This window comes from Quercus robur, chromosome 9 (assembly GCF_932294415.1).
Source record: "Quercus robur chromosome 9, dhQueRobu3.1, whole genome shotgun sequence".
NCBI classification, from domain to species: Eukaryota; Viridiplantae; Streptophyta; class Magnoliopsida; order Fagales; family Fagaceae; genus Quercus; species Quercus robur.
In genome coordinates this window covers 26,375,042-26,444,825 of record NC_065542.1, presented here as the reverse complement: position 1 = coordinate 26,444,825, position 69,784 = coordinate 26,375,042, and the positions used below count along the sequence as shown (strand labels likewise).

The 69,784-nt window shown below is 37.4% G+C and overlaps 4 protein-coding genes, 1 long non-coding RNA gene and 1 pseudogene across 11 annotated transcripts; 3 read left to right on the top strand and 3 right to left on the bottom strand.

Annotated features, from left to right (window-relative positions):
• Positions 1 to 4,727: 4,727 nt before the first annotated feature.
• Positions 4,728 to 5,840, bottom strand: LOC126699206 (pathogenesis-related protein PRB1-3-like). Its single transcript, XM_050396882.1, has one exon. The coding sequence runs from the start codon at positions 5,475 to 5,477 to the stop codon at positions 4,920 to 4,922; it is 558 nt and encodes a 185-aa protein (XP_050252839.1). The 5' UTR covers positions 5,478 to 5,840; the 3' UTR covers positions 4,728 to 4,919.
• Positions 5,841 to 6,487: 647 nt separating this feature from the next.
• Positions 6,488 to 13,757, bottom strand: LOC126700104 (uncharacterized protein At1g51745). 2 transcript variants are annotated; one of them, XM_050398098.1, is made up of 4 exons: positions 13,219 to 13,750; positions 10,723 to 11,321; positions 10,246 to 10,551; positions 6,488 to 8,332 (listed from the first exon to the last, which is right to left on the bottom strand). In XM_050398098.1, exons 1-4 carry the CDS (start codon positions 13,398 to 13,400, stop codon positions 7,080 to 7,082), a joined length of 2,340 nt encoding a protein of 779 aa, XP_050254055.1. In that variant the 5' UTR covers positions 13,401 to 13,750; the 3' UTR covers positions 6,488 to 7,079. The 2 variants fall into 2 exon arrangements, with proteins under 2 accessions (XP_050254055.1, XP_050254054.1); XM_050398097.1 differs by having other exon boundaries at positions 10,246 to 11,321; positions 13,219 to 13,757.
• Positions 13,758 to 36,828: 23,071 nt separating this feature from the next.
• Positions 36,829 to 49,861, top strand: LOC126700095 (uncharacterized). 6 transcript variants are annotated; one of them, XM_050398089.1, is made up of 6 exons: positions 36,829 to 37,065; positions 37,940 to 38,564; positions 38,879 to 39,193; positions 39,314 to 40,235; positions 40,542 to 40,842; positions 49,714 to 49,861. In XM_050398089.1, the coding sequence occupies exons 1-6, from the start codon at positions 36,952 to 36,954 to the stop codon at positions 49,807 to 49,809; spliced, it is 2,373 nt and encodes a 790-aa protein (XP_050254046.1). In that variant the 5' UTR covers positions 36,829 to 36,951; the 3' UTR covers positions 49,810 to 49,861. The 6 variants fall into 6 exon arrangements, with proteins under 6 accessions (XP_050254046.1, XP_050254047.1, XP_050254042.1 ...); XM_050398090.1 differs by having other exon boundaries at positions 39,314 to 40,398; positions 40,717 to 40,842; XM_050398085.1 differs by having other exon boundaries at positions 36,830 to 37,065; positions 39,314 to 39,729; positions 39,889 to 40,842.
• A 9,059-nt stretch (positions 49,862 to 58,920) lies between these two features.
• On the top strand, positions 58,921 to 62,808 carry LOC126700099 (myrcene synthase, chloroplastic-like). The gene is made up of 7 exons (XM_050398095.1): positions 58,921 to 59,274; positions 59,379 to 59,646; positions 60,631 to 61,003; positions 61,313 to 61,531; positions 61,614 to 61,752; positions 61,863 to 62,111; positions 62,212 to 62,808. The coding sequence occupies exons 1-7, from the start codon at positions 59,032 to 59,034 to the stop codon at positions 62,512 to 62,514; spliced, it is 1,794 nt and encodes a 597-aa protein (XP_050254052.1). The 5' UTR covers positions 58,921 to 59,031; the 3' UTR covers positions 62,515 to 62,808.
• Positions 62,809 to 63,937: 1,129 nt separating this feature from the next.
• Positions 63,938 to 64,714, bottom strand: LOC126700102 (uncharacterized). The gene is made up of 2 exons (XR_007647005.1): positions 64,484 to 64,714; positions 63,938 to 64,164 (listed from the first exon to the last, which is right to left on the bottom strand). It is a non-coding gene; the product is annotated as an uncharacterized LOC126700102 (long non-coding RNA).
• A 759-nt stretch (positions 64,715 to 65,473) lies between these two features.
• LOC126700890 (myrcene synthase, chloroplastic-like) lies at positions 65,474 to 68,903 on the top strand (annotated as a pseudogene).
• The last annotated feature ends 881 nt before the right edge of the window (positions 68,904 to 69,784 follow it).

Below are 69,784 nucleotides of genomic sequence, written 5' to 3'. Positions count from 1 at the left end.
CTACGGTCTAGTAGCAGAATCTGGGAAGCTAGAAAAGAAAAAGGTTTGGCGCAACCTCGTTGGAGCAAGAAGCTTGGAGGGCTTAGGTGCACTGGGTAGAGTAGGCTTGGAGGGTCTATTGCTGTCCATGTATCCCAACTACATTTTTTAGTGGATTGTTTACCGCTTGGAGGGCGGCGGAGAGGTTTTACACAGAGGATTTCGGTTTCCTCTTCGATAACACATCGCGTGTTGTCTTTGTGTTTGCATCTTCCTTCCCTTTTATCTTTGCGTTTTATTATTTGCTGTGGGTTATGATTTTAATTTGGCTTAGATAGTTTTTCCAATTCTATATTATAGCTTATGTTCATTTTCTGCACACAGTTGTTTGACATAAAGCTTGAATTGGTTAATTTGTTAATTGGGGGTCTAAACGTTCAAGGGTGTTTATACACATATTTGAACTTTCAAGAAGAATTATTCAGAATCCTTGAGTCAAACAATTCGTCTGATTCTTTGGAAGATGATTTTTCTTCTTCATCTAATTCTTGCTATTAATCTGTTGATGATTCCTCTGATTCACCTAATGTTAAAATTGGTTGTAGAGATTCATGTTGTAATGTTATTAAATCTATTAATGTTCTCACTAGAAGTGAAGAAAATGAAAGTTTGATAATCAAATTAATAAATCAAATTGGAAACCCTGAATTACAAAAAGAATATTTGGATAAGTTTAAGAAAAATTTGATAAAAGATGAAACTAGTAAAAAACTAAAATCAATTGTAGGCTTTGAAGAAACTTTGGAAAGATTTATTAAAAAGAAATCCAAAGAATTGACTGATAATGATCTTCAACGTGAAATTAATGTTGTTAAACAAGAAATAAATGAATTAAAACATGAATTTAAAAACATTAAAAGTGATAACAATAATCTTAAACAAGAATTGATAATGTTAAAAATTGATAAAAATCTTAATACATCTGATAACAAACAAGGTGAACAAGATGAGCACAAAGATGGAGATGAATCCAGTCAACAGACTCTTCTTTCTGATAAAGGTATTGTTGATAATTCCCAACTCAATCTTGTTAATAAATTGCTTCCTCCAAAATGGTTTACAAAAGTTAAAATTGTTGTTTCCCAGGATTATCATTTCACTGTTATTGCTATGATTGATTCTGGTGCGGATATGAACTGTATCCAAGAAGGATTAATTCCTTCAAAATATTTTGAAAAATCAACTGAAAGATTGGTTTCTGCTAATGGTAGTCAAATGAATATTAAATATGAATTGAATAATGCTCATGTTTGTCATGGTAATGTCTATTTCAAGATTCCTTCAGTCCTTATGACTGATAAAGTGATTCTTGGTCTGCCATTTATAAATGCTTTGTATCATTTTCTTGTTGAACATGATGAAATTAATACTAATCCTTTTGGACAGAAAGTAAAATTCAAATTTGCTTCAAAGTTTGAAATTGATGTTGATGCTTTAAATTTGATTCATGCTAAAACCAAACATTTTAACTTCCTTCAGCAAGAAGTAAGATACAAGAAAATTGTTGAACAACTTTCTGATAAATTATTGCAATTAAAAATTGATAATTTTCAGAAAATTTTGATTGATGATGTTTGCTCTGATGCTCCTAATGCTTTTTGGCATGAGAAAATACACATTGATAATTTGTCTTATGTTGAAAACTTCCCTATTAATGTGCTTATTCAAGACCTAATGATAGGTTCTTGCCAATGTTTCATAGATATTGCTAAAGGTAATATTCATAGCACCAAAATGTTAACTGCTATTGATTGTCCTAACTTTATCAATATTTCTTCCCAAGAATCGAAGCATGTTACGTGGATAAGTACCACTAATAAGTGGAATAATACTAATACTTATACCACTAGTAAGTGGATTATTATGACTTCCTCGGCAGAGAGGAGGAACAAGGGAAAAGCACTAGCATAGGGCTATTCTCAAGACAAAAGGCTCCCAGCGGGACAACCTTTTGCAATGCATGAAGGCGCATCTTCTGGAGTAAAATCCAGAGGATCAACATCCCCTCAGGAATTTGTCCTGGCAGAGGTGACATCTTCCAGTGGTGATATGATAATTGCTTTGTAAGAAGTTTTGTCTAAAAGGTTACAATTCCACAATGGAACCTATTTAGAACTACTAGATTCTATCAAATTTATTCTTGATATCCTTCAAGCTGCTTTTATTCGAAACCACCGCAACCTCTTCTTGCAAACTCTCCGAGCACTTGAAATCCACCTTGTTAACCTTACTGCACAAAATGAGGCCCACATAAGCCACTATGCTAACCCTGTTTCAAAAAATGAGGCTTTTAGAAGCCGTCTTGTTCACTACCTAAACATTGATCCCTACACTAGTCAACTCTTTGGCAAAGAGGAAATTCATTCAATGGATAAAATGACTATAATGGGCATTGATTATGCTAGATTGAGTCTTAAGACCCAATCTATGTTAAGAAGTGCTATTGCCAACTTGCCAACAGATAAACAATCTCGTATTCTGGGAAGCAAGGCTATGTTTAAGTCTTTTGACTTATGGTACAAATATTTCAAAAAACTTGTTACAACCACTATTCCTGATCCTGATGAACTGGATGAAGCTGACAATGCCTTTGTCCAATTAGATTTGGAAGAACACTTTGGGACCAGTCTCAGAGTGTATGAAAAGAAGCATCTGTTTCCAAGACTTCCGGTCAATTATGAAGAAGAAACAGATGATGATGATGACAGGGACCCTGACTGGCTGTCCTAGATGTTTGAGGATGATTTTATCTGGTTTATCAAGTTAACAAGACATGACTAGATTAGCCAGTTCCCGTAAATTATTCAGAGATCTGTTTCACAAATTAACAGCCCTTCTATTTCTATTAGATGCTAGAGCACCTTGCTGAAATGGGAAAGAGATAATTGGATGGAAGTCTAGCCCTCAAAACATCTCATTCTCATTAATGGGTTCACTCATCAAGGTCAATGAAGGAGATTCCCACCTATCCTTTAAGGACCCTTTTGCTCCTGCTGATTGTTGGAGAAACTATTTCAATAATCAAATTATTGAGACTATCCAAGACCTATGGAAGGACTATCATTTCATAGGAAACACAGATAGAATTCATGTTTTTGGTATTAAACCTTACATCTATGTAGTTCGCCATTTAGAAAGAACTAGCCATGATGATCCAAGAAAGTTCCTTACACTGGGAAAAAGTCCTGTTTATGAGCCAATTTTATATTGTGGATTTTGCAACCAGTATGCTGTTTATCATGAACATGAATGTGATTCTCCAAGGGATCCTTATGATGGTTATCCATCCAATGCTCCTTCTATTGATTGAAGAGTAGCTTCCCTAGGCTACTACTGATTGGAGGCTACAACTATTGCTACTATTGCTACTATTGATAATGCTAAATTGATTCCCCTATTTGTCTGGTTTGCACAATAGCCAAAATACTATAATGTTCACTCCTTGGTAAAGGCTCCTACTTTGGTTTTACACCAATGCTCCACTACCCCATGCGTAAATAACGATGTTCAAAGAGTTTCTTTTGGCTTTTAGTCATTTCAAAGTCAGAAAGATTCTTCTGCTCTTTTGGCCATTCCAAAGTCTACTATTGTTGTTTCCTAATGCTCAGAAAGATTCTTTTGGTCTTTTGGCCATTTCAAAAGACTACTATTGCTCCATGCGTAAAGTCTTCTACATGATGGTGTTTTGGAAATTCTTTTGACTTTTTGTCTTTTCAAGCCTTCTTTGGAAATGCTTTGTTGATTACCCATGCTCTACTGAGATGCTCTTTGGAAAAGGAGTTTCCTCAGGCTTATGATGATGTTCTTTGAAAAAAGAAGTTTCCTCAGGCTTTTGGTCTTTTCAAGTCCTCTTTCAGCAAGACTTGGCACTTTAGATTGAAGAAAATGATAAGATTTTGCTGCTGAATGTTTGAGTCCAAAAAGTGAAAAACACTGTTCACTTTTTACTGTTCGTAGATTACTGTTCACCGATTACTGTTGTCTTTTTATTGTTCACTTTTACTGTTCAGTCCGAATTTTTGCCTATTTAAGGGGGTTGTCCCTTAAGTTTAACTGAGAATTCTTTCTTTAGAACTTTTTCCTTTTAGAAGCCCTTTTCTAGAGAGAGTTCCTTGTTTCCACCTAGTATTTCCTACCACTATTTCCCTACAAATCTTGTAACTAGAACTAGTACAAGCTTTGTAACTATTGAACTGTTTCAACCTTGTAACCTATTGAGATCTACTGTAAGTATTGTTATCTATTTTCAATAATAACTACTTTCAGTGTTTAGTTTGTTCTATACTTTAAATTATTTTGATCTATTTGGCTGGTTCCATCGCCTTATTATTGTTGTAATCTATATTGCTTGGCCGGTTCTACGGCCTTACTATTGTTTTCCTATTTATATATATAGAAAGCAAATTTTATTGCTACTTTTATAAAACTTATATAAGAAACACTTTCTGCCGGTGGGGTTCTAAATAACTAAACTTGTAAATGCTCTTGGTCGGATGATAAGAGCAACTATCATGAAGCGAATCTATTGTTTCTATATAATAAAAAAAATGGAATACTTATTATATGTTTATCTAAAGAAAAAAAAATTGTTTTAAAATAGGACATTATTACTCATATTTAGTTGCTTGGACAAAGAAACTCTCGATTCTGAATAAATTTTGTAATGGCAATGGAGAAAAGGAGAGGAATGAAGACCAAATATATATGACCATATATTATGTATTTATAGAACCACGTTTACAATCACATGGTCCACATGGACCTTGGAGCCAAACTGCTTTGGTTATTACCCTAATATCACAATGTATGATTATTAATAAATGAAACAAGTATGAAGTCTCCCAACAGATAATGAATCCCCTCTCATTATGTACAACAAATTAAAAAGGCTTTTGACCTATCACATTACCATGGGGATCATAGTTACAAGTGATAAATGTGTCCTTACTCCTACATGTCACTTTTGCGCAACCAACCTTCAAGCTTTGCCTCCATATCATCTGGGTATAGTGCAGGCAATCTTTATTCTGAGTACAAGAATTTGTGTTATGGTTGTAGTAACTTCTTTCAGCAGCCCATGCTTCAACAGCATCACCGGGTTTCCAATCCTTGCCACTTCCCCAAAATAGGTTTTCACCATAGTTGCTATTGGAATGAATCAAAGCACAATCTCCTTGGCGTTGGTGAGCCCACCAAGACGCATAATCGGCTAGTTTCTTGCTCCATGTTAGAGGCGGGAGACCAAGCTTTGCTCTTATAGTGTTGTGGGGTATCAAATATTGTTGATTTGTGTTGTGAGGAGTGGTTTGTAATAGGCGACTAGCAAGAAATCGATTGGAAAGCTCATGAGTCGAGTGTGAAAAGTAGAGGGAAGGAAAAGAAGAGAGGAGAAGAAAAGTTTCTAACAAGCAACATGAAAGCAAGGGTTTGATCTCCATTAGGGACACAGAGATTGTGTTGGTTGAAGTTGATGAAGATCAGAATTCAATCTATAGGTATATATATAGCAGAATTGTAATTTATATTCAATATTATAGATGCTATATTGATGCCAAAGAGAATCATTTCATGTGATAATGTGAAGGAGGTTTGGGTTGTAAAGCACGTTAATGAATGTGAAAGGCGAGGATCCAGCGAGAAAATAGGCCTGATCTTGAGGAGTGGGGTCTGACTTTTACTAACTAACAAAACCGCTACTAATCATTGGGACAATATATATTTATTTGGAAAATTCTGATATTATTGTGGCGTAATAATTCAGATTTTCTTTGCAATCAAGTTTTAAAAAAGAAACTTTCTCCAAAAAAAAAAAAAAGGTTTTAAAAAAGAAAAAAATGAATCTTCAAGACCGTGACCCGTGAGCCTCATAATTGAACTTGCAGTTTTCACTTAACTAATTATCAGTTTATTATCACTTAAATAATTACAGAAATAATTAAATACATAATATATGTAATTAATCATAAATCCTAAGTTTATTTATTTCTTTTTTTTTTTATGCAACGGCATAATTTTTGCACCTCAGACAGCTACAAGGTAGAGAGCAAGACTAAAGTTTACTTCGTTGCCACTGTGACCATGGATACTGGCAAGTCTTAGAAAAGCTTGCATGGAACACTGGTACCTCACTGGGAAGTCTCACAATCACTGCCAAAGTGATTGATAGATTTTAGGATCCTCTTCATTTTGTAATGACCCCCTAGTGCAATATGATGAAATTTTCCATGGGGAAAAGAAAGAATACCGTTTTGCTAACTGAGAATATTCGAGATATCTTTGAGGGATTCCTTCCAAAATTTTGTGGCAGAGAATTTTAGGATCTAAGTTAACGCGCACTGTCAAAAACTATGGCAAGAATTGCATACAGAATAACACGTTACAAGTAATGGCCTGTATATCTATCTATACACAAATAAATCTTTTCAGCCCCATTACAGGTTCTTTCAAGTTCTGTATAATTCCCATATGCATTTCTAAGTCTTGCAGTTACAGACAAACTAAGAATTCTACGTATCTATTTTACATGAGTGAAATCCAAACAGTGGACCTTCTCTCTCACTGCAATGAAATTTGTTCAACAGAATTACAGATTCAGGATGTATGACGTATCTAAGTTGATTCCCACTATTCAAGGTTTTCTATTTTTTGTTTTTAAATTAGCCAAAAACTTGTAGATACATTAACTAGAACGGAAATAAATTATACATTCATCAATGTAAATTTCTAAGTACCTACTTATATCCATATAAGTTATAATTACCTTGTTTCTGGCTAATGTGAACTTTCTTTCTCCAATTCCTCAGAAACTCATATCCAACAAATGTGCCGTTACTGGCTTTTATATTAACTATCTATGGTCTCTTCCTCTTGCTTCATCTCATTATTCAAAAAAGGCAGCAAATCTTCCCCTTCACAATGCTGACAATCAATAGAGTTGGTGTTGGAGTTGCGTCCTCGGAAAGAAGAAATTAGCAACATCTATTGTGCTAGGCTGCTAGGAGTATATGATTATTGTTCCCATATGAAAATGTACATGTAATCTATGACTGATTTCTCACCACATCACTATTCAACAAAACCGCATTACTAGCTGCTTTTGATGGCGGCCTATTTATCTTCTCAAGTAACCTACTAAATACTAATTTAACAGGTATGCAAGCTACTGTAGTGGGCCCAGATGACTCTGCCTTTATCAGCCTATCAACTTGATAACTGTTGCTATCATTTATTGGCTTGATACTAACATTCTGTTCAGTAGCTATTGAAGACAGAGTTCTAGTCTTCTGACTAGCTGACAAGCTTCCTTTTTTTGGCTGCTTTTTCAAAACCTTCTTTTCAGTTGGAGGCCGAGGAATGTGAGGGAGGCTACTCCTCTCCAGGATTGATTTATGACTAGAACTGCCTGCATTTAATTTCTTGAATGGCACTTTCCTTTCTTGATCTAAAAAAGGAACATCGTTGGGAGCTTCATCACCATCCAATGCTGATGATAGATGAGGCCGTGGAACCCGAACATTTGCTGTCCTCCTTGCAGTCCTCCAAGCTGGCTGAAGTGCCGTATTTTCATTGTTAAACACTTCATTGTCAAAATCATCAACTGTAGAAAGAAGTGTTTCAGCTGAACCATCTTCTAGGGCTTCAATTTGAATTGGGTGCCCTATAATTGCCTTCCCATTTAGCTTGCTCATCAGAGAAACAATAGGCACGGGCGCTTTTTGATAGCCTCCTTGGACCTTCAAATCCACATTTACTAACATGGATCTTGACCTCCCACCAAATTGACGGTTGTCATCAAAATATGCATCAAAACGCTCCCCTTTCATGCCCCAATATCCTTTAAAAGCAGGCTGATCCTCCCATGTGTAGTCCCAATCAAATATATTATGATCAACACTATGTCGACCCCTGGATGCAGCTCTTGATACCAAGGAGTCTCTACCATCCACTTTAATCCTCTGAGTCCCAAAATCCTTTTCAATTATATCATCCTCATCAACACTATAATCAAAATCTTCATCTCTACGGAGACTCAAATGCTGCCTCAATGTCCGTTGGCTCAAACCACTTCCCCTCTCTTCAGGATATGTTCCATGAATGGAACCTTTTCCATCACTTGTATCCGCAGACCTTTTTGTAAGATTTCGAGTATTCCTTTTGCCTTTCAATTTCCATTTGGACACAGCTTCATTAGCAGAAACATGGTCATGGTGATAAAGGTGAGACATGTCCCCAGAAAATGCTGATTCATCATGCTCCTCAGTGCTAATGCTTCCCCGAGTATTCCATTCTGCTTCTGTAGGAAAAGCAACATATGAAAACACCAGAAAATTAGAGATTGATGAGAAAAAATTCAAAGAGCCAAGCCATAGCCATGTACAAGTATCAAGAACAATAACAACGATCATTTGCATGAAATCCCCAGTGTGATCCCAAAACCATTGGTACAAAGATTATAGGAGAAGAAAATAAACATGAGGGTATTTTACACTTTTCATGAGCAAGGTATGTTTAAAAAAAAAAAAGCATTAATGCTACTTTTAATGCTCTCACTCCAAATAAGACTTGAGCAATGGGTGCTAGGGACTTAAGGCACATTAGTTTTGTTGACAGTATCTATAAATTTTCGCCAAATTGTTTGAAGAATGCCTTAGGAAAGCTGCTGTTGAATGTAAAGAAAGCCTATATGAAAGGCAGAAAAATAAAACTAGATTATGTATTGATAGCAATTGAATGTCTGGATAGTATGCTAAGGTTGGGTGTTTCAGGGGGTGTGATATAAATTGAATTGGAGAAAGCTAATACATAAACTGGAAATTTCTATAATACATGTTAGTGCGATGTGGTTTAAGGAGAAAGTGGAGAAGGTGGATTTATTTTTGTATATGAATGTTCACTTCTTAATTTTAATTAACGAAAGTCCAAGTGGTTTTCTTAGGAGTTCGAGAGGCTATGATAGAGGGATCCACTCCCTCCTCATCCAGCAGTCATGGATGGGGGAAAAAGATAGGAGAGGGAGAGGGGGTGCAATTATCTTCTTTCACTGTGGGAAATTTTAACACTAATCTGCAGGTGATCTAACATCCAACCTTTGCTGATGCACCTTAAATTTTATGTGTAGCAGATCTGAATCATCTTCAATTCTGGAGATGTTTTCTTATTTGTTTTGAAGCTATTTCGGAACTAAAGGTGACTAGTTGGCAATTTGTTGGGGGTAGCAGTATCTCATCTTCCTTTGGCATATTTCGGGTTAATTCTAGGTTCTTCTTTCTTGTTTGGGATGGTGTGATGAGCTGTACGTGAAAAAATGTTGCAAGCTGGAAAAAGCTTTATTTGTCAAAAGGAGGAATGCTTACATTAGTAAAGAGTACCCTATTTAGCCTCCCAACTTACTACTATAGGTCTCTTTTTTGTTGCCTATTGGTTAGCCAATAGACTAGATAAGGTCCAACAGGATTACTTTTATGGGTGGAATTGGGGACATGTTTAAATTCCACCTAGTCAATTGGCATTACTGTTTGTGCTCCCATTCAAAATGGGGGTTGGGACTGTTGGTCTCCAATCAAGTATTACTTGGCAAATGATGATGGCAACTGGTTAAAGAGAATATAATTCTATTGATGTTACTTTATCATATTAAAGTGTCATCTTATGAGATCCACAGGAAGAGTATAAAATCAAATCCGACAGGTTCATTACAAACACCCTTTATAAACACAAAAGTTGCAGAACACCTAATTTAACTGATTCAATGAGTTCAAAAATTGGGTGCAGCAATGAAAAATACCAAATTTCTTGTTGAACTAACACTGAGAGTGAAAGACAAAATTCATTAAGAGGTCATTGGAACCCCACTAAAGATACCATGTTGGCCTTAGTCCCAGTAATTTACCAGGACAAAGTGCCTATTACATGTGTTGAATAGTATAAGAAGTCAAGGCATCATGAACAAGTGAGCATACATAAGAACAGAAAATATTTCAACAGAATTTATACTGTTTCTAATATATACCAAGATATGGTTAGTTAACAGCAGAGAAGTTACCAAAATTTTCAAGTAGGACAGATATCATCAGCTAGCATAAAAAAGTGGGATCTTTTGAACATATAAAGCAGTAAACCACATAGTTAATCAAGTTTTAATAGATAGATAGATAATGATTACAGTGTGGCCATGAGATCAGAAATTAAGACTAGCAAGACTTAAACCTGATAGCATAGCCATTTCTTCATCCATATCTGGTTCAGTTGCAGAAGAATCAGACTCAGACTCGGAAGAATCAGTTTCAGAAGAATCAGTTTCAACATCTTCTGTAAAACCAGAGGAGTGCTCTTCAATCAAAGAACCAGGATGAGTATGATAGTTACCCACCCCAAACTGGGAAGCTGACATCTCATTCTGGTTTGGAGAAGTTTCATTGTAATCCAAGTAATCCAAAGAACCACTACGCTCTGTTTCCAGGTACACACATCTGCTCCTCTTTGCTCGGAAAGCAGCTCCCATCTGCTCCACTCCTGAAATAGAAGTAGAAACAGTACCACAGTCAGGTCGCAAGGTATGAGGGACTCCTAATTTTGCACTATGCAAAACTTGAATAAGAGGTCGGCTCTTATCACGTGTCCTGAGAAAAAATTCCTCAGTCAACCCCTCATTTGATCTTTTCCTTTTGTCAAAAGGATTTTTACCATTTGCATGACTTGCATTTCCCATGCTAAGATCACCACCACTAGGAAGCGCATCAGCATGATTATCAGTTGTAGGTTTCCGAGAACCATTGGAAGCAGCAGAAGGTGAAAGCCTCCGCTTGGGAGGGGCAATCCTCAGGCCAAAATCCTGCAAGCCTCTCATCCGAGGCATGGTTTCAGAATGATCATCATCACCACTGAGTTGATTTCCATCTTTGGCTTTCCTTGCAGAAATAGAACCAAATATAGTCTTGTCTTTATGATATGTTTCAAGCCCGCTAGGAAACTGATGTGAATTGGAATTTTCAAGTTTTCCATTATCATCCCCAAAATTTTCGGAAGAAGCAACAAACCCCTTTTTCATACCACCAGATGATTTACTGTTCATGCGGTCAGATTCTATGCCTAATTTTCCTTGTTTTTCTAACATTTGCTTCTCAAGTTCAAGAGCATGAAGAATAGCATCTTCTCGACGTGCATATTTCTCTCTTTTCTTTATCGGCATGCCCTGTGAGGATTCAGCTTTTTCAATACAATCATCAAACTCACCACACCTAAATGCCTTCACACGCTTGGATTTCTCTAAATTGTACCAATCCCTGAGAAGAAAGCCCACAAACAATTTTTATAAATATCAGTAGGGACAATTAAAAAAACCATGAAGATTGACCACAAGGGGAATGAAACTCTATCCCCCCCCCCCCCCCTCTCTCTCTCTCTCTCAAAGTAAAAAAAAATCTTCAATTCTCCAGGTCTCGCAGTCACAAATCCCACACACACAGGTGGGGCAGGCTGGGGACTCACAGTTATTGTGTAGTGAAAGATATAAGTACAAAATAACCAATTGAAGAAGTTCATCAATCAAATTTCAAATTAAAAGGAACTCAATAAATAACCCACAAAGAAAAAGAATGAGAAAACGACAAAAGTCTCGTAATTTAACAGAAGACAAGGACAATCTAGCTTTACAAAAGCTCAATATATTCAAAAGAAACCAGAAAACAGTAAAGAACAATGCATATATGTACAGCCACTAGTTATAAATGTTTACAATCCTAAATTCCATAAGTATCACCTCCTATCCATACAACAACAAACAAACCCTTAGTCCCAAAAGTTTGGTGTCAGCTATGGATCCTTGACAAATTAGTTAGGGTCGGTCATATGTAATCTCTTCTTCCATTCTACTCTATCTAAAGTCATACTCTCGGTTACTTCATTAATTAACATGTCCTTTTTTATTACTTCTACTAATTTGATTTTTGGTCTTCCTCTACCTTTTTTCGTTCCCTCAACTTGGATCAATTCACTCTTTCATATTGGTGCATTAGTTTCTCTCATCTAAACATGACCAAACCATCTTAAGCAATTTTCCTTCATCTTTTCATCAATAGGGGCTACCTCTATCTTTTAGCGAATTTTCTCATTTTGAATCCTATCTTCCTATGTATTGCTTCCTATTCCTATGAATGAGAAAAAAAAAAAAAGTATCACCTCCTATCTGTAGGGTGCCAAGGATCTAAGCAACAAAGTTTCCTTACCCCACTTACAAAAACAAAGAAGTAATGTTTCTCTTCTTCTTCTTCTTCTTCTTTTTTTTTTTTTTTAATTAATTTTTTGATAAAACAAAAATCAAAATTATTATTTTGAAAAAAATATAAGTTGTAAAACGAGTGGAAGATACTGGATGGGTCATGGGGTTTTGGTTCATGATTTGTGGTGATTGTTCAATTTCCAAGTAGATTCTCATTTCACTAGCTGTAGATTGGCTGATGGATTGTGTATTGCATCTTTGAAAGGTCATGCATAGAATTTCTACACTCATATCTCCCCTTAACTTGTTTGGTCCTTCATAAAGGGTTGAAAGGCATGATGATGGGACATTCTTTGCATAATCATGTTCATAGGTGAGGTTGTTCTAACAGCAATTTCCATAATTTAGTTTCCGAAACAACAATCTAAAACTTGCACTCAGCCCTGAAAACAGAGATGGCCAGTAAATTAGTGGAACACTAAAGCACTAACCCGAAAAACAAAAAAATGACGCACTCACTCGCGACAAAATCTCTGTTTGTGAGTGTTTGACACACTAGTATATCTACATGTATCAATCTAAAGAATTCTACCTCAAAATGCACACCTCCTTCCCATGTAAGAACACAACAAAGGGTTCAAGATCCATCAACTGTTTTTCTTTTTTACCCTTTTCCTACTCAACTAAGTTATGAAATCCCAATTTATCACTCACTAAATCAATTCTAAACCCAAAAAAAAAAACATAAACTTTACAATATGAAATGCACAATATAATACCATTAAATAAAACATTATGAACCCATGTTTTCATTTGTGATAAAAAGCTGAAAATGGAAAAGAAAGAAGTGCCCAATAATCTATACACAAATATAATCACATAAATCACTAAACAGCGTCAAAATGTAAACTTGAATAGAGAGAGAGAGAGAGAGAGAGAGAGAGAGAGAGAGAGAGACTGACACGCTGGCATCCTCCCTTCCAAGGAGCTTGACGGGAGTACCAGAGCGAGGGGAGGTGAGATGCGAAGTGTCGAGCTCTTCGGGTCCAAGTATCTTCCCGGGCCACCACGACCCGTTTCTCCTCCGAACCCAAACGATCGATCCAGCGCTGCACCCTCCCGCACCTGATCCCTCATTCTCCATCTCTCTCTCTGACTCTTTCTCTCTTTCTTTCTTTCTCTCTCTCTCTCTCGCTCGCTCTCTCTCTCTGTGTCGCTTTCGCTCGCTCGCTCTCTCTCTCTCTCTCTCTCGCTGTGTAGGGTATCTCTGTTAGAAAGCTCAACCACCGGCGAAGAAGAAATGGATGATCCGAGAAGAATTGTGACCGGGTGATCCGACACAGGGGACTCGGGTTAGGGTTAGGGATTCCATTCAATTTGGTTCAGATTTGGGGATTTCTCTCCATTTTTATTTTTTTAATTTTTTTTCCAAAAATAAAATTAATTCCTGTCTCTCTCTCTCTCTGTAGAGTCTAGAAGGGTCTGTAGCTATTTTTGATGGGTTTGGCTAAAGTGTAAAAATTTTGGTGGCTGCGTTGGTTGGGTTGGGCTTTGGGTTTGGAGCCACTCCCTCACTGGTCTGGGTTGGGTTCGATTCTTTATTTTTTTTAATTTTAATTTTTGGTTTACACGCGAATTTCGTACTGAATTGATGGTTTGTCATGTGCGTGCACGTGCAAGGCGTGGTCCATGCATTAAACAGTTTTTTTTTTTTTTTTCAACGCTGGTGGAAATGGAATATCCTTCAAAGTTGGTAGTTGGTACCAAAAAATGTGGTCAAATTTTGAACTCTTGAGATTTTTGGAAGTTTGGAACTGACCAGTCCCATTGGAGTAGATGGTATCTTGTGCACTCATTTTATGAAAGGCACTTCTCATAAATACGCGAATAAAATAGGCATATAAAATAAATTTTTTTTTTTTTTTTTTTTCATTTGAAAGTTTTCAAGAAATCGAGACTTTATTTATTTATTTTTTTTTAGAAATGTTTGAAAATATGAGATATCTAGACTAGGACAGGTTGTTACTTACTAGTAGTGCTTTTTAGTTATTGTGCATTAATTACCTCTTTCTTTTTTTTTCTTTTTTTTTTTTGAATAAAATATGACACTAGATAAAAAGAAAAGCTAACATCAATAGGGACTGGCACACCTCACTTTTTTTTAATGGTTTGAGAAGGTTTTATAATATTACAACTTGATTTTTATTTTTTATTAATTTTAATTAAATGTAAGATACACCTTAAATCAATATAATGAGTGGGGCGGGACTAGTACCCACGGCGCTATGGGAGGGAAGGGGTTAAAACCGCCCTATGGCACACCCTTTAGGGACTAGGGGTGGTTCCCCAAACATCACAAAAAGCAACTTAGGTGCGGTTTGGATCCAGTTTTTTGTGTGTTTACGTTTTAAAATCACGTTTTTTTTTTTTTTTTCAAGTCCCAACATTTGACTTTTCTCTTGTGAACAGTGCATCCGTGCGTGGTTCACGGATCTCACAAACTTCACTTTTTAACCATTTTTTTATTAAAAATGAGTCCCACGGTACTTTCATATATTTAAAAATTATTTTGCTATAGTATTTTCAGTTTTCAGTTTCAGCAAAATAAGTTCTATTCAAATGGATTGGTTTAGTTTTATGGGCTACAAAATTATAATTTCTAGTAACATTAACATGGCAAAAATCTCATCATACAAAATTAGAAAGCATAGACAAAATGTCCATTACAAGGCTCTGAGTTTCACAGAAAGAAGAGTTGGGGTTGTTGTGGACTGCCTTAACTGTGTTTTGAGAGTCTTCTTTGAATATTACATACGTCAACCCAAGTTGCATAGTCTTTTGTTTTTTTACTGTCATAGTTGTTGCTTTACATACCTACAACATTTGTACTTTTGTATATGTCCAAGCATATAAGAGCTTTTGCCTAATGATTTCTCAAACTACTGCTATATAAGATTTATCTTGTATGATTGATGCATCAAAATTGAACTTGCACCAACCTGGTGGAAGGGAAGTTTAATATTTCCTTTGAAGAAGAAATTGGTTAAGTGCAAGACCTGGCTTCTTGTTGAGTTCTAACAATGTGGTTTGTTCTTTGAGATAAGTCAACTGGCTTTGATTTGATCCCATCATTAATTAAAGCATTTATTGAACACCAGATTTGGTCACATAGGATGGCAGCAAAATCAGGAAATTGATTCTTTTCTTCTGCATTCAATACATGGTCCTTAGAAGAGGAATATAATTGATGACGTCGAAAATTGTCACCAATGGGTCACACCGTACTCGCGACTCGAAGCGAACCTGCATGACAGAAGCAATCGAAAGAAGTCCTTCAGAGAGCACCGGTGTGGTGCCGGCCAAAAGCTCTTCGACGGTCAAGTTAGAATTCTTCTGTTTTACTTAGAGCGTTAAAGAGGGTCAATTAAAGTGTACCTCGATTTCTGAGGGTGTTAGGCCTTTTATAGTGACAAAGGGTTGACTTTTCTTCTTGGTTTCCAAATCTTTTCCATGTGGGACTCTAATGCAAATTCCTCTGGGCGTGGTGAGCAAGGATTTCCATTTTTGGATCTTAGGGCTTTTCTAGGCAATATGGACTTCGGATCATGGGCCCTTACTACGTCTGTCAGCAATGGGCCTTCAAAGTGCAGGGGATCATCTTTATACAGGCCCACCAGTTCCGATCCCTCAGGCCCATTAAGGTAGGCCCATCAGGCTCTATATTTTACCATCTTCAGTTGCCCCCTTCACCCCAATGGTCCGTCACCTTTTAGGTCAAAGGATCAATGGGGTGACGATCCTATCGTATGGGTATGACGGACATTTTATAACGGATTCATGCAAGATAGGATGACGGTTCCAGATGGATCAACCCGTCAGAGGAAGATTCATCAAGTTGACGGTTACATGATGGGTACAAATCTGTTGGTGCGTACTGACAGGTTGTCAGCATTTATTAAGCATGCCACGTGTCACTCTCTGAATGGCCGTTGTATAGGATCGAAATGTCGCTTCGTCTTCCGTGCATCTCCTATATATATAAGGCGCCTCACTCTCTCATTTTTTCAATTTTCAATCAGAAATCTTTTGTCAGAGCGAAGCCGTCAACCTTGTCAGAGCAATCCGTCGAGGACGAGCATCTACTGATTACACCAACCGTCACCTCTCCTCTGCTAAGTGTGGTAAGTACTTCTAATACTATAATCAAGTTACATTTCCGTCCATGCATTGTTGTTAGGCTTTCCATACCCGTCAATACTTTCAAACCCGTCGGTCTTAGGTTTCATCGTCAATTGTAGGAAATGTCTAGTGCGTCAAGTAACCAGTCGGTGGTTCGTGATGGGACGGAATACGAGGATGTATACCCGTCCGGTCATAAAGACCAAGAGAGCCCCGGCAAAGATAGGAGTCCGTCTGCCTCTTCTTCATCCTCAACAAATGAGGATGTGGAGATAGTTGAAATAGAGGGTTCTGATGACGACGGGGATCAAGCACTGGAGTCCGTTGTAGGTGCTGATGGACTAAGGCAGTTCATCATGTTGCCAGAGTGGACGGTGCATAGGTTTACATCCGTCATCAGGGAGAAACATTTCAGCACTTTCAGAACCAACTTCAAAATCCCGGACTACGTTTCCATCCGTCTACCATATGTGTCGGAGAAGTGTTACTATGAAGGGGTAGACGGTGTCGGAGTGTACGAGCAGGCGTTGAAGGCTGGACTTCGATTCCCGCTTTCTACACTTCATAGGGAACTTTTGCACTATCAGGGGTTGTCCGTCACCCAGATATCCCCTAACGCCTGGAGGGTCTTCATAGCCATGGAGATTCTTTACGGTGCAATGTCGGATGGGGAAAGGAAACTGACGGTCCGTGAATTTCTTCACTGTTACCGTCCAGACGAGATTTCTAGATCAAGGGGGATGTATAGTTTTGCTAGTCGGAGCCCCTTGTTGAAGGTGATCTTTGAGACCCCCAGACTCAAATAGAGACTGGAAGAGTCGCTACTTCTTCCTGGAGGGTGACAGATGGATGAGCCGTCCAGGGGAGACGGAGTACATGCCCGTCGACACAACCTGGGCAGTGATAAATCAATCGTGTATGCACTCGTCTTAATTTTGTAATGCTTTTCGTATCCGTCCATTTTTATGTGTATATCTTGATTGTCTTTCTCTGCAGGTAGACGGCGCCCACAAGTCAGCCTTGAGGAATTTAGTTTCCTTGAAAAGATTTGCAGGAAAACTACGCCGGAGGAAAGGACTTGAGCTAAGTTGGTGAACCCGAAGACCATACATTGGTACTGCGACGGTCCTGAGCCAACCCAAGAGGCAATTAGATACGACGAGCGAGTTCATAGATGTAAGCCCGTCGACTTTACTTTGCCATTTAACTGAATTTACTTAGTTTTAATTTCGTCCGTCATTATTTGCAGAGATGGAAGACGCAAAAAGGAGAGCTTTAATCAAGTCTCAAGTCGTCAAGAAGAGGGAATCCGGAAAGGTGGTACCTAGGGTGTCGGCTTCAGCCCCGAAGAGGAAACCGACATCAAAATCCGACCGTCCATTTAAGCAACCAAAGGTCTCTCTTGAACCTGTGGTTGGTTTAATGGCTGAGGGTAACAAGACCGTCACCCCAGCTAAGAAGGGGACGGGAAAAGGATTGATGACGGCCCTAGACGGTAAGCAAGAGAGACCTCCTTCCCTTCTCCGCGACGACTCCAAGTATGCGTTGGAGAAGCTGTCGTCTATCATTACAGCGGAAGACTATGAAGATCTTGGAAACCACTCGACGGAGGCCATGGGGGAGACGGGCCTCTTTGCCGTTGCTCAGGTTGGTTATGTCCGTCAAATATGTTTGTTTTTCTTTTTCGTTGTTATTTACATTATGTGACGGGCTCTTTTCTTGTTTGCAGTCCTTGGTCATGATGAAGGGATTACTGGACCGGTGTCTCAACCGTGAGAGTACCTTGGACCGGGTGCGCGCCAAGGCGGAGCAGACGGAGGAAGAGCTTGGTCAACTCCATAAATGGAGGTCCAATATGGAGAAGAAGCTGGAGCTTTCTGAGAAGGCAAGGAAAGAGCTGTAGGAGAAGACGGTCGATGCGTTGACGGTCATAGAGAAAAAGGAGGCGGAGATTAAAGAACTCAAGGAAGAGATCCGTCATGTGAAAGAGGTAGCCGTCGAGGAGTACCGCAACTCAGAGTCCTGCTTGGGCGAGCTGTCAGAGTCTTTCCTTCAAGGCTTCGATGATTCTCTCCGTCAGGTAAAGAAGGCCTACCCAGAGCTGGATTTGTCAATGGTCAAACTTGAGGACCAAGCCCAGACTTCTGCCCTCCCCGTCGCCTCCGAAAATACGGAGGACCTTTTTAGCGAAGACGCTGTTCAAGGAGACGGAGAATCCATCCCGTCGAAGGATGTCCAAGTCGCTGAACCAAAGAAAGATTAATCTCTATGTAATTTATTTTGAGAACAATCCGTCTTTTTTTTTTTTTTTTTTTAATTTACTTTTCAGAACAATCCGTTCTCTTTAATTGTATTAAACACTTGCCTTCTGGGCTTTTGGCTTAATGTTCATATGCTTTCTATCATTGTTTGGAACTTGTTTAAAAGTCCGTCCTCCTTCTTGAGGAAGGATTTTTATGAGAATATTTGTTTATCCGTGATACTCCGTCCACATTGCAGACTTGTTATTTTGTGTTGATTGAGCATTTACATCCGTGAGGATTTTCCTTCTCCGTCTATTTTTAGAGGTTCATTATGAAGATCCGTCCACTTTGTGGTGTTGTATATCACTTTTAAATGTACCGCCTATTTAATGGACTTGTAAAAAATTTTAACGTAGTCAGTGGTCCGTCCACTTCGCGGGCACGTTCTTCTATTATTTCTGTCCACCTTGTGGACTTGAGTTATCATCCCTGTAGGATGTCATCATCCCTGTAGGATGGCCCGTCGGCCTTGTGGACTTTATTTTATGTCTGTCCATTTAAGGACTTACAGTGATCGTCCTTGTAGGACGATCCGTCCGTCTTGTGGACTTTCGATTGTATCCGTCCACCTTGTGGACTTGAGTTATCATCCCTGTAGGATGATATCATCCCTGTAGGATGATATCATCCCTGTAGGATGGTCCGTCCATCTTGTGGACTTTGGCTACTATCCTTGTAGGATGATCCGTCCATCTTGTGGACTTTATTTTGTGTCTGTCCATTTTATGGACTGACAGTGATCGTCCTTGTAGGGTGATATCACCCCCGTAGGATGATCCGTCCATCTTGTGGACATTTTGTGTCCGACAATTGTGTGGACTGAGGGCGATCGTCCTTGTAGGGCGATCCGTCCATCTTGTGGACTGCATTTATATCTGTCCATCTTGTGGACTTGAACGATCATCCCTGTAAGAGGTTATCATCCCCGTAGAATGATCCGTCCATCTTGTGGACTGCATTTGTATCCGTCCATCTTGTGAACTTGAATGATTATTCCTGTAGGATGTTATCATCCCCGTAGAATGATCCGTCCATCTTGTGGACTGCATTTGTGTCCGTCCATCTTGTGGACTTTATTTAGTTTCCGTTAATTTTGTAGACAATTATAATGACATCCAAGTAGAAGATCAAAGTAATATCTGATTATAGAAATGCGTAAAGGAAAAAGTGCCTGCCCCCTTTGGGCTTAAAAAGGGCACGACAAGATTGTAGCAAAAAAGACAGTTAAAAGAGAAACTTATAAAAAGCTCAAACAAAAACTGGTTGCCGTGTCACTACTACTGGTAGTATTTCCTCAAATGCTCGGCATTCCATGGATGCGGTAGCTTCTCTCCATCGGTTGTCTCCAGGTGGTATGTTCCTTTCCTTTTCCATGACGTAACTCTATAAGGTCCTTCCCAGTTGGGGCCGAGTTTTCCCTGCGCAGGGTCTTTAGTTGCACCCATGACCTTCCTGAGTACGAGGTCTCCTACTTGGAAGTTTCTGTGTCAGACCCGGGTGTTGTAATGTCTGGACATGCGATCCTTGTATCTAGCGATCCTTTGCTCCGCCACCGACCTAACCTCATCTATCAGGTCCAGCTGTAGCCTCATGGATTCGTCATTCCTGCTTTCGTCATGGTTGTGAACCCTGTAACCTGTGAGTCCAACTTCTGCTGGGATGACCGCCTCGCTCCCGTATGTTAGTCGAAATGGCGTCTCTCCTGTCGGAGTCCTCGCCGTTGTCCTGTATGCCCATAGTATGCTCGGCAATTCTTCGGGCCATATGCCCTTTGCCCCCTCGAGCCGAGTCTTGATAATCTTTAACAGGGATCGGTTCGTGACTTCAACCTGGCCATTAGCCTGAGGATGGGCGGGTGATGAGTAGTGGTTTTTTATTCCTAGCTGTGTGCAGAAATCCCGGAAGTGGCCGTTGTCGAACTGCCTCCCGTTATCTGAGACAAGAACTCTAGGAATACCGAACCTGCATACGATGCACCGCCAGACAAAACTTCTAATGTTCTTTTCTGTAATGGTGGCCAAGGCTTCCGCCTCTACCCATTTTGTGAAGTAGTCAATACCCACTACCAAGAACTTCAGCTGCCTTACCGCCGTTGGGAAAGGTCCCATGATATCTAGTCCTCACTGAGCGAACGGCCATGGAGCCGTTATAGGGGTTAGCTCCCCAGCTGGTTGTCCGATGAAATTGCTGAACCTTTGGCATTTGTCGCAGCTTTTAACGTAAGACTCGGCATCCTTCTGCATGGTTGGCCAGTAATACCCAGCTCGTACCAGTTTGTGCACTAACGACCGTGATCCGGAATGGTTCCCGCATATTCCTTCATGTACTTCCCTCATTACGTAGTCTGACTCTTCAACCCCGAGACATCTTAGATAAGGACGGGAGAAACCTTTCTTGTAAAGAATGTCTTTTATCAAGACGAACCTTGCCGCTTGGACTTTTAGCTTTCTCGCTGCCTCCTTCTCTTCTGGCAGTATCCCGTCCTTTAAGTATGAAATTATCTGTGTAGTCCAGTTTCTTTCGGAGCGTATCTCCTGCATGTTGTCGGGGTCTATTAGTGGAAAGATTTGAACAAAGGAAAGTACATTACCCGGTGTCATCATATGTTCTGCTGAAGCGGCTTTGGCTAGCCGATCGGCGAGCTCATTTTCTCCCCTGGGGATCTGGACGACCATTGCTTTTAGCCCGTCGACTCTCGCCCTTACTTGATCAAGATATCTCTTCAACCTTTCCCCTTTGCATTCATAATCTCCGTTTACTTGATTGGTCACGACTTGAGAGTCGCAATACACAACCACACTTTCAGCTTCGGCGGCTTTGGCTAGGTCGAGTCCTGTCGCCACCGCTTCGTATTCTGCTTCATTGTTGGTAATGGGGAAGTCGAGACGGACCATACATTCAATCTTGTCTCCTTCAGGTGACAACAATACTATGCCGGCTCCTCCAACTCGCCGATTGGATGATCCGTCGGTGTAGATGTTCCACTGGGGGGGTTCTTCTGCCCCCTTGTCCTCGTCACGCGTAAACTCTGCTATGAAGTCGGCTACAGCTTGTCCTTTAATGGCCACACGTGGACGGTACTTGATATCAAACTCACTCAATTTTATTGCCCACAGCGTCAGTCGACCCGCAGCTTCAGGATTACTCAGTGCCCTTCGCAAGGGCTTGTCGGTCATTACGTTCACGGTATGGGCTTGAAAGTAGGGCTTGAGCTTGCGAGCCGCCGTGACCAATGCAAAAGCGAGTTTCTCCATAGGTTGGTATCTTTCTTCGGCACCGCGAAGCGCCCGGCTGGCGTAGTACACGGGCTTCTGTGCCCTGTCCTCTTCTCTGATTAAGGCCGCGCTGACGGCCACCGGGGAGACAGCCAAATAGAGGAAGAGTTCTTCACCTGGTTGCGAGGGGCTCAGTAGAGGTGGTGAAGATAGATAGGTTTTTAACTCTTCGAAGGCTCGCTGACACTCGTCCGTCCACTCGAATGACTTTTTCAATGTTCGAAAGAAGGGTAAATACTTGTCCGTCGCTCTCGACACGAATCTATTCAATGTCGCTACCTTGCCGTTAAGGCTTTGTACTTCCTTTACGTTTCTCGGGGGGGCCATCTCCATTATGGCTCGAATTTTGTCCGGGTTAGCTTCAATCCCCCTTTGAGATACCATGAATCCTAGGAATTTGCCTGCCGTTACACCGAATGCGCACTTTCCCGGATTGAGTTTCATGTTGTAGGATCGAAGCGTGTCGAATGTTTCCTTGAGATCTTTCAAGTGGTCTTCCTCCTTCCGGCTCTTCACCAGCATGTCGTCGACATAGACTTGGACATTCCTCTCGATTTGCTGTGCGAACATCTTGTTCATTAGTCTTTGGTATGTTGCCCCTGCATTCTTCAGGCCGAATGGCATTACTTTGTAACAGAAGAGTCCTTGACTGGTTACGAACGAAGTCTTCTCCTGATCGTCCTCGTGCATGCGGATCTGGTTGTAACCCGAGAAAGCATCCATGAAGCTTAGCAATTGGTGTTGAGCCGCCGAGTCTACTAGGATATCGACCCTTGGAAGGGGATAGCTATCTTTGGGGCTTGCTTTGTTAAGATCGGTGAAGTCCACGCACATCCGCCATTTGCCGCTCGCTTTCTTCACCATTACCACATTCGCCAGCCAATCGGGGTAGTAGACTTCCCTGATGAAGCTTGCCTCTTGGAGTTTGCGGACCTCTTCCGCTATTGCTTGGTCTCGTTCCGGGGCGAATACTCTCTTTTTTTGTCGGACGGGTGGAAACGAGGGCAACACATTCAACTTATGTACCATGACCGAGGGATCGATTCCTGGCATATCGTCATGGCTCCAGGCGAACACATCCTTATTGCTCCTCAAGAAAGCTACGAGCTCTTGACGGATTGCGGGTTTGGCAAGCGTTCCGATCTTGGTGGTTCGGTCTGGATTGGAACTGTCGAGAGTTATCTCCTCTAGCTTCTCTGTAGGTTCTGCCGTCGTTCGGTGTTCTTCTATGTTCAAGGCCTGGATCTGGTCTTCCACCTCCATCATAGCTACGTAGCATTCTCGTGCGGCAATTTGACTTCCGCGTAGCTCTCCTACCCCATACTCCGTTGGGAACTTGATCATTAGGTGGTAAGTTGATGTTGCCGCCTTCCACGAGTTGAGCGTGGGTCGTCCAATAATAGCATTGTAGGCTGACGAGCAATCGACCACCAAGAATGTTACGTCCTTGGTGATTTGTTGGGGGTAATCTCCTACTGTCACCGATAACGTGACCACGCCCAAAGAGAATATTCTACTCCCTCCGAAACCAACGAGCGGGACGTTTGTTGGTATTAGCTGCTCCCTGTCAATCCTCATTTGCTGGAACGCCGGATAGTACAAGATATCGGCCGAACTACCGTTGTCGACCAACACTCGGTGCATATTGTAGTCGCTTGCCCGCAAGCTGATGACGAGGGCATCGTCGTGTGGATGGTGTAGGCGTCTTGCATCCTCTTCCGAGAACCCAATAATGGGGCCTTCCCTTCTTGCCATCTTTGGCACTGTACCCGCCAATTGGACATTCTGTACCATCCGAAGGTATGTTTTGCGAGCCTTTTTCGACGATCCGGCCGCGGCTGTTCCTCCAATTATCATCCTTATTTCCCCTAATGGGGGCCTTGGTCGCTCGTTTTCTCGACGGGGGTGTTGTTCTTGTGGGGGTTGATCCGTTCTCTCCTTGCTGACGAACTTCTTCAACTTCCCTTGTCGGATAAGGGTTTCGATTTGTTGCTTCAAGTCGTAGCAATCGGCCGTGTCGTGACCATGGTCACGATGGAAGCGGCAATATTTGTCTCTGGACCTTTTGTTGGGATCACTCTTCAGCTTTCCCGGAAACGTCAGGGATCCTTCGTCCTTAATCTGCATTAGGACTTGGTCTATCGGAGCGGTCAACGGGGTGAAACTTGTGAACCTTGCGCCTATGGGTTTTGGACGTCTCTCCTCCCTTCGATCTCCCATCCTTCCTTTCTTCTGCCCCTGGTCCTGTCGGGAATCCTCTTGTCTGTCTCTTTTCTTGGGTCTATCTTCTCGGGCTAATAGTGCGTCTTCAGCGTTCATATACTTGGTGGCCCTGTAAAGCACCTCCTACATGGTCTTTGGGTCGTTTTTGTATAAGGAGAACAAAAACTTACCCCCCTTCAGCCCGTTCGTGCCACTAGTATCTTGTCGTCGGCTTCGTCGATCGAGAGCGCTTCTTTATTGAAGCGTGATATGTAGGCCCGTAACGTCTCCTCTTCTCTCTGCTTGATATTTATTAAACAAGCCGTGGATTTCTTATACCGATGTCCTCCGATGAAGTGCGTAGTGAATTGAGCGCTCAGCTCCTTGAAGGTGCCGATGGAGTTTGGTGCTAGCCGGCTGAACCAAATCCTTGCTGCGCCCTTTAGGGTTGTAGGGAATGCCCTGCACATAATTGCGTCTGCCACTCCCTGAAGGTGCATCAGGGTCTTGAAGGTCTCTAGGTGATCGAGAGGGTCCTTGATTCCGTCATAACTATCCATACTTGGCATGCGGAATTTACTTGGCAGAGGGAAGGAATTGACGGTTGCCGTAAATGGCGAGTCAGTCCGGTTGACAAGGTCGTCAAGATCACTGGACACTCGCCCCTTGAGAGCGTTCATCAGTACTTCCATCTGTTCCTTCATCGCCTGCATCTCCGCGATGATGGGTTGTGGAGCTGTATCCGTCACTGAAGGGATGCTAGCGTCCCGTCGCACTTGTTTGCTCGAGGCGTTACTCTCCTGTGGTCCGTCATGATTCCTCCTTTCAGCGCTGGTTCCTTCTTGATCCGCTCCTTGGTTATTGACCGCCGCACTCTTTTGGTTCAGCTGCTCTTCTAGGTCGTGGTTTTGTTTTGTGAGGCGCTCCACGGCTGCGGCGAGCGTCCTGACCTGTCTCTCAAGGGCAGTCGTAGGGGCTTCCTCTTCTTGAACGTCGTTAGTGGTTGCCATCGAGCGTGTGAGTACCATGTAACTCTTTTGTCTAGGAAGCGATAGTGCGCTACGTTATTTTTTCCCACAGACGACGCCAACTGATGACGTCGAAAATTGTCACCAATGGGTCACACCGTACTCACGACTCGAAGCGAACCTGCACGACAGAAGCAATCGAAAGAAGTCCTTCAGAGAGCACCGGTGTGGTGCCGGCCAAAAGCTCTCCGACGGTCAAGTTAGAATTCTTCTGTTTTACTTAGAGCGTTAGAGAGGGTCAATTAAAGCGTACCTCGATTTCTGAGGGTGTTAGGCCTTTTATAGTGACAAAGGGTTGACTTTTCTTCTTGGTTTCCAAATCTTTTCCATGTGGGACTCTAATGCAAATTCCTCTGAGCGTGGTGAGCAAGGATTTCCATTTTTGGATCTTAGGGCTTTTCTAGGCGATATGGACTTCGGATCATGGGCCCTTACTACGTCTGTCAGCAATGGGCCTTCAAAGTGCAGGGGATCATCTTTATACAGGCCCACCAGTTCCGATCCGTCAGGCCCATTAAGGTAGGCCCATCAGGCTCTATATTTTACCATCTTCAATAATCACACTCTAATCCAGTCATCAATGGGCATTAATTTTCTAGTGGCAAAGTTTAGAGGCCATTGCAGAGTGGCACCAAATTATAGTAGCAAATGGGCATTAAAAGAATATATGCTCATGGGAACATCTGTTTTGCAGCGGGGGGACAAGAGATATCAGATATGCTGAAGTTTTAGTTGATGGTGACTTTCATTTGAAAGGTTTTCCCAGGTTATTTTCAAAAGAAGGAATTTGAGCATTTCATTTACTTCTTTGATCTTTCCTTCATAGTCCATAGAGCTTTCCATTTTTTTTGGATGGGCATAGAGCTTTCCACTTGTAGCGACCTATTTCTTTTAGTAAATTATACAGTAAGGCTACAAGCCCAAAGCCTATAGCTGGCCGCAAAAAACACGACCGAGTGGCTATCCACAAACAAGGGCATTAGATTTAGGCCCACTAAGTCAACATTTAATCTTTCTAATCTATGGCCCAAGTTCATGGACAACTTTAAGTTTGCAGCAAGGGGGAAAATGATATGACAGGTAGGAGAGTGATTTTTGGTGAATGATAAACTTCATAGCCATCCCCTCGATTAATGTGTTAGCTTGGAACACATCTATTAATAAATTGACTCAAATCTATTACACATGCATGACATTTCCCTTTTCTTTTATCTCAAATTTCTTATCAATACAAACTGTCATCTACTACATTAATTGTCTCCATCTACTATTTTCAACTATCTTTTAAACATTTGGGCTTATGGTGACAATTGGCACTTACATTGATGATGCGTCTTAGACCAAGCATCCATATGACATCTAAGGTAAGACCACTAACGAAAATGGACAACATGGTGCTTTTGAACACGTAACTAAACACTAAGGACCAAAATGAAAACAACCCCTAACATAAGAGTGAAAGTCAAATAAATTTCATTTCTCTAATTTTGGTTCTAAGATATATGAAATTAATTTTTTCTTCAACTCATTTTAGTTCTAAACATGAATTCTAAATTCCAATTTCAATTCATTTCGATTATTTACAAGGTCCAAATAAATATCAAAATGTTTCCTCTTCTAAATTTTAATGCCATCAAAAGCCTTACGTTCCAACAAAATCATCTAATTTCCACCTTAAACTATCTCATTCCCCCCCCCCCCCCCTCTCCTCCGATATTTTTAGATAGATAGATAATGGGGAGGATGGGAAGGAGATGCGGATTCAAACCACAAACAATGTCATTACCGCTGACCTATCATTTAAATCTTATCTCTTTTCTATAGTTGATAACATAGGATTTGGTACACGAATCTATTTGGTTGGGGGATGGAAAAGTGAAAAAAAAAAAAAATTATTTCATTTCTTTGTGTTTTCCATCATGTGTGTTTGATAATGAGAATGGAAAAAGTGCATGGGATAGAGAATAAATTACTCTTTTGCTTTTATTATAGAAGTAGAATGGTGGAAAAGTTTGGATGCTATTTTTTTTTTCCTATTTTCTTCTCAATTTGAAAGAAAAAATTTGGTGGACTCAAGTGAAAAGTTCCATCTATCCTCATTTTCTTTTTATTCCATGTTTACTCCAACAAAATAATGGAATCACATTTTTTCTTCCTTTTCCTCTCTATTTTCATTCTCTCCCTTTGGGCCTTCTCACTCTAACCAAACATACATAAATTTATTCCTTTCAAAGACCACAAATTGTTTTCCAAAAGGGCAGTGTTTGTTGCACATAGTGTGTGCATATACACACGGTCCTTTATAACTAAAATTATGACTTGAACTCACGTTTTCAAATTAAAAATTGTGACTTCAAGTCATGATTTTAGTTATAAAACATAGTGTGTGGACTCCACGAAACAAGTTTTTCCCTTCAAAAAAAGAAAAAAGAAAAAAAGAGAGAGAATTGTTTCTTTTTATCCCTCTGAAAGTAAAAGCTCCCCTCCCCCTCTCCCAGCTTTTTCCTTGGAAAAATAATAGTCTTGACTTGGACCTTGACTTAGTAGCACTTTCACAGGGTCGGACTTAAAAGCTAAAAACTAGTCCCCACTCTCAAGCCAAGCTAGACTCCGTCCAATTATCTTGCCCAGTTTTAGATCCTGGGGTGAGAAACATGTGGAAAGGTTTCTTTTTATATTTGGCAATTGCTATTGCAAGCAAGTTACTTTAAGGTGATAATGGGTTTAGAATAAGTTTTTAGGAAGACTTGTTTCCTAGCATTGATCAATTCAAACTCAAGGCCATTAGATAAGCCTTGGATTATCTACTTTTTTTTTCTTTCTTTTTTTCTCAAGAGATATGTTTGAATTCTATTTCACCTATGAAGTTAGACATTTTACTCTTTGCCATTATGCAATGGAATGAAAATCTGAAGCTTGTACTTTGTTAATACCTTGAGTAATGCTATAGCCACAAATTATTGATGTGACCAACATCTTATTGGTTTTCATCTAGACCCATTATTAATATAACTTTTTCATTTATCAATAATCACTCACCACATCTACAGTTTGTAAAAAATTTTGTAAAATTATTTGTATTTCTAGCATTATTCTAATACCTTTTCATTATGTTTGGTAGGAGGGGATGAGAGGGAGACACTGATTATTAAGGAAGGAAAAGTAATTTGTTAACAAAACGTTGTGTAATCATGTTTTTTCTTCATTTATGCTAAAACTTCAGCATTACACTCACTCCTTCCACTTTCCTTTCAAACAACATAAAAGAGGCTGGTATTAAATTTAAAAATTCTTAGATTGACAAAAGTATGACAAGTGGCACAAAAGGAATATTACATCTGTAAAATTAAACACTAGAACATGGGGAGAACGTGGTGAGTCATATGATAGTTATAAGTCCATGTAATAGTGCATAGAACAATAACAAGTGGCATTGAAGTAGCTATAGAAGTTACAAACAACACTAAAAACTTTGAACCTCTCTCTTTTCTAGTTCTTTGAACGGTCCAGGATTGAAAACCATGCCAAATAGCACATCAAGTCTCATTCAAGCCCAAAGAGAGGGAGACACGTGAAAGAAACAATTGTTAGTTACTGTCGAGGTCCACAAGTATAAATAGAAGACTCATTCTTAAAAAAAAGAAAAAAAAAAGGAAAAGAAAAAGGACTACTGATTATCTACTACCAAACTTGCTTATACATAGATCATTCTTTGTAATTGTTGTTTCTTTAGAAAGTGTTCATGCTAGTAGGTTATTTCCTTGTAATCTGTTATTTTGATTAATCTTGTTCATACAAGTTTACTTTAGTTAGATTCAAGTTCTTTTAAGGTTAGTTATGTTTAATACTTAATTCATTATCACCAATATGTTTTGAAGTTTAGTCTATTTACTTAGGCATCGATTTGTGCATTGTTTAAATCGTTTAGGCATTGATTTGTTTTATTGGCAAATGAATTTAGCATAATTATAATTAACTTAACTTCCTGGAAATTTGTATTACTAGCATCTTCTCCATCAAATTTTTTATTTTGAGAAACTCTTCTCCATCAAATTTAAAAGTCCTTTTAATTGAGGCAATACCGAACCATATTCCCTTAAAATTAAGTCAACTAACTCATCCAATTCCGCAATGAAACCAATAAAATTGAAGCTTGATAGAAAGCATCCATTCATCTACAACACATTGAACATTTGATAATTAAAATTAAAATAATATTAAACACTCTTCAGTTTCCCATCCTTCCCTTTTTTTTTTTCCCTTTCTCTTGCTATATCTCCTATTTTTCTTTTCTTTTTCCCCAGCCAAAAATGAAGTTAAACTTGTGGTGCAAAAAGATAATAATTTTCTTTTCTTTATTAATTTTTGAGCATTTAAAAAAAAAAAAAAAAAGCTTTAGATATATCATGCCCAACCACTGGCATTGCTCCCACTCCCAGTGCACTTTGCAATAATGGTGTTTATTTCTCACTTTTTACCTTGCAATAATTTGTAGAAACTTTAAAAAATATTTTATTAATGTTTGTACTACCTTTAAATTTTAATGGGTCTTCTACCTCTCAACAAAGAAATTTAATGGGTCATTTCATATGTGGTATTAGAAAGTAATGTTGTGTATTTGATCCAAATTAAGGTAAAAAGTAAATATTTATTAATCAAAATCATTTACTCCAAAAAATTCATGTCTTTATATAATAATAATAATAACTAAAATAAAGATAATTACATTCATCGTGTCAATGCCAATAAGACTATAAAAAAATTATAATAAGAGTAGAATGTGTTCACCTTAGAAATTGTGAGAGTTCAAGTCCTCCATGAACTCTTATCAATTAAAAAAAAAAAAAAAAAGTCATCCATCAACATAACGGGCAATACTTGTTACACACAATCCAAAAAACAACTAAAAACCCTAACTTAAAGAGGTGTGTCTACAATTATTTGTGTAGTAAACATAGCCCATTTTTTATTATATAAATGTGTATGTGCGGTTGTTAGTGGGAGTATAATTTGATGGGTATTTTTATTTTTTCTCATTATATAATATATTATTAATTTCTATATATTAAGAGGATTCAAAAAGTTAGTTATTGTTTTTTTTTTTCAAAAATACCCTTTGTGGGGTCCCATAGTTTATGGGTCCGGCCCACGCGTTTATGGGAAGCCCACCGGTCCTAAACTGAAGGAGGTCAGGGCCCAAGCTCGAAACTAGGAAACATAAAAAGTGGCTCGAAGACACAGCCGAGGACGGTTTCGTCCTCGGCAGGTCCAAAACCTCATGGATAGAAACGGAACACGAGTAAATTAGAAAGATCAGAAAATATCCTGGGGAAGTTGTCTTTAATACCCTTCCCTGACATGACACTGCCCCTAACAGAGCCGGGATCTTAGGCTTTATGGATCATCTCCAGCAATTTTGGGATTAGACTGATGGGACAGATATCTGTCCCGGGAAGATCGACCTTACACGTGGACGAAGGACAACGAACGGAGGCTAGTATAAAAGAGAGTGTTATGTGACCAAAAAGGGGGGCGCTCCCTCTAGCTTTTGGCGAAAGACTTGATGAAAGAGAATGCCTGGATAATATACGCCGGACACCACATAAAAACCCACCGACGGGTAACCGGGGACAGCACCACCTCTCCTCGGACATGATCCGAGGAGCCAAATCCTCCTGGATACAAGACTGAAGGGCCTGAATATCCGGCCCAAAACTCTTTCTCATATTAGTTCATCTATGGTCCGGCCCGAAATGTCGCCCTGTGATCCAACGCTGGCCTTTCAATCCCACTCTCTACAAATATTATTGTGAGGGACTTTCCATGTGCGAGCCCAACATCGTTGTTGGGCCGTTAAAGATTTTGTGTCCTTACAATTGGCGCCGTCTGTGGGAAGGCTTGCGCGTTGGCGCGAGTGGCGCATAAGTCAGCTCTCTAGCAAGCGGAGATTCACGAGTCTTTCTCATTTCTGGCGACGTGCAGTTGTTGCTCCGCCATAAACTTCTGCTAGGGGTTACGCCTTGCACCGCTAACGGCGCAGATTTCTCTAGGGGCTTCCGACCCCAAGTCTGCTCCCCCCGTCATGGCCAAGGGGCTGACCTCCAAAAAAAAAGGAGATCTTAAAAAATTTTGGACAGAACCAAGGCATTGCATGGTCCTCGGACTCAAGCCTATGGGGAAACCAAATACAAAAAATTTTGGACAGAACCAAGGCATTGCATGGTCCTCGGACTCAAGCCTATGGGGAAACCAAATACAAAAAATTTTGGACAGAACCAAGGCATTGCATGGTCCTCGGACTCAAGCCTATGGGGAAACCAAATACAAAAAATTTTGGACAGAACCAAGGTGTTGCATGGTCCTCGGACTCAAGCCTATGGGGAAACCAAATACAAAAAAATTTTGGACAGAACCAAGGCTTTGCATGGTCCTCGGACTCAAGCCTATGGGGAAACCAACTACAAAATTTTGGACAGAACCAAGGCATTGCATGGTCCTCGGACTCAAGCCTATGGGGAAACCAAATACAAAAAATTTTGGACAGAACCAAGGCATTGCATGGTCCTCGGACTCAAGCCTATGGGGAAACCAAGTACACAAAAGCGCCATCGGAGTTCCCTAATTCCCAGTCGATTGCTCGGATGGATTATTTAGAAATCATCAGCCTTGGACGATATTCACGCGCTTATCACAGAATATCCAACTGATATCCCGGTTAGTTTCTTAAGTTTGATTTATTACAAATTATCGATATAATGCCTGATAGTACTGACAGATGAGAGTTGATTAGATTATACTTCAAAGTAGCTTTATCACAAATATTCTCAAAGCAACACATACATAGAGCACATTCGTTCACAAAGTTGTGTTTCCCATTAGATCAACGCTTAAAACATGTAAATCAATTTCCATTTTTATTACGATGAAGAAATAGTACAGTGTACAAATGAAAAGCTGGAATCAGCCTACGTCAAAGCTTACTACATAAGCAAGAAAAAGAAAAATACAAGAAAGCTGGAGAAAGCCGAGGAGGTATGTCGGAGGAAAGGTTGGCTACAGCTCTGAGACCTTATTCTTTCCCCGCACCCTTACATGCCCATAACTCAGGCAGCCAAAGAGACCCAACTTGAACCTGACACCATTGAAGAAAAGGTGCAGGGAGTTGGAGGTGGTGGGCCTTTCTCTAAATATACGCCTGCCGCAAAGCTGAGGCGCTGATGGAGGAAAATCTTTCTTCTGCCATACCAAAGTGCTGGCATGAACAGAGCCTGCTTCGGATTTTGACTAAAAGAGGGAGAGACGCCGTTCCCCCTCGGTGGAGATGGAGTACTCTCCTGAACTTGTGCTTCCTGTGCCCATACCTTACTGTTATAAGCCTCATGAAGACACGGCGCTTCTGCGGCGGAGACAGTTCTTTCTTCCCAACCCTCACTTTCAACATGTTATGCCAAGAAAGGAGAACTCGGAATATGGAAGCTGTGATGTGGGAGAAAATCTAAAGGATTTGTGCGTATATAAAGCAACTTTCTCTCCCTCCCATTTATTGGAAAAGACAAGGTGATGGAAGTCAACTCACGTGGCGTCCCAAGAAACGCTTCAGACAAAACAGTCCTGGCTCAACTTCCAACATCAACTGCAACCACAAGATTAAAGAGCCTCGTAAAGGCGCACCTCGGTCACCGTGACATCAGAGAGTACCACGTGGCCAGAAGTTGCAGAAATATCTCTTAATTCATGGGCTAGGTGGATTCGTGGCCCTGGGCCCGCTTTGCGTAAGGACCCAGGTACTGTGGCCCACGCCGAGCAATGGCCATGGCCGAGGACAACCCCTGTTTGGCACCTCGGGAAATGCTCAAAGAAAGGAAAAATCTGAACTCAAAGTCTTGGACAGAACCTAAGGCTTGCATGATCCTCGGACTTAAGCTAAAAGGGAAAACCAAGTACTGATGCAGACATTGGTCTTGGACAGAACCTAAGGCTTGCATGATCCTCGGACTCAAGCTAAAAGGGAAAACCAAGTACTGATGCAGACATTGGTCTTGGACAGAACCTAAGGCTTGCATGATCCTCGGACTCAAGCTAAAAGGGAAAACCAAGTACTGATGCAGACATTGGTCTTGGACAGAACCTAAGGCTCGCATGATCCTCGGACTCAAGTTAAAAGGGAAAACCAAGTACTGATGCAGACATTGGTCTCGGACAGAACCTAAGGCTTGCATGATCCTCGGACTCAAGCTAAAAGGGAAAACCAAGTACTGATGCAGACATTGGTCTCGGACAGAACCTAAGGCTCGCATGGTCCTCGGACTCAAGCTAAAAGGGAAAACCAAGTACCGATAAAGACACAAGTCTCGGACTCAAGCCTAAGGGAAAAGTCAAGTACATAAGATAAAACGCATAAGTCCTGAGCAAAACCCAGGTTTTGCAAAGTCCTCGGACTCAGGCTTCCTGGGAAATCAACTGCCCGAATGAAGAAATTGCTCGGCTTAAATACTGGAAAAGGCTAAGGCTCGCATATCATGGAGATGGCAGAACAACCTAATGATCGTCAACCTAAGGAGGCCATTCCTCCGGTGGGTAACATGTCCTCGGATAACTACTTCTTACACCTTATCGAGCATTTAATACCCATCACGGCTAATTTTAAGATAAGTCTCATTCCTTACTGGTCGGACTGTTATATTGAATAATAATTTTGTTAAAGTTATCGTGGCATCTTTTTATCAACGATTACTTTGGCCTTAGTTATTATTGATTCAAATGCTATACTATTATGCCGAGCAGCGCTTTCACATTTGTTAGAATATATAAACAAGACATACGAAATAGAGTAACAATAACTTTTATTAATATGAAAAATTGTTACAACGTACAAGGAAGGGCTTAAACAAGCCTATACAAAAAATAAACTGCTAAGACAGTAACAACATCCGTAATACAAATAAGTGAACCATCAGGTATCTTCTGAACTCACCTTCAAAGTCTCTCTGAAATCTATACCTCAGTACTGCTCATATCAGGAGAAGAACCTTATACAAAAATAATGAAGGACAAGGAAGAAGAATTGGAACACATGGAAGCACTTCAGCAAACTCTTGTCGCTGAAGAATGCAAGGGAAAAAGAAGATGGAAGACATGAGCGGGAAGGAGGAGAAGAAAAGGGAAGCAATGAAAAGAAAGTAAAAGGAGCAAAAGAGGGAGAAGGGGAGCCATATTAGGTATGCTCATGGGAGAGCAGATGGAGATGACAAGGGAGGTTTTCGACTCAGTCACACCAGAAATGGGGTGTGACGAGTCCCTGCTTCGGATTTTGGCTAAAAGAATGGGGAGGCAAATCTTAAGCCTCCACCATCCTTGCCCCGACCGAGCCATCTCGAGTTTTGTTAGGACATGGCGTTTCTGGGAAAGGAAGGATTTGTTCATGGTGGATTACTATGAGAGAGGTATTATTGAATAGGGAGTAACCAGAATGAGGAAGTGGATTCTGGGAAGAAAGTGAGGGAGTCGGATATGAAAAAGTCACCCTCTGTCTTCTCTCTTTATATAGGGGACGAAAAAGAGGGTATGTAACGCACTCAGATCCCCAGGGAAATCCAGAGTATAACGCGCCGCTTCGTTCTCCCACACCATCAGTAACCGTAATATCTGGGAAGTCTCGTAAATGGGAAGATATTAAAGACACGCTGCAGATAACCACGCGGCATAACGGCAACGTACGCAAATCCAGGAAAAACGGCTCGTAGACCGGTACATTCTTTGGGGAGGGGAAGAGTCGCCAGCGTTGATCAAGATCCGAAGAAAGTGAACGGCAATAAGGGCTTGACATCATCAAAATCCACCTGTCCTACCATGACGTTGGACAGCAGGATTTTGAGGGGCTAATGTGGGGTCCCATAGTTTATGGGTCCGGCCCACGCGCTTATGGGAAGCCCACCGGTCCTAAACTGAAGGAGGCCAGGGCCCAAGCTCGAAACTAGGAAACATAAAAAGTGGCCCGAAGACACAGTCGAGGACGGTTTCGTCCTCGGCAGGTCCAAAACCTCATGGATAGAAACGGAACACGAGTAAATTAGAAAGATCAGAAAATATCCTGGGGAAGTTGTCTTTAATACCCTTCCCTGACATGACACTGCCCCTAACAGAGCCGGGATCTTAGGCTTTATGGATCATCTCCAGCAATTTTGGGATTAGACTGATGGGACAGATATCTGTCCCGGGAAGATCGACCCTACACGTGGACGAAGGACAACGAACGGAGGCTAGTATAAAAGAGAGTGTTATGTGACCAAAAAGGGGGGCGCTCCCTCTAGCTTTTGGCGAAAGACTTGATGAAAGAGAATGCCTGGATAATATACGCCGGACACCACATAAAAACCCACCGACGGGTAACCGGGGACAGCACCACCTCTCTTCGGACATGATCCGAGGAGCCAAATCCTCCTGGATACAAGACTGAAGGGCCTGAATATCCGGCCCAAAGCTCTTTCTCATATTAGTTCATCTATGGTCCGGCCCGAAATGTCGCCCTGTGAGCCAACGCTGGCCTTTCAATCCCACTCTCTACAAATATTATTGTGAGGGACTTTCCATGTGCGAGCCCAACATCGTTGTTGGGCCGTTAAAGATTTTGTGTCCTTACACCCTTAATCTAATTAACTTATTCTTATTCCTAAAACATAAAAATGAGGTTAAAATCATAAATTAATAAAAAAATTTATATAAAAAAAAAACCTACCCATGTTTATAAAACTACCCCATATTCTATCAAACTTCTTACTACCCCAAGTACACAGCCAAAACTACCCCATGTTCTTAAAAAAAAAAAAAAAAAAAAAAAAAAAAAAAAAAAACTACAACAAGCTCCTATAAAAAAATAAAATAAAATAAAAAATCTAAAAAAGAAAAAAGTCTCATTGCATGCGCTAAGTGCATGTAATGAGGCTATAATATATGATGTTCTTATATCACATGTCAAAATAGTTTAAGAAAAAAAAAAAAGCAATTAAAAACAATAAAAAATATTGTCATAACTTTGCTTTTCAAAGACAAATGTGATTCTAAGTTTAACCACTTCTTTGTACTTTGTAGTAGGCTAGTTTATTTTATTGTTAAATCACTCTTAATTAAGAAATAACATTATTTTTTAAGTAATAGTTAGAAATAATTTTTTTTTTAAGTTTTTTTTTATAGGAAAAAAAAAAAGGTTAGAAAAGAATAATGCTTTTTTTTTTTTTGATAAAAGAATAATGCTTTTTTGGAAATAAATAAAAGTAGACAATTCAATGAATTTATTTCCACACATCGTTGGTCCAATGTTTCTCTTTATTTTGCCACCCAATTTACCAAACAAGACTGAAATCAGATCAGACTATAATTAAATTCTGATTCATTCACTTGCCCACACAGACAAAACACCCAAACCAAACGCCGTTTCGTTTATAACTTAAACCATACTCAAACACCGACCTATTCAAAATTCAAAATTCAAATTCCACGCTCTCAACGGTCATATTCCTTAGGGTTTCTTCAACGTCTCTTTCTTTCTCTTACATTATATACCCCCAAATCCCAAACCCATTCCCTCCTTGTCTATCATCGTCTCCATTGTCTCATTCTTTGAATATCTCTTACAAACTCCAAAACACACACACACACACACTATCTCTCTCTCTCTTTCTCTCTCTCTCTCTCTCTCTCTCTCTCTCTCTATGGATTTCCACAGCCTTGCAAGGAAGGAGCTTCAGGCTCTCTGCAAGAAGAACAAGATCCCAGCCAACATGACCAATGTTGCCATGGCCAATGCACTCCAAGCTCTTCAAAATGTAATCTTTTTTCTCAACCCTTCAATACCCATCTCGCATCTTTCTTTCTTCTCTATTTGTTTGCTGGGAAACTGTAGGGAAATTAAAGAAAATATGACAATTTTCAATCTTTTTTCTTTGGTTTACAATACCCATTTCATATTCTTCTTTCTATTCTCTTTTATTTATATCTTTATATGAATTGATGCATTTTAATTCGAATCTATTAATGCCCATTGCGTACCTTTCGTTATTCTCTGTTTGGTTGTTGAGAAATCATTACGAAAAGAAAAGTTAATGAATCCTTTGTAATCCATCTTTATTATTTGTTGGCATCAATCTCTACAAGTAAAGAAAGACAATGGTTTACTAGCATTCTTTTTCTATTGTTTTGATTCAATCTCAATGTAAATACTGAATCTATTAATCTTCCTTTCAAAATGTTTAAACATTCAAACCAAATCGATGTGTTAAGTAGAAGGGCTCGAAACAAATCATAGAAAAATGAAAGAAAAGTCAGCATTTCTATGACTTTGGAGTTCTTGACAGCCCGCTTTGTTTGCAAAACAAATCATAGGAAAAGAAATGTCAATTTCAATTTTCTTCATACCCTTCTTGCTTGTATCTTTTATCTTGAATCTTTATATAAATTGATGCAGTTTAATTCGAATATATTAATCCCATTTCGATTTTCTCTGTTTGGTTATTGAGAAATCACTACAATAAGTTAAAAAGACTTTTTGTCTCCTTCTTTACCGATTACCATAAATTGTTGGGAACCAAACAGATCTATTTGCCAATGAATCTATAAGTAAAGGAAAACAATGATTTCCAAGAATTTGTTACTCTTCCTTTCAAAATATTTCAACACTCAATCCAAATTGATGTGTGTCAGGTTGAAGGACTTGAAGAATTCTTGAATCCATCTGATTCAAATCTCTCTCAATCTCCGGAGAAAAATGTGAACGGATCGCCTGATATTCCTCGTACAGCCGCCAGGGCCTCAACTCGCAGAAAACCCACAAAACAAGTAACCGAAAGCACACAACCATTGACGCGAACTCGTCGTGGTACGAGAGGAAGTGCCGCTCAAGGTACTGATCAAGAAAACAAAGATGTGAATGTACTTATAACCCCGGCACCGGCAGTGCCAGGCAGCCGCAGAAGAGTGCCAGCAGCTTCATCTCGCAGAAAAATTGAGACCCAGTTGAGAGAAGCTGAAGAGGATGAGAAGAGTGAGGCTCAAGAGAGGAGTGATGTGGTTGAGACTCCTGTGGTGCCAAGCACCCGGCGAAAAGCTGCAGCCACTTCGGCTCTCAGGAAGTTGGAGACGGAGAATTCAGTGCAGCGAGTGTATAGTACAAGGCATTCGGTGAGATTGTTGGAGAAGAACCTGGGTAAGATGAGTTTAGTGGAGAATGGAAAGTCAGAACCTGTAAAGATTGATGACTTGTCTGAAGAGATGGCTAATAGTTCAGAAATTTCAGAGCTTTCTGTTCAATTTGAAAAGGAAATGTCTGGTATGTGTTTTTTAATATTCCAGGAGCAATTCCATTTAAACTGTTTATAACATATTTGAAGTTTTTTTTTTTTTTTAAACCATTTGTTTGTTTAGAAATCTAAGGAATTATAGGGTTTCCATTCAACATTTTTAGCTTCTCTAACTATTACATATGCAATTTTCTCAGTAAACATGTGCTTTTGTGTGACATAAGTGCAAGTTTTCGAAACAAAGAATCTAGGATTTACTCTTCTTCTCTAGCACTTTTGGACAAAATGGAAGAGCATGAATATGATATGATGTTCTCTGACATTGTTCATAATTTTATCTCAGAAGCTAATACACAAACAGTATCAGAAGTGGGTCCAGAGGAAACCAATGATTCTGAAGTTCTATCGGATCCAAAACCAGTTGAGTCAATGGAGATGGAGAGGGAATTGAAAGTTGATAATAAAGATATGAACAAGAGTGATGATGAGTCTAGAGAAGATAATTTGAAGTCTGAGATAGCTGATAATTCAGGTGTTGTTAAAGTTTCAGAGACTATTGATGAAGCCGGTGATGAGGGTTCGGATGAGTCGGAAATTATTTCAAGTGAAAAGTTGGAGATGGCAATAGATCTGGATCATGAAACTGTAGATGAGAAGGGTAAGTTTTATATTATGTCATTGTTTTTTATCGTCATCAAGAATGTTCTTCATTTTAATTCATATATTGTTTTTTTTTTTCATTAACGTTTTTGTGAATTTGATGATGATGATGTTCCAGTTACTGAGCAAGACACAAGATCTGAGGATTCTTTGGCTGTTAAAGAATCCAATGATGCTTCTGCTGAGGATATGGACCATGTTTCTGAATCTCTGTCCCCACAACATGAATGTCAAAACCTGGCAAGCAAAGACTCAGAACTGAATGTGACAGAGGGTGATGACCACAGCAATTGTGATTCTGAATCTGAATCTACCACTGAAGGGGAGTCAGATTCTGAATCGGAATCTGCCACTGAAGGGGAGTCTGATGAAGAGATTGCATCAGATGAAAACTCATCTGAGTGTGAAGAAAACTACAGTGATGATGATGCAGAAAAGGATTTAGAGGCTCCAGTTCTTCCTATTGGTTTTGAGAAGTTGGAGAACAACCATTCTGGTTCTGAAAGCATTGTAGCTGAACAATCGGACATACAGGTTTCTGTTGAGAATCAGGCATCTATTATGGAAATTTATAATACTGAAGCATTGGTTGATGTGAAAGTGACTGAAGCAGAAACAGAAGAAGAAAGGGATTTAGAGGCTCCAGTTCATTCTGGTTCTGAAAGCACTGTAGCTGAACAATCGGACATACAGGTTTCTGTTGAAAATCAGGCATCTACTATGGAAATTTATAATACTGAAGCATTGGTTGATGTGTATGTGACTGAAGCAGAAGAAGTTGCCATGAAAACCAATGACCAATCATCAGTTGAAACTCCAATATCTATGAACAATATGAGTCCAGATCTCCTAATTTCTGACTGTGAAGTCACATTATCAACTGTGGCAACAAATTCAATATCTGAGGACAAGACTTCTTGTCATGCTGAGGATCCAATGGCCAAGGCAGAAGAGATGCATGAAACTTTGGTTGATGTTTGTGTAATGCCAGCACATGAATCAAACATGAGTACTGATCTAATTTCCGACAGCAAAGTCACCTATGATATTCCATTTCAACCATTTGCAGCTGACCAGCTTTCGGGACAGTTTCCTCGCCCAACTCAGTTGACACCAAGGAAATCTTCAGCTATAAAAGAATCAACAATTCAGACGGTCACTGATGTTTCAGATGATGATGAGGAAAAAATTGACACTGGTAATGTCGAGGTGGAGCTTGATAAGGAAAAGGCAAAGCCTGATGAATTGGCAGGAAAGAGTTTAAGGCAGCTCGCAAAGATGTTGAAGGAAATGCCAGCACATGAAACAAATATGAGTACTGATCTAATTTCCGACAGCAAAGTCACCTATGATATTCCATTTCAACCATTTGCAGCTGACCAGCTTTCGGGACAGTTTCCTCGCCCAACTCAGTTGACACCAAGGAAATCTTCAGCTATAAAAGAATCAACAATTCAGAAGGTCACTGATGTTTCAGATGATGATGAGGAAAAAATTGACACTGGTAATGTCGAAGTGGAGCTTGATAAGGAAAAGGCAAAGCCTGATGAATTGGCAGGAAAGAGTTTAAGGCAGCTCGCAAAGATGTTGAAGGAAATGCATATTAAAAGCAATAAAAAGCACAATACAGATAAAAGTACCACTAAGGTAATTCGCTCTCACAATCTCTCTGTGTCTCCTTTCACTGGTAATTGTTAGAGCTTATCACTGTGTTATACTGTACCAACTGTGTTTTTTGTCAAATGATGTGCAGGAACATGTTGGGAAGAAAAGAATTGCCTTGCAGGCATTGCCAGAGAACTGTAGTGTGGCTGTGGATGAGGGTTTGAAGGAAAATTGAAATACCTAAATGCAGGAAGGGATATATATAAGTGTATGAAACCAACCGCGCCTTGAGTATTGTTTCTATTTTGGGAATTTTGGTTGAGAGGGCCAATGATAGAGGAGGGTTTAAACCTGGGTTTGCCTGCTTATTATGTGTTTCTTTTCTTGTGCAAATGAGAATCAGAAGTTTGATTGGATTTTGTTTTTGGTCACTTATGGTACACAAGTTTGTAATAATGTTGACTCGCCCAATATTTTGTTGGTGTTGGGTTATGATTGAAAGCTATCAAGCCTGCTTATCCATCTAGCTCATTTTTGTCAATGTGGTTCATTTATATGTTTTCTTTTAGCTATTTGCCTACAAATTAATTATCCCGCAGATGGATGATTTTCAGGTTGTGGACTCAGATTGTTTAATTGTTTTCCTTCTTTAACGAAGTTCTTAAGTTTATTGGGAGAAAAAGAAAATTGTAGTAATATCTTGGTGCGGCCAATGTGTTCTCTCACTTCTCAACATCATTGGGTTCAGCCAACTCAGGTTGTGCGAGAAAATCATGCAAGGATAAATTTGACCAATTATTAATCTGCACCAAAAAGGATAAATTTGATTCGGGTCCACATGTAAGGATTTTTACTCACTCAAACTTGTTTTTGATCTCTGCCTGTCATACCCTATGGTAATATTATTGTTGGCCACGGCATGTGATCCTATGGTATTATTGGCCACAAAATATCGTGGAGCATGTGTTTTTATTTTTACTAGTCGCAAACTCATGTGTGAATAAATAATTATTTTGTAATTAAAATATAATATATAATTTGTTATTTAAAATTTATTGAAGATAATTTGTTATTCTTAAAAATTAAACAATTTTATTCAATCAAATTAGGTTTACTTTAGTCTAATTTGGTCTCTACTCAATCAATTTAGATCCCCTCTCATCCATTTTGGACTAATTGAGCTTTTAAATTGAATTTTTTTCCTTAATTTTTGGGTTGAAAAGTATGAAATTTTATTATGTGTATGTTTGGCAAAAATTAAAAAACCAGCTTATTTTACTATTTAGCTTATTTTTAGTATTATTCATGGGTCTCATTACACTTTTGGTACTATTCATGGATTTCATTGTACTATTTCAACTAACTTTTACCTTTATTTACAGTACTTTCAGTAAAAAATTTTCAATTTCAACAAAATAAATAGATCTCAAATAAACCCTATATTTGGGCTAAACTCTTTATTTTGAGTTAAAAAAATTACAAACAAAATAAACATTAGAAATTAGAAATATGAGCCTCTATCCCAAACAGACCCTATAGAAATTAGAAATTAGGAATCTATTTTCAATAACATGTGAATCTACCCCTCTTCCCAGATTTATCTTTTATCTTTTATCCTTTTTTTTTTTCTTTTTTCTTTTTTTGAATTTCTATGCTTAGTGTTAGGGGTGTCCAACCCAACCCGAAACCCGACCAACCCGACCAACCCGCCCGAACCCGAACCGGCAACCGTCCGAACCGACCACTCCGACGGTCGGTGACGGGTTTCTGACCTCAAGACCCGACGCCGGCGGGTCGAGTGGCGGGTTTTCTTCTCCAAAACCCGAGCCACCCGACCCGACCGACGTTATATATAAATCTGGCAATATCCGGCGACATTCAAGCGAGATTGGTTGAGATCCGGCGAATTCGAGCGAGATTTGGTGAGATCCGGCGACATTTGAGGAGATCCAAGCGAGATTTGGACCATATTTGGTGAGATCCGGCGAGATTCGAGGAGATCCAGGCTGATTTCGGCGATTTTTGGTGCAGATCTACTGGATTTTTGCAGATTCCGACGTCATTCGAAGAGATTCCGGCGACATTCGAGGAGATTCCGGCGACATTTGCAGGATCCGGCGACTCTCAACACCGACCGACCCACCCGAACACTACCCGAACCCAAAACCGACCCGACCGAGTGACGCCGGCGGTCGGTTTCGGGTCCCTCCGCCTTCCACCCGACGCCGGCGGGTCGGGTCCGGGTTGGGTCCAAAACCGACCCGACCCGACCCGTGGACACCCCTACTTAGTGTAAGATACAAATACATACATCTATCTAACCATAATAAAATATTTATTCTTACTATAGTGGACCCAAGCTTTGAATGGTGAGGATATGGACCATGTTTCTGAATCTATGTCCCCACAACATGAATGTCAAAACCTGGCAAGCAAAGACTCAGAACTGAATGTGACAGAGGGTGATGACCACAGCAATTGAGATTCTGAATCAGAATCCACCACTGAAGGGGAGTCAGATTCTGAATCGGAATCTGCCACTGAAGGGGAGTCTGATGAAGAGATTGCATCAGATGAAAACTCATCTGAGTGTGAAGAAAAATACAGTGATGATAATGCAGACGCAGAAGAAGAAAAAGATTTAGAGGCTCCAGTTCTTCCTATTGGTTTGGAGAAGTTGGAGAACAACCATTCTGGTTCTGAAGGCATTGTCACTGAACAATCGGACATACAGGTTTCTGTTGAGAATCAGGCATTTACAATGGAAATTTATAAGAGAAATGCTATATCTACAACATTTCTACAACATTTTTACAATAAATCCTAAGTGGCAAGTTGTTACTGGTTGTTTTTGTTGGGGCAAAAAAGTAATCTTAGTGTTAGTTTTAAATTTGAACCAATAACAACTAACCAACCATGATTTGTTGTAAAAATGTTGTAGGCGTAGCATCTCTCAATTTATAATACTGATGCATTGGTTGATGTGCATGTGACTGAAGCAGAAGAAGTTGCCATGAAAACCAATGACCAATCATCGGTTGGAACTCCAATATCTATGAAGAATGAGTCCAGGTCTCCTAATTTCTGACTGTGAAGTCACATTATCAACTGTGGCAACAAATTCAATATCTGAGGACAAGACTTCTTGCCATGCTGGTGATCCACTGGCCAAGGCAGAAGAGGTGCATGAAACTTTGGTTGATGTTTGTGTAATGCCAGCACATGAATCAAACATGAGTACTGATCTAATTTCCGACAGCAAAGTCACCTATGAAATTCCATTTCAACCATTTGCAGCTGAACAGCTTTCGGGACAGTTTCCTCGCCCTACTCAGTTGACACCAAGGAAATCTTCAGCTAGAAAAGAATCAACAATTCAAAAGGTTTTAAACTCTGGGACAAATTAAATTAGGAAAAACTAAATAAAGGAATAACAGCTGGGTCATTTAAGACCCAAGCTAACTTCAGGTAAGGGAGGTGAGTATTAAACTCTCTCCTCAGTCATCACATCACATCATTTAGTCCACCAATTTCTCTCATCTATTCCTTATTTTCACCTTAAAACATGCTCTTTCCTTTGCCTCAACACAACCCCGAATACACAGCAATCAACCTTTAATACTATAGCTATGAAAGGAAAGTTTAAAAGGAGAAATTTTAGGGGGACGTTTATCACGGCAAATTTATAAAGATGTGTTAGTCAACCTTGTTATACACTTACAAAAACAGAGGAAAGGATGTCTCTTAATACATATGAAATAGCAACAAAATTCCTAATTCAGTGTCTTACTCTTCCTTCAATTTCTGTGGGCATTAATACGAGTTCAAACCTTTGGTTTGTGAGTGCACACAACCATAGCTTGCCGTTGAATCCTGGGGCGGTGATCGCTTTCTGCACCAAGGATAAATTGCATCCAATGGGGCGAAATCACTTCTTAGGACAGTGGATTGAGTTCCACACCTCAACTCTCTCTATCATCGATAAGTTTCCTCTAATCTCTTGAATTTATCTATCGGTTTTGTTAATTAGTCTCATATATTTCCAACAATCTGAGAAGTGACTTGCTCCAATTAATAATCAAATACGAGCATTGCACCTGACATGTCTAAATTGGAACCATTTGATGGAAACCATTATAAGAGATGGTCTGAGAGGATGTTATTTTATCTTGAATCTATTCATGTGGATTATGTGTTATTCAATGATCGTGTATCTGATGAAATGCATGAGCTTGCTCGTTATGCTTCTATTAGGAATTTTGAAAGGGATAATTGTACTTGTAGGGGTCATATTCTGCATTACTTGTCCAATTCATTATTCGATATTTACTGTGGTTATAACTCTGCTAAGGAAATTTGGGATGCATTAAAAAAGAAATATTCCATGGAAGATGCTGGTTTTAAAAATATGTTGTTGGTAGGTTCCTTGATTTTAAAATGGTAGATGAAAAACCAATCATGGATCAGGTCCATGAGTATCAACATATTGTTTTAGAAATTTTGGCTAAAGGGATGAAAATATATGAGGCGTTCCAAGCAGCTGCTCTCATAGAGAAGTTGCCACCTTCTTGGAAGGACTATAGAAACTATTTGAAACACAAAAGTAGAGACTTATCAATGGAGGACCTAATTGTCCACATCCAGATTGAGGAGTCAAACCGGATGAGAGATATAACAAATTATACTAACCTAGAGTTCACATCTAAAGCAAACTTAGTGGAACAGAAAAATGCAGAAAAATTTCAAAAAAAAAAATGGAGAGGGCCTAATGGAAAGACTGAATGTATATTCAAGAAACAAAATAATATTGGAAAGAAAAAGAAAGGTCCTTGCTTTGTGTGGGAAAAATTGGTCATGTGGCTTCTGATTGTAAGTTCAGGAAGGGACAAGATCACCATCACCCCAAGCCTCAAGCCAACTTGACAGAATCTGAGGTGATAGCTGCAGTTGTGTCTGAAGTGAATCTGGTCGACATCATGATTGAATGGGTAGTGGACACTGGGGCCACTAGACACATCTGCTCAAACAAGGAGATGTTTCTTGACTATGAGAAAGTCATAGATGGAGAGAGCGTCTATTTGGGAGATGCTCGTACTGCAAGTGTTGCAGGAAAAGGTAAGGCACTTTTGAAATTAACTTCTGGTAAGTCTCTAGCACTGCACTCTGTACTTCATGTTCCTAACATGCGAAGAAACCTAGTGTCTAGATCCTTTCTTAACAAAGCAGGGCTCAAATTGGTGTTTGAAGAGGATAAACTTGTATTAACTCGCAATGGTGACTTTGTTGGGAAGGGCTACTGTCATGGGGGACTCTTTGTACTTGATGCTAGTTTTGATAAAAATTAATGATAATAATAAAAATAATACTTTTATCGCTTATTTTGTTGAATCTTTGATCTGGGGCATGCAAGATTATGCTTTGTGAATGTTGCATCAATAAAAGGAATGAAGCAATTAAACTTGATAGTAAATCTAGAAATTAAGAATTCTCAAATGTGAAGTTTTCGTTTGAAGCAAGCACCAAAGATGAAAAATAAATAAAAGAAAATAAATTTGGAATTATGCATAAAGTGGTTGCTCCATATACTTGAATTTTTGAAAGGATACCAAATATCTCAAAATGTGGGGGTACTTAGCTAAAGTTGGAATCCCTAGATTTTAAAGGGTGGTGTAGATTATCTCCATTTACTCACCAATAACAAAAATAATCTCAATATAAAAAGCAATCTCTTGATACAGAAGCGCCAAAATAATGGCATGGAAATAATCAATCATACATTCGTGTCAAACGGATTTATTGTGAATGAATCTGATAGGTGTGAGTATATTAAGCTCAATGCAAACTTTGACTTTATAATTTGCTTGTATGTAGATGACATGTTGATATTTGAAACTGATAAACATGTTATCAATTATACAAAAAATTCCTATCATCAAAATCTGACATGGAAGACTTAGTAGAAGCTAGTGTGATATTAGGAATTAAAATAATTTGTGGCATTAAAGGTAATTTCTTATCAAAGCCACACTACATTGAGGAATGAAATATTTGAGAAACTCACTTTGAAAGTGAACCTGTAAGCTCGTCATATGATCCTAGATGAGGAAAAATAAAGGGACTAGTGTGTCACAATTGGAATATGCTAAAATTATAGGCAGTGTGATAGTCATAATCCTTTTTGTACTAACTTGTTTATTGAGAAATTTGAAAGGTACAATGAGGATATACAAATGTGCCGGAAGATTCTATGATGCAAATTGAGCATCTGACAATGATAAAAACCAACTCCACATGTGATATACAACTGTGTACCAAACAAGTTGCCTTAACCAATTTCATTGCATTGTGAATTACATGCAGCCATTGGTAGATCAAAGGAAAATTTTACAATGGGAAACAAGGACACATGCAGTTAAGGCACAAAATTGTGTGACAATTTATAAAAACTGGTGTGATAGCATTGGAGTCTATGAAGTCACAGAAAAATCTAGAAGATTCTTTGACTAAAGGACTATCTAGAAAATTTGTCCATGATACATTGAGGGGGATGGGATTGAGGCCTATAGACTGAATCACCCATGATAGTAACCCAACCTATGTGATCGAAGATTCCGTGAATTAGGTTCAATGGGTTCAAACAAGTCGTGGAGAGATTCAATAATGCATTATCAAAAATTGTCCCTCCCTATGGTGTAGTTGGTGTAGATAATGCATACTGTCAAAGTGAGAAGGTTAAGTAGAACTCTTAATGAACTCATAACCTGTAAAGGTGGTGTGTGACAGTACACACTTGATGAGCTCACCTATATGGGTGTGGAAGTGGAGGCTGTTAGGGATTTTACCAAATCAAGGAGTAACAATGAGTGAACAAATGAACGCATCAAGTAAATAGAAATTAGTGATTGACTTGGAGGCACAATTGAATGTTATTCTTAGACAATATTTGTCCCCATTCGCAAGTTGCTAAAGGGTTTCTACAAATTTGTCCCCAGGATACAACTAAGTTTATTGGGTTCTATAAATAACAATTTTGGAGAATACCCATAGGATTTCTTGTGTTTCTTTGTAACTTACTATTTTGGGGAGATAGTCATATTTTCAAGTGAACATTAACCTCTATTTATACCCATAGGGTTATAACCCTTCAAAAGGTATGTATGGAGAATTAAAATGTTTCATAGAACTGATCATAAGGCTTGAAACCTCTTCAACCTTTCTGAACAGTCACTAGAAAATTTTGTAGAAAAATCCTGTTTCACGATTTTCGATTGGTCGAAAGTTACTTTCAATCGATCGAGTGTTATTTTCGATTAATCGAATGTTATTTTCGATTGATCGAACAGGAATCGAGCAGCGATCAAGACATCCAGAAACTCCAGGAACTTTTCTTTACTATTTCGATTGATCAAACCAAAGCTTCGACCAATCAAAAATGCCTAACTTCGAATTTTCACTTAGAAAATTCCAGAACTTGAACTTTCACTTTAACAACTTTATGAAACAATATTCTCCAAACTCAAACATCATTATTACAACCTATCCATGTATATACCTATATATACAACAGAGGCCGCTTCCTATGAGAGTTTGGCCAACTCTCTAAAGCACCATGAACATCCAGGAAGGATGCAAGGCCGTAATGCGCCAAATCGAGAACTCGTCTAAATTAGGGTGGAATGTGTGCACAAGGTTAGAGTCTCACAATAGGAAGCTAGGTTCAAGACATTGTTTCACCAAGCATCCATGAGCCCTCACTTGTAAGCACCAAGTGTCGATTCAAGCCCAAAAGGCATCGACATCTAAGCATTACATCCTGCCCACCAATTCTCTCATATTCCATAACCTTCATCTTTAATTCTAATTTGAAACATTGTGGGGGATTGTTGGAAAAGTTTCAAATTAAATTAGGAAAAAATAAATAAAGGAATAATAGCTGGGTCATTTAAGACCCAAGCTGACTTCATGTCAGGGAGGTAAGTATTAAACTCTCTCCTCTGTCATCACATCATTTGATTCTCCAATTTCTCTCATCTATTCCTTATTTTCACCTTAAAGCATGCTCTTTCCTTTGCCTTAACACAATCTCGAATACACAGCAATCAACCTTTAATTCTATAGCTATGAAAGGAAAGTTTAAAAGGAGAAATTTTAGGGGGACGTTTATTACGGCAAATTTACAAATATGTGTTAATTAACCTTGTTATACACTTATAAAAATAGAGGTAAGGATGTCTCTTAATACATATGAAATAGCAACAAAATTCCTAATTCTGTTTCTTACTCTTCCTTCAATTTTTGTGGGCATTAATATGAGTTCAAAGCTTTGGTTTGTGAGTGCACACAACCATAGCTTGCTATTGAATCCTGGGGGGTGATTGCAAGAGCCATTTCTGCACCAAGGATAAATTGCACCTAGTGGGGCAAAATCACTTCTTAGGACAGTGGATTGAGTTCCACGCCTTAGCTCTCTCAATCATCGATAAGTTTCCTCTAATCTCTTGAATTTACTCTATTGGTTTTGTTAATTAATCTCATATATTTCCAACAGTTTCCTCGCCCTACTCAGTTGACACCAAGGAAATCTTCAGCTATAAAAGAATCAACAATTCAGAAGGTTGCTGATGTTTCAGATGATGATGATGAAAACATTGACATTGGTAATGTCAAAGTGGAGCTTGATAAGGAAAAGGCCAAGCCAGATGAATTGGCAGGAAAGAGTTTAAGGCGGCTCACAAAGATGTTGAAGGAAATGCATATTAAAAGCAATAAAAATCACAATACAAATAAAAGTGCCACTAAGGTTAGTCTATTCGTTCTCACAATTTCTTTGTATCTCCTTTCATTGGTTATACAGTTTGAGCTTATCACTGTGTTATATTGTACCAACTGTGTTTTTTGTCAAATGATGTGCAGGAATATGTTGGGAAGAAAAGAATTGCCTTGCAGGCATTGCCAGAGAATTGTAGTATGGCTGTGGATGAGGGTTTGAAGGAAAATTGTAATAACTAAACGCAGGAAGGGATATATAAGTGTATGAAACCACGCCTTGAGTATCGTTTCTATTTTGAGAATTTTGGTTAAGAGGGCCAATGATAGAGGAGGGTTTAAACTTGGGTTTGCCTGCTTATTATTTGTTTCTTTTCTTATGCAAATGAGAATCAGAAGTTTGATTGGATTTTATTTTTGGTCACTTATGGTACACAAGGGGTTTAAACCTGGGTTTGCCTGCTTAATATGTGCTTCTTTTCTTGTTCAAATGAGAATCAGAAGTTTGATAGAATTTTGTTTTTGGTCACTTATGGTACACAAGTTTTGTAATAATGTTGACTCGCCCAATATTTTGTTGGTGTTGGATTATGAATGAAAGCTATCAAGTCTGCTATTGAGGTCTAAAAAGTCACAATGTTGCACCAAGGCCCAAAACGGCACAGAGAATTGAACTTCATAAAAAAAATAAAATACTTGAGCCCGCAATAAAGAAAAAAGGTGGTTGGCCTAAATCCATTAAGGGTCTTAAGGAGGAACCCAGACCCACGAGTGGTAAGCCTTAGAACTCATGAAACAAAGGGAAGAAGAAAGCCCAACCCGCCAAGGTCAATAAATCGTTGGGGAGCCCAGTGGTAAGAACTGGGCTAGGATACCTGGGGATTGCCAGGAGCCTGGGATCCTCGAGTTGTGTAGCAAGCCGGGGTTGGATTAAGACAGTTCAGAGGGGTGCCAAGGAACACAAGGAATGAGAACAGATAAACCCCTATCAACCACCTGATGATGCAGAAAAAAGAATCAGAAGGCCTGGGAACCAACAATTCATGAACAAGGGGCTGGTACTTTGGGGAACTCAGAAAGAAGAACCATGAAGGAAGGTGGCTGAGAAACTTTCAACCTGACAGGAAGGAATCAACTCGCTTGGGAAAAATGACAAAGGGAAAAACAGCCAAAAGAAACCCCAAAAGAAGAAAATAATGAGGAATGAGGAAGGGATCAGCCACCAATGTTGCTGGCGCAACATTGGTTCTGGTACCCAGGAGAGCAAATGTGGGGAATCAGTGGTACCTCGGGAACCCTAGGATAACACTATAAAAGGGGAAACAGCCAACAGTGAAAGGTATTTAGCAACAATGAACTAGAGTAGAATCATTGAGAAAACTTTGTCAGAATTCCAAAAAAAAAAAAAAAAAAACAGAGAGAAAAGAGAAGGAAATATCACCCGGTATCCTCAAACAGCCACTAGAGAACATACTCAGATTCAAAAGGATTCAAACTTTGCAAGTCTTAGAAGCCTGAAAAGCCATCAAAATCTGTGATTTTTGAACTTATTTGGATCTTGTAACACGTCCTAGTGAGCATAGTGTATTACACAATTAAGAAAAGTAATGGAATATTTTACATTTTAAGGATCCTTAACGCTTTATTTTTGTATCTTTCTTTACCATTTTGTTCCTTTGCTATTTCTTGTTGTTCAATGCATATATTTCTTGTTTGTTAGCATGTATGTGTTGTAGGATTCGTGCTCTGTGCACCAATTGGTTCGTAATCAATCCATTTAGCTACGGTGAACCAAGCCCAGTCCCTTAAAATAACAAGTAAAGGGCCTAGGATCCTTGTTTCTACTTGGGCCTAGGTACTGTCCAAAAAGGACCCACACCTGCTTATCCATCTAGCTCATTTATGTCAATGTGGTTCATTTATATGTTTTCTTTTAGCTATTTTGCCTACAAATTAATTATCCCAAGTTCCCAGGCATCTGCAGATGGATGATTTTTTGGTTTTGGACTTAAGATTTGTCTAGGATCTGCTTATTTTGTTGAAATTGAAAACTTTTTGCTGAAAGTACTGTAGATAAAAGTAAAAGTTAACTGAAATAGTATAGTGGAACCCATGAATAGTACCAAAAAGTGCAGTGGGGCCTATAAATAGTAACAAAAATAAGCTAAATAGTAAAATAAGCTAGCTTTTTAAACTAGAGCCAAACACACACTCGGATTGTTTAATTGGTTTCCTTCTTCAATGAAGTTCTTAAGTTTATTGGGAGAAAAAAAATTGTAGTAATATCTTGGTGCGGGCAATGTGTTCTCACTTCTCAACGTCATTGAGCTCAGCCACTCAGGTTGTGCGAGAAATCATGGTGCATCTTATTCAAATTAAGAGCCAGCAGAATCGGAGATTCTGGCATTTTACCCTTAATTTTAAAAAAAATTGGCAATATGCCCCTGTTTGCAAACTATATAGGGGCGTGCCCCTGTTTCGATACTCGATTAGCCTAAAATCGAGTTCAATTAAATACTCAATTTGTAGAAAATTGAGTTATGCCCGATCAAACTTAAAAAAAATAAAAAAAATAAAATAAAAATTGCATGGAACTCGAGTTCAATGCAAATTTTTTTTTATAAGTGTGATCGCGCCATATTCAGGGAGCCCTATAGTGGCGTTTTTAAGTCCTATAGTGACGTTTTAAAGCCCTATAGCGGCGTTTTCCTACAAATTTTTTATAAGTGTGATTGCCTCATATTCAGGGTGCCCTATATTAGCGTTTTTAAGCCCTATAGTGACATTTTAAAGCCCTATAGCGGCATTTTCCTGCAAAACTTTTTTAAAAGTGTGGTCGCCTCGTTCAGGGGGCCCTATAGTGGTGTTTTTAAGCCCTATAGTGACGTTTTAAAACCCTATAGCAGCGTTTTCCTGCAATTTTTTTTTATAAGTCCCCATACCAGGTTCAAGGAGCCCTATAGTGGCGTTTTTAAGCCCTATAGTGTCGTTTTAAAGCTTTATAGCGGCGTTTTGGAACTCGACTTCCCTAAAATTGAGTTCCATGCATTTTTTTATTTTTTTTTATTTTATAGATTTATTGGGCATAACTTGATTTTCTATGAATCGAGTATTTCATTGAAACTCGATTTTAAGGTAATCGAGTATCGAAATAGGGGCATATCCCTATATAGCTTCGAAATAGGGGCATATTGCTAAATTTTTTTAAAATTAAGGGCAAAAGGCTAGAATCTCCCAGCAGAATCTAAAAACTACTAGCAAAGCTCATGCAAGGATAAATTTGACCAATTATTAATCTGCACCAAAAAGGGATAAATTTGATTCGGGTCCACATGTAAGGATTTTTATTCAATACTTCAGAACAATTAAAAAAAAATCATCCATGAGATCTCACTCAAACTTGTTTTTGATCTCTGCCTGTCATAATCCCTACGGTAATATTATTGTTGGCCACAAAATACCATAAAGTATGTGATCCTATGGTCCACTCGATCAATAAAACAATTTTATTTAACCTAATTAGGTTTACTTCAATTCAGTTTGGTCCACTCGATTAATTTCGGTCCCCTGATCCATTTTGGACTAATTGAGCTTTTAAATTGATTCTTTTTGTACGGTGTCTTTTCAATTTTAGCTCAAAAATTCTTTTTTTCTTTTATTAATTTTTGGGTTGAAAAGTATGAGATTTTATTGTATTTGGGCCTCTTTATTTTGAGTTAAAAAAATACAAATAAAATAAACACTAGAAATTAGAAATATGAGCCCTAAAAATGCAATAAAATTGATATTTATTTGAATTTTCTATTCGGTCCATGCAGTCATCTTTGGCCCACTTTGGTTCTATTCGGCCTAATTTGGTCCAATTAGGTCCATTTGGTCCATATTAGTCCTATTAAGTCCATTCTGTCCACTTTCGTCCACTTTAGTTTTATCTGGGCTATTCGGTCCACTTTGGTCTAATTCGGTCCATTCTGACTACTTTGGTTCTATTCGGTTCATATTGGTCTTATTTAGGCCATTTTGTCCACTTCGGTCCTATTTGGTAGACATTGGTCTTATTTGGTCCATTTTCGTCCTACTCGGTCCAGTTTGATTCTATTTGATCCATTACGTCCACATTGGTCTTAATCTGTCCATTCATTCTTATTCGGTCATATCTAGTACACATCGGTCCTATTCGGTCCATATTGGTACACTGTCCTATTTGGACTACTTTGGTCCTATTTCATCTTTCCACTCGGTCCTTTTTTTTTTCTTTCTTTTTTTTTTTTTTTTTTTTTTTTTTTTTTTTTTTGAGAAAACATTTGGTCCATTTTTGTGCACTTACATATAGGGAAAAGACATGTTTGGGTTGAAAGCGCCTATTCCAAATCTAAATTTATTAATAAAAATATAGATCTCAAACTCATATTATCTAAAATCTTTAAGCATAGCATTTATTATTGCTAAACTTTTGTTGAGTTACATTAACATAGCATTTCAGTCCACTTTGATTCGGCTTAATTTAAGTGAAAGTCTTTCTAAACATGAAGGTTATAAATATACAAATCTAATATTTAGGGTAGTTACTCATTTGTTTTAAAGTCGTTACTTTTAAATGAGTTGCATGAGGTTGATTATACTTTCAAGCAAAAAAATTTATTCAAATTCTTCATTCTCTTAAAAAAATTTATTATGATAATCAAAACTCATAACAAACTTATACCAAATATGCATAATTTATTCTCTAGATTTTATTGTACATAATTTGTTCTCTCTAAAAATTAAATAATTTCAAAAAGTAATTTCCATCACTCTATTTTTAAAAATATATAATTTTATCATTTTTTTTAATTTTTTTTATTGATATTATTATCTTTTGAAATGATTCATATTCTTCTAACTATTGTTATTATGCATTATATTTTCCTAGTTTCTTTTGGTGCAATTAAAATTTTAAATATCAAAGTTACTATTCAAATTCTCATTCTCTTAAGGAGATTATTATGATGATCAAAACTTATCATATAGTTACAATTAATATTACTCAAATAATTGATAATACTCTCAACCCAAATTTGTATTTTTCCCATTCTTAAGTAGGTACACCAAATTGGATCGAAGTGATCTGAAATAGGCTAAATAGACCGAAGTAGACCAAGTTGGACTGAATAGACCTAAGTGGATTGAATGGACCAAATTGGACTAAATATACCGAAGCAAACTAAATGGACCAAATGGACCGAATTAGACGAAATGGACCAAAGTAGACCAAAAATGACCGAAGTAGACCAAATAGAACGAATTGGATTGAATTGACCGAAGTAGACTGAATGGACCTAATAGAACTGAAGTGGGCTGGAGTAGACCGAATAGATGAAGTGAACCAAAATGGATTGAATGCTGATCTGTAATTAGCATATCCAAAATTGTGTTTTGATATAAACTCAATTCTTACTTCCAAAATAATCAGTATTAACTCAAATAAAAATCAAACTGAGAGAGAGAGAGAGAGAGAGAGAGAGAGAGAGAGAGAGAGAGAGAGAGAGAGAGAGAGAGTATTGGTAACGGGGGACCAAAAAAGTACCACACCAAAACGTATGAACCTAAAATAGAATTTTAAAAATCACAATGATTTCTTTAATATAAAGTAAAGTTGCAAAAAAAAAAAAATCAAGAGAGAGAAAATAACCACATTTTCAAGAGAGAATGTGAGAGAGAATAATAAGAAACTTATAGAAAATAATATGAGAAGAAAAAAAAGTAAAAATAAAAAATATAGTGATGAACACCAAATTATCCAACTCTTGTTATGATATATAATAAAATAATATTATATTCTTATATACCATCTTTATAGTGCAATAAGATAACATCTAAGAAATCAAAGAGAATTAAAAAAATAACAACTTAAAAACACAACTTAATCACATCAACCCAAAGTAAAGTTTCATATGATACAAAAATTCATTAACCTAAAGCAAAGATGCAAGAAAAAACAAATTCCATCAAAAAATGAAAAACAAAATTTTGATAGAGAGAAAAAAAAAGAGAAATAACCTTTTGTGTATGAAAAACTACGTATAGAATGAGAGAGAGAATTGTAAATTTATAGTAAGAGGAGGAGAATATGAAAAGCCAAAATTAAAGGAAGATAAATGGATAGAGGAAAAGTGATATTAAGGTAGATAATAATGGGGAGATAAACAGGTAAAAGGGAGGAGAAATGTTAGAGAAACTATAACAATAAGTTGAGAAATTAATAAGAAAAAAAAATTAGAGTTAAAAATAAGAGAGATAATGTTGGAAATGGGTGGATGATGTGACCATTGATATGACTCAACATAAGTATAGCAATAATAAACACTACGATTCAACTTTTAGATATATATAGATTGGTTGATACACACATAGCTTAGTTCGGGATGCTAGGTGCTAGCTTCAAATCATGAGTCAAATCATAGCACTAGTAAGTGAATATTACATACTTTACCCATAGAACAATGGAATGGGGTCTATTGCGAAATGCAACATTAAAAGTAAAAAATTGAGAAGGTAAAATGATAGAAATATTTAAAATTAAAAGTTTTGATATTTAGATTATATCTGTTTGGGAGCAACTTATTTAATTTTGACTAAATTTTTTTTATTGAAAGTGTGGTAAAGTATACTTATAATGAAAAGGTAAAAAAATGTAAGGTTTTAAAAAGTTGTACATAAAAGCTAAAAGTTAAAAGTTAAGCTTATAAACCCATGCCATATGGACACTAAATATAAGGGTACGTTTGGTACACTGAATGGAAATTATGACAGGAATTGTAATATTTATTACTAGTAATAAAATGTGTTGTAATGTAATAACTAAACCTATTCATTAGTTTGGTTATGAGTTATAACATTAGAATGAAACTTAACATTTATTTTAGGAAATATCTTACTCATACAATTATATCTCTTTAAAAATTGTTATTTTTAAATTTAAGAGATATATGTATTATTTTTTATGATTTTTTATTTTTATAATTGTTAGATGTATATGGAAAGTTTGTTTATTTGGAAATATATTAAGTTTTGAAATTATTGCACTTACTAAGGAATAACTAATACAACATTTTAAAGAGGAATAGTTATTCCTCATTTTGAAGAATAGTTATTCATAAGGAATGACTATTCCTTGTAATAAAAACATAACCAAATTAAAGAATAACTAAATCATAGGAATAACTATTACATTACAGCGCTTATTATAGTTTACCAAACATGCCCTAAGTTTTTAAACTTTCAATCTTAGCCATTGATGAAGGCCACAATTCAACTTCTTACAACCACTCTAAAAACAGGCACGTCATGAGGCACGGTATTAAATATTTAAATGCCATAAAAGATTTTAGTTTGTCTTCCTCATTACTAATTGGTTTTGAAGTGGAGTGGCACAATTCACGATCCGACAAATAGTATTAAAGCTAAGGTTATGACTTATGAGTTTAAACCGTGAGAGCCTCATTATGAGGGAGGATTGTTGGGGTTATGTCTATTATGTCATTACACCATACAATAACACTTTTGATAACTAAAATTGAAAGTTAAAAAACTTATTTTTAATATCAACCTTTGGTTCAAACCTTTTAACCCTTTTTTTTTTTTTATCATTTTATCTATTCAACATTTTCCTCTCATAATTATCTGGTGCAATAGTCGTAATTATGTAGTACTAGGTTCTTGTTTTTGTTTCTGTTTCTTTTTTTCTTTTTCTTTTTTCTATAATGAATAATTGTAAATATATATATATATATATATATATGTAATAATTGATACAAAGCCTTTTTTTTTTTTTTTTTTTTTTTTTTTTTTTTTTTTTATGGGAATCGAAACAAAGGCTATTGAGTATACATTGATAAAATCTATGCAATAATTGAGAGAGTCCATGATTTGTTTTTATTTTTTATTTGCTGTATAAGAGTCTATGACTCTATGATTGATACACATACGTTCAAATTCAACACAGATATAAGATATTTCCTTGAATCCTTAATAAAATTATTTATTCTACTTGTATCCCGAATTAAATTCTTATAGATAAAATCAATTTTTCAATAACATGTGGATCTACGTCTACCCCTCTTCCCAGATTTATCTTTTATCATTTATCTTTTTTCTTTTTCTTTTTTAATTTCTATGCTTTTTTTTTTTTTTTTTTTTTGGAACTGAAAAACTTCTGTCTTTGATACAATGCTTGAAATAAACTTCTGTCTTTGAAAAATAGGATTACAAATAAAAGTCTGTCTGAAAGTATAATAGATGACAAGGCTATGTCGGTGAGGTCTGGGAGGGGGAAGATTACAAGAGTCTGCCTTGGCTAAGAGAGGGAGAAAGTGTTCTGCAATTGGATCTAAAACTTCGACCTCCTGTGAGTCTGTGATTTTATAGTGAAAATAAACCATGTCTGTGTTGAAAAGTAACTCAAGTAGGTAAAGTTAACTTGAGTTGAGTTAATCCGTTGGTGTAAACCTGTAGAATCATATAGGAATTACTATTAATAAACAGTAAAAGTTAGATTTTGTTAATATACACAATAATTAATTATTTTTAAAAATATTTTTTCAAAAATTAAAAAATCTGTCAATATTTTTTCAATTCTCCCAAAAATATTTTCATCGACAATAATCTGGTGAGCAGTTGTCTGTCGTGATCTATCTTGGCATCAGTCACGCGTGCTGATGAACAGTAAACTGTTTGATAATGGTGAACAGTAGCCGCTTGTCTTGTTGAGTCTGTCAGCAATCTTTTAGTCGTACATCTGTCAATCTATCTAACCATAATAAAATATTTCTTCTTACTATAGTGGACCAAGCTTTGAATGGTGTCTTCTAAAAAAAAGAATATGCTTTGAACGGTGAATTAAGATATTAACAGTTGTTAAAGAGAAATAAAAAGTTAAAAAAAGTAAATAATAAAAACATTCATTAAAATTAAAACGTGATTGTTGCGTCTATGTGATAAAGCTGTCGAAGCTACATATGTTTTTCCATGGTAGGACAGGCTCATAATTGGAATATAGCTGTAGGCTGTAGCAAGTGCTACTAAATCTCAACACTTGCGCCTTATTTTTTAATCATTTTTCTCTCTTATCTTTCTTGCTTAATTTATATTATTTTAATAAATTGATTAGGCAGCGGCTGCGGCTGCGGCTGCATTTGGTTGCTCCAGAAGTTTATAAACCTTGAATGGGGCGCATCTCTAACCGATGTGGGACTAGGGTGTCAAGCCAATATCGGCCAAAGTGCCTGAGGTGAAAATCCCAAACACCACACTCGGGGCCGAGAACAAAACCTTGCGGGCCTGGCTCCCCAAAGAGGACAAACGGCTTGCGGGGGAAAAATCCCCTACAGATAGATATTCAGATGAGAATCTCCTAAGCAATATATAAATCCAAGTAATCAACTGCCAAAATCCCATATCAAGCTTCATCAAATTAGGCCTTTGTCAATGGCTCTCAACCTACTTGCTTCACTCCCTATTTGCAATTTCCCAAGAGCAGCTCTCCCACCTAAAGGTCCCATCCATTTCAAATCACTTGTAACAAGCAAAAGGGACATTGTTCCTGGTTCTGTCCAGTGCAAGGTCTCCAACAAAATTTCAAGTAGTATTGATATTGTTCGACGATCGGCTAATTACCAACCTCCCATTTGGGACTACGATTACATTCAGTCACTGAGAAGTGAATACCAGGTACGTACATAATAGTATTGTTTTCATTGTTAGGTTTACTAGTACTTGAATTATTACTGGAAACTGATCACTGGGGTCATGTTAATTATAATATTGTGATGTAGGGAGAAGAGTACACAGGGCAAGTTAACAAGTTGAAGGAAAAAGTGAGGATGATGCTTCACAAAGTGGTGGATCCTTTAGAGCAATTGAAGCTAATAGATATTTTGCAAAGACTAGGATTGTCTTACCACTTTGAGAGTGAAATTAAAAGAATCTTGGAAGTTCTATACAACAATGATCATTGTGGTGATACATGGAAGGAGGAGAATTTATATGCCACAGCTCTTAAATTTCGACTGCTTAGACAACATGGATATAAGGTGTCCGAAGGTAATTAAGAAATTTTTTGATTTCATAGTGGGATATTTATTACTAACCAATTTTTTTAAACTACGGTGCACTTCCCCCCCCCCCCCCTCCTGTGAATTGTTTTCATTTTGAGATTTTAAGTTTCAAAATTTTCATTTTTTGTTTTTCAAATTTTATTTCATTTTTATATTGACCATATCCATTTCTATTAGTGATATGACTATTAAGTTTTTATACCCCAAATTGTGCAAATATGATTGGATTGGATTGTTTGAGTGTATGTTGTGCGGGCATGTGCTGAATCCCACATCAGATGTTTACTAGGTGGATCATTATTATGAAAAGTTTCAATTGCAACTTCAGTAGTCTTTTTAGGATGTAATTAAGCACAAATGTGACTAGACCCCAAAAGTGCACAAATTAAGGTAAATTTAATAATTTTTTGTTAGAAACTAAACAAAAATAACAACCTAGTCCCAAGTTTTTTGGGGTCAACTATAGATCCTTAATAAATCAGTCAAGATCGACCACATATATTATTTTCTATTATTCTATTCTATACAAAATATTCTCTTGTCACTTCCTTATTTGATAAATTTTTTTTTTATTTAAAATTTTTACTAATGACATCTACTACACAAAAAACAATAAAAATAGATACAACTTACTTGAATTTGGTTTTGTGCATCAATGAATCTTAGATGACTATACATTTCGATGGGGATAAAAAAAGTGCGAGTAATGCTACATGCACAAATTATTTTACAACATTTTTACAAACTGTTGATGTGACAAATTTTTACTGATTTTCATCTAAGCTCACCACTAACATAATTTTTCACATACCAATAATCACCAACTGCATTAGTAATTTATAAAATAATTTGTGACTATAACATTACTCAAAAAGTGCATTACACATCATAATTACACATTCAATACTTGATAACATGCTTCTTGAGCCCTTAGAACTCCCTTTAATGATTGTTGGGTTGCTGAGTGCAGAATTTTTCAATAGTTTCATGGAGGGAGGGAGTTTTAAGAGATATCTTTGTGATGATACCAAGGGAATGCTATCCTTGTATGAAGCCTCATTTCTTTCTATAGAAGGTGAGAATAGCTTGGATGAAGCAAGAGAATTCTCAAAAAAACATCTCCAAGAATTTGTCAACCATAATAATGATCAATATCTTTCTACCATGGTGAGCCATGCCTTGGAGCTTCCACTACATTGGAGGATATTAAGAGTGGAAGCGAGATGGTTCATTGATGTATATAGGAGCAAAGAAGACATGAACCCTATCTTGCTTGAGCTTGCAAAACTGGATTTCAACATGGTGCAAGCAACCCACCAGGAAGATCTCAAACAAGTGACAAGGTCAAAAGCTTGTTAATTCTCATTCTATAAATTAAGCTTCATTTGATATATAATTCTTGATTGGTTACATATTTATTGACAACCCTTGGAACTTCCAAGTTAGAAGGATGACTATATAGAAATTGAAGCATAAACTGATAAATACTAAAATTAAAATAAAATCTCATGGCAAAAAATAACAAATAATAAAATTAGTTATAGCGTAAATTTTAAAATTAAAGCTAGTGTTTAACTTACCTGATTCGAAAGGTAAGAAAATGCATTGAAATAAAAAGAAAATTGACATTCTCTTGTTTCTTTCAAATAAAGTTGGTGGAGGAGCATTGGCTTGGGAGAAAAGTTAAGCTTTGTGAGAAATAGGCTGACAGAGAATTTCTTCTGGACAGTGGGGTGTACATTTCATCCTCGGTTTGGTTATTCTCGAAGAATCTCAACAAAGGCCAATCTAATCATTACGGTAATAGATGATGTTTATGATGTGTATGGCACTTTGGATGAACTTGAGCTCTTCACAGATGCTGTTGAGAGGTTAGCATTAATAGAAATAGGCCTTGAATGCTTCAAAGCTATCTTTGACATAATAACTTAAGTGAACTTTTTGTGATTTCAGTTGGAATATCAATGCAATGGATGGGCTCCCAGATTATATGAAGATGTGTTTCCTCGCTCTACAAAATTTAGTTAATGAAATGGCTTTTGATACACTTAAGGAACAAGGATTCCACATCATTCAATATTTTAAAAAATCAGTATGACCTTGACTTATAAATTCATCTATACTAATCTTTTAATATCTTCTTCTTGAACCCATGATATGTTATACTAGCTCTAATTCATTGTTCCTTCATAAATATTTCAGTGGGCAAATTTATGTAGAGCTTATTTGTTGGAAGCAAAGTGGTACTATAATGGATATACCCCTAGCCTTCAAGAATACCTTGATAATGCATGGGTATCAGTGTCAGTGCCAACTATACTATTGAATACTTATTTTTCAGCCACAAATCCAATAACAAAGGAAGCCTTAGATTTCTTCGAAGAATGCCCCAACATAATACGTTGGTCATCAATGATTATACGACTTGTAGATGATCTTGGAACATCTAAGGTATGTAGAACACACTATCCTAAGAGTATCATCAACCAAAATTTCATACAGTTATTAATTTAAACCCTTACGATCTTTTCATTTTTTTTTTTTGCATCAGTTTGAGTTAGAAAGAGGTGATGTCCCTAAATCAATTCAATGTTACATGAATGAAACTGGTGCTAGTGAAGAAGATGCCTGTGAATACATTAGGTGTTTGATTAGTGCAATATGGAAGAAGATAAACGAAGAACGAGCTGAGACTTCTCCCTTCTCCGACACATTTATTGAAATTATATTCAACATTGTAAGGGTGGCCCATTGCATGTACCAGTATGGAGATGGACATGGTGTTGGAAATCACGAAACTAAGGATTGTTTATTATCATTATTTGTTCAGCCCATTCCACTACATAGAGATTGACATGATGAATTATTGATATATAAGGATGCAGATTTGAAGTTTGAATTCATCAATTGTATTACATATTACCTCTGAGATTTATGAGTGAGTTAGTTTGTGTTTGTGAGTGTTTTACTTATGTCGATGAGTTTTGGGAATGTTGTTTGTGTGAGTATGTGAGAGTTTGTGAATTTAGTTTGCCATGTTTGATTGAATGTAATTGTAATCCTTGTGGACCATATCATTCATTGTGAACTTGGTTGGAATTATATGTAGACGTAGTCTTGGAGTTGGGCAAACCATGTTAAATATTGTTCTCTTGTCTAATTGCTTTATTTTCTTATTTGTGCAAAAGTGTTTTTGCTAGCCCTAAATCACAACAAATCAGTATCAAATCTCAAAGTTTTGTCATGGTAAAGTTCAAAAAAAAAATTATGTTAGTGCATTTTCAGTAGCTTAATTGCATAATATTAAGCTAATCAAAAGATATAATTTTTTGGTAACTTTTATGTCAAATGTATGATAAAAAGCTAAAAACTAGCTTATTTCTAAATAAAGCAAAAAGTTAGATTATTCGGAAAAAAAGGATTAGACAAAAGGCACACTGTTAGTTACATAGTCATTATCTCCTCTACTTAATGCATTCTTTGATGCCTATTACATAGGTTGTCTTGGCAATAAATGCTTTACCGGTGTCTTTTGTGTTTATCTCAGTAACAATTTATTCTCTTAGAGCTCCCAAAATCAACCTACAGTTGCTCGTTCAGTCACCAAAGTGAAGCATAGATCTATTGTCAACACTCACTACAAGAAAAAAGTCTAGCGAGGGTAAAATGCCCTCGTAAAAATTCAAATATCGTCGTAAAAGGTTATTAGCGAGGGCATATGGCCTTCGAAGACCGTCGTATTTGCTCTTCTTGCTAAAAGAGAATTTGCGACCATACTTTTGCAAATAGATAATTTACGAGGGCAATCCACCGTCGTTATTGAACAAATTTCCCCTCACAAATATATTACCAAACGACGAGAAAAGTTGACGACTTATTTTTAGCGAGGGGAAGCAGTCGTCATTAACAACTATTTGTGAGAACCTTCATACCCTCACAATTAATTATTTGTGAATTCCAAATTGACGATATATTTTTTAGAGACAAATAGTGTCGTCGCTAAAATTGATTTGTGAGGGCTTTTGACCCCTCACAATTAGTTAGAAATAATAGTGACAACGTTAAGCTGTCACTTAAAACGTTTTTGCAAGGGGTTAAATGGCGTCGCTATTCTATAAATTGCGAGGGACTTTGTTGTCACTATAAAGTTATTTATGACCAAATTTTTATGTCAGTGATAATATTTTATATACTATTTTAAATATTTTATTATTTAAATATTTTTAGTTTATTTTATATCATTTTTGTTTAACTATCCTCTTACAATAGTACAATGATTACTAAAAATTGATCCATTGAAACATAAAAATTCTTATAAGTTCAAACTTTATAATATAGAATATACAAAAAAATCCTGAAATTAAACCATGACATAAAAATATTGTTTTAAACAACTAGAATTATGAAAAGATCTATATTAGTTTTCCTCTAGGTCACCCTCCAAGTTGCTTTCAACCTCCATGTTATTGTTTGAGTTGTCCTCTTCATCTCTGCTAGTACCATCCTTTAAAAAAGAAAAAGCGTTAAACAAGAGTTAAAATGAAACAATTAAAGTGAATTTATATTTGTATCAATGCTTCAATAAATAAGTACACATATTACTATATCAAATATAATCATATAATATATCATAAACAACAGTAATATTTTTTTTTTTAATTTAACAATAATAATAACTTAATTTGATTACTTAAACCACTATCAAAATTAAATATAAATTAAAATAATATAACAATTGTGAAAAATGTAAACCACAAATAATGGTTAGAGAGAGTGCAAGAGAGATAGAGAGAATTTATGACATGTATTTCATTTATACTCACCCCTCATTCTCCATCCATCCATTTATCCACCATCTTTTTCCAAAAGGGTGTAGGAATGAAGGAAAGACCATTCTTGTAATGATCTTCTTTCTTTGTGTACTTCTTAAAAATAGGATTTTTGATGTGAAACATCCAATCAAAATAGTGGTGTTTCACATATTCCACAAATGCCTTCTTAGAGCATACATTAATTGGACCCTTATATGTTTTGGAACTTTTAGTGGAATTTAATTTCAATATGGTTTACCTTAATACTAGATATTGAAGTCCATAACACACCATCCCAATTCCTTATCACAATAAATGAGTGGTTAACTTGCAAAATAAGAGTATAATATTTATAAAAATGTTATCAATGCACTTACAAACTTGAGTACTATAATCTTTATTTTATTAAGATCGACCAATCTAACATGTTTCTCATTAACAAATTGAAGCATAAACTAATAAATACTAAAATTAAAATCAAATTTAATAGCAACGTGAACAAATTTACTGGGCCGACCCTATATATTATGGGGCCTAAGACAAAAATTAAATCTAAGCAATTTATATATTTAAATATCAATTCATTAATATAAAAATTAGTAATTAAATCTTTGTATTAAGGTAATGTCAAGTTGCCAACTATAATATTTTTGATATCTCTAATTAAATTTTTTATTATAAATTTATTTATTAGTAATTAGTCATATATTTATTTGATGTTTTCTTTTTAATTTTATAAAACTTATTTTTCATTAACAACTGCAATATTACTTAAAAATGAAAAATATCTGATTGTAGACTACTATATATTAAAAAGTTGAAATTCGATTTATAAAAAAAAAAAAAAAAAAAAAACAAAAAGAAGAAGAGAGAAAGGTATGAACGTAAGCTATAAGGTTTGGAATTATTTTGTTTCTTTTTGGTCTTTTGATTTTCTTTGTTGAGAGAGATCAGAGAGAGAGAGAGAGAGAGAGAATTTTCAACTTCTTTGAGAGAGATTACATGTTCTACACTCTAAATCTCTCACATAGAGGAAACGGAGAGTCTGTCATCATACGAAGATTTTTTTTTTTTTTTTTAAATTTTTTTCTCTTTTAAAAAAAAAATACTTTTATTTATTGATTAAAATTTGAAGGTTTAATTAATACTCATATCCTATTGATTAAAATTTGGGGCCTTAATTAAGCAGTTGTCTAAATAACTCACCTAAGGCTCATGTTGGTCCTCATAATTAAATTAATTATAGCCTAAATTTTAAAAGTTAAGCTATGTTTAACTTACCTAATTCAAAAGGTTAAATATGCATCAATATAAAAAGATTTTTTTTTATTTTTTTTATTTTTTTTTTGGCTTCAAATAAAGGTGGTGGAGGAGCACTGGCCTTGCAGAAAAGTTGAGCTTTGTGAGGGATAGGTTGACAGAGAGTTTCTTCTGGACAGTGGGGTGTACATTTCATCCTCACTTTGGATATTGTAGGAGAATCTCAATGAAGGTCAATGTACTCATTACAGTAATAGATGATATTTATGATGTGTATGGAATAATGGAACTTTAGATGAACTTGAGCTCTTGACGGACGCTGTTGAGAGGTTGGTATTAATGACAATACGCCTCAAATGCTTCAAAGCTATCTTTGACATAAAGACTTAAGTGTGCTCTTTGTGATTCCAGGTGGGATATCAATGCAATGGATGGGCTCCCAAATTATATGAAGATATGTTTCCTAGCTCTACACAATTCAGTTAATGAAATGGCTTTTGATATACTAAAGGAACAAGAATTCCACATCATTCGATATTTAAAAAAAAAGGGTATGCAATTGACTTCTAAATCCATCTATATTAATCCTTAACATTTTTTTCTTGAATACATGGTATGTTATACTACTTTAAATTCATTGTTCCACCATAAATTTTTCAGTGGGCAGATTTATGTAGAGCTTATTTGTTGGAGGCAAAGTGGTACTATAGCGGGTATACACCAAGACTTCAAGAATACCTTGAGAATGCATGTATTTCAATAGGAGCACCAACTATATACACCAAGACTTCAAGAATACCTTGAGAATGCATGTATTTCAATAGGAGCACCAACTATACTACTACATGCTTATTTTTCCTACACAAATCCAATAACAAAGGAAGCCCAAGATTGCTTGGAAGAGTACCGCAACATAGTTCGTTTGTCATCAATGATTTTGCGATTAGCAAATGATCTTGGAACATATACAGTATGTAGACCACACCATCCTAAGAGTTTCATCAACATGACTTTCATTTCGTATAATTCACAAACCCTCATAATCTTCTTTTATTATTATTATTATTATTATTATTATTATTATTATATATCAGGATGAATTAAAAAGAGGTGATGTTCCTAGATCAATCCAGTGTTACATGAACGAAACTAGTGCTAGCGAAGAAGATGCTTGTGAATACATTAGGTGTTTGATTAGTGCAACATGGAAAAAGATGAATAGAGAACAATCTGTGATTTCTCCCTTCTCTGAAACATTTATTGAAATTGCATTCAACCTTGGAAGGATGGCCCAATGCATATACTAGTATGGAGATGGGCATGGTGTTGGAATCATTGTTTGTTCAGCCCATTCCACCATATAAAGATTAACATGATGAATTATTGTTATATAAGGATGTAGATTTGATGTTTTAACTCATTAATTATATTGCATATTACCTTTGAGATTTGTGAGTCAATTTGTGTCTATGAGAGTTTTGTGATTGTTTGTGAGGTTTTGATTGAGTGCGGTTGTAATCCATATCATTAATTGTGAATTTTAGTGGGCGTTGTATGTGGACATAGGATTGGAGTTAGTCAAACCATGTTAAATACTGTTCTCTTGAGTGATTGTTTTATTTTTTTAATTCATGTGAAAGCGCTTCCTATAGCCTTAAATCACAACAAGTTGGTATCAAAGCTCAAAGTTTGGTTAAGTTCACCAGAAAATATGTTTAGTGAATAGTGGCGGAGCTAGAGGGGGGCCAGGGGGTCATGGGCCCCCTAGCTTTTTGAAAATTTATTTGTTACTTTGGTCTCCTTTAAATCTTAAATTTCCATAGAAAAGTCCAAATTTAAAAAAAAAAAAAAAAAAAAAAAATCGATTGAATCAAAGACCCACAAAAGAAAAAGTGTCTAGCCCAAGTTCAATTCAACAATAAATTTCCAAATCCAAACCCAAAAAAAATCTATAACAAATTCCCAAATCAGCTAAGTAAGGAGAAAAATAAAAGAAAAAAAGAAAAAAAAAAATCCCTTGCAAATCAGGATTCCTCAAAATACAAATCGGAAAAACATTGGAATATAACGAAATCTTCCATCATGTAGCATCTCTCATTCATTTGCCCTGCTCCGATCCAAACTTCAATCAATGACTAGCAACGACCTCCCTCCAGACTAGTGAGTGGTGCAACAGTCTCTCTCTCTCTATTTTTTTTTTTTAATCTCTGTCACTCTCTTTTTGTTTTGGATCTTTTTGATGAAGTAGTAGTTTCATAGACAATGCCACGTAGTGTACCACAAATCCAGATTTTGTTTATTACATATATTTTTAGGGTTCAGTTAATGTAAACCCTTAGAACATACATTAATCATCAATTTTGGAAACATTTTATGAAGAATTGAAAAAATTAGAAAGAAAAAAAAAAGTTAGTAACTTTTTCATTTTTCCATAAAAAAGTTTTTTAGAATGATTTAATTAATGTATATCAGTATATCTTAAAAGCTTACATTAAAAAAAAAAAAAAAAAAAAAAAAACTCATATTTTTAAAAATTAGTGGTTCACAGCTTGCCCTTTTTAATGATGATGATGATGTTCCAATTACTGAGCAAGACACAATATCTGAGGATTCTTTGGCTGTTAAAGAATCCAATGATTGTTTTGCTAAGGATATGGACCATGTTTCTGAATCTATGTCCCCACAACATGAATGTCAAAACCTGGCAAGCAAAGACTCAGAACTGAATGTGACAGAGGGTGATGACCAAAGCAATTGAGATTCTGAATCAGAATCCACCACTGAAGGGGAGTCAGATTCTAAATCGGAATCTGCCATTGAAGGGAAGTCTGATGAAGAGATTGCAACAGATGAATCATCTGAGTGTGAAGAAAAATACAGTGATGATGATGCAGAAGCAGCAGAAGAAAAGGATTTAGAGGCTCCAGTTCTTCCTATTGGTTTTGAGAAGTTGGAGAACAACCATTCTGGTTCTGAAGGCATTGTTGCTGAACAATCGGACATACAGGTTTCTGTTGAGAATCAGGCATCTACTATGGAAATTTATAATACTGAAGCATTGGTTGATGTGTATGTGATTGAAGCAGAAGAAGTTGCCATGAAAACCAATGACCAATCACCGGTTGGAACTCCAATATCTATGAAGAATGAGTCCAGATCTCCTAATTTCTGACTGTGAAGTCACATTATCAACTGTGGCAACAAATTCAATATATGAGGACAAGACTTCTTGTCATGCTGGTGATCCAATGGCCAAGGCAGAAGAGGTGCATGAAACTTTGGTTGATGTTTGTGTAATGCCAGCACATGAATCAAACATGAGTACTGATCTAATTTCCGACAGCAAAGTCACCTATGAAATTCCATTTCAACCATTTGCAGCTGACCAGCTTTCGGGACAGTTTCCTCGCCCTACTCAGTTGACACCAAGGAAATCATCAGCTATAAAAGAATCAACAATTCAAAAGGTTTTAAACTCTGGGTCAAATTAAATTAGGAAAAACTAAGTAAAGGAATAACAGCTGGGTCATTTACGACCCAAGCTAACTTCAAGTGAGGGAGGTGAGTATTAAACTCTCTCCTCTGTCATCACATCACATCATTTGGTTCACCAATTTCTCTCATCTATTCCTTATTTTCACCTTAAAACATGCTCTTTCCTTTGCCTCAACACAACCCCGAATACACAACAATCAACCTTTAATACCATAGCTATGAAAGGAAAGTTTAAAAGGAGAAATTTTAGGGGGATGTTTATCACGGCAAATTTATAAAGATGTGTTAGTCAACCTTGTTATACACTCAAACAAAAACAGAGGAAAGGATGTCTCTTAATACATACGAAATAGCAACAAAATTCCTAATTCAGTGTCATACTCTTCCTTCAATTTCTGTGGGCATTAATACGAGTTCAAACCTTTGGTTTGTGAGTGCACACAACCATAGCTTGCCGTTGAATCCTGGGGCGGTGATCGCTTTCTGCACCAAGGATAAATTGCATCCAATGGGGCGAAATCACTGCTTAGGACAGTGGATTGAGTTCCACACCTCAAC

Excerpts from the sequence above, each read along its gene's own strand:
- LOC126699206 (XM_050396882.1), bottom strand. The coding sequence starts at position 5,477 with ATGGAGATCAAACCCTTGCTTTCATGTTGCTTGTTAGAAACTTTTCTT.
- LOC126700104 (XM_050398097.1), bottom strand. The coding sequence starts at position 13,400 with ATGGAGAATGAGGGATCAGGTGCGGGAGGGTGCAGCGCTGGATCGATC. Across the intron at positions 11,322-13,218 it reads GGAAGGGAGGATGCCAGCGT|GGATTGGTACAATTTAGAGA; the intron begins GTCAGTCTCTCT and ends CTTTCTTCTCAG. Across the intron at positions 8,333-10,245 it reads AGAAATGGCTATGCTATCAG|AAGCAGAATGGAATACTCGG; the intron begins GTTTAAGTCTTG and ends CTTTTCCTACAG.
- LOC126700095 (XM_050398083.1), top strand. The coding sequence starts at position 36,952 with ATGGATTTCCACAGCCTTGCAAGGAAGGAGCTTCAGGCTCTCTGCAAG. Across the intron at positions 38,565-38,878 it reads ATTTGAAAAGGAAATGTCTG|AAGCTAATACACAAACAGTA; the intron begins GTATGTGTTTTT and ends ATTTTATCTCAG. Across the intron at positions 39,194-39,313 it reads TGAAACTGTAGATGAGAAGG|TTACTGAGCAAGACACAAGA; the intron begins GTAAGTTTTATA and ends ATGATGTTCCAG.
- LOC126700099 (XM_050398095.1), top strand. The coding sequence starts at position 59,032 with ATGGCTCTCAACCTACTTGCTTCACTCCCTATTTGCAATTTCCCAAGA. Across the intron at positions 61,532-61,613 it reads TTCACAGATGCTGTTGAGAG|TTGGAATATCAATGCAATGG; the intron begins GTTAGCATTAAT and ends TTGTGATTTCAG. Across the intron at positions 61,753-61,862 it reads TTCAATATTTTAAAAAATCA|TGGGCAAATTTATGTAGAGC; the intron begins GTATGACCTTGA and ends TAAATATTTCAG.